General features: G+C 38.4%; 5 protein-coding genes across 6 annotated transcripts; 4 read left to right on the plus strand and 1 right to left on the minus strand.

The window, feature by feature from the left end:
• The first annotated feature begins 597 nt into the window (after positions 1 to 597).
• LOC125261708 (ribonuclease inhibitor-like) lies at positions 598 to 7756 on the plus strand. The gene is made up of 4 exons (XM_048180275.1): positions 598 to 1009; positions 5636 to 5752; positions 7235 to 7408; positions 7591 to 7756. The coding sequence occupies exons 1-4, from the start codon at positions 885 to 887 to the stop codon at positions 7754 to 7756; spliced, it is 582 nt and encodes a 193-aa protein (XP_048036232.1). The 5' UTR covers positions 598 to 884.
• A 4775-nt stretch (positions 7757 to 12531) lies between these two features.
• Positions 12532 to 24316, plus strand: LOC125261715 (complement C1q-like protein 2). Its single transcript, XM_048180283.1, has 4 exons — positions 12532 to 13589; positions 13861 to 13986; positions 14103 to 14343; positions 24286 to 24316. Exons 1-4 carry the CDS (start codon positions 13340 to 13342, stop codon positions 24314 to 24316), a joined length of 648 nt encoding a protein of 215 aa, XP_048036240.1. The 5' UTR covers positions 12532 to 13339.
• A 3761-nt stretch (positions 24317 to 28077) lies between these two features.
• Positions 28078 to 29507, plus strand: LOC125261711 (complement C1q-like protein 2). Its single transcript, XM_048180278.1, has 3 exons — positions 28078 to 28535; positions 28824 to 28949; positions 29063 to 29507. The coding sequence occupies exons 1-3, from the start codon at positions 28223 to 28225 to the stop codon at positions 29341 to 29343; spliced, it is 720 nt and encodes a 239-aa protein (XP_048036235.1). The 5' UTR covers positions 28078 to 28222; the 3' UTR covers positions 29344 to 29507.
• Positions 29508 to 51427: 21920 nt separating this feature from the next.
• On the plus strand, positions 51428 to 52971 carry LOC125261712 (complement C1q-like protein 2). The gene is made up of 3 exons (XM_048180279.1): positions 51428 to 51695; positions 51953 to 52078; positions 52192 to 52971. The coding sequence occupies exons 1-3, from the start codon at positions 51467 to 51469 to the stop codon at positions 52470 to 52472; spliced, it is 636 nt and encodes a 211-aa protein (XP_048036236.1). The 5' UTR covers positions 51428 to 51466; the 3' UTR covers positions 52473 to 52971.
• crhr2 (corticotropin releasing hormone receptor 2) lies at positions 52956 to 58241 on the minus strand. Of its 2 annotated transcripts, none has more exons than XM_048180281.1 (3): positions 57894 to 58241; positions 57687 to 57806; positions 52956 to 53113 (listed from the first exon to the last, which is right to left on the minus strand). In XM_048180281.1, the coding sequence occupies exons 1-3, from the start codon at positions 58204 to 58206 to the stop codon at positions 53061 to 53063; spliced, it is 486 nt and encodes a 161-aa protein (XP_048036238.1). In that variant the 5' UTR covers positions 58207 to 58241; the 3' UTR covers positions 52956 to 53060. The 2 variants fall into 2 exon arrangements, with proteins under 2 accessions (XP_048036238.1, XP_048036239.1); XM_048180282.1 differs by lacking the exon at positions 52956 to 53113 and adding an exon at positions 55290 to 55765.
• Between the last annotated feature and the right edge of the window lie 13559 nt (positions 58242 to 71800).

The raw sequence follows: 71800 nt of genomic DNA on the forward strand, positions 1-71800 counted from the left end.
ACCGCGCTCCCCGGCAGCTCTACTGGCTGCGGAGTGCAGGAGGGATGAGGGTTCCTAGGGGGTTGGTTCCCCGAAGGAAACGCGCTCACCGTGATCCTCAGGTCACCAGTGCCGCCGCCCGAAGCAACCCTCTGAGGAGCTGATACACAGCTTTTCACGCTGATACACAGCTTTTTTGCTCAAATAAAAAAAGGCAAAAACGAAAGCAAAGAAGAAAAATCGGCCCCGCTGCTGTGCTGTTCCTCCTGCACCGGACGAGAAGAGCAGTCAGAGAGAGAGCTGGCTCGTTGAAGTCCGTTCTTCAAACACTCGCTCATAGAAACCACCGTGTTTGCTCAGTAGTTCGGCTCCGAAGCGAAAAGCTGAAGATGCAACGCACCTGCTGCTCATTATATACCCGCGCTGCGAGGCGAGCAGCTGATGCAGATGATTGCATGCCAATGTGCATTGGCTCGTTTAGTTACACTCAAAGTAGATTGGCCTCTCTGGCGAGATTCCTATTCGTCGGTCTGTCCGACATACGTCGAACGTGACCGACTGAATGGGAACTACAGTTAGTATCATTATACTGTACAGCAGTTACAGTGAGATTGAAGTTTATTTATTTTAAGACAGCAGGACTTATGTTTCATATTTTATAGCAGTGCACTTTCTGCGGTTTTCCTGTTGGCCACTTTATTTATTTATTTTTTATCTTTTTATTAATTGTTTAATTTCCAGCATTTGATATAATGTTCTGATTGTGTACATGCAGAAATCTGTCTTTTCAACAGAGAATAAAGAATAGAGAGATCAAATAAATAGTTAAAATGAAAGAGAAGAAACAGTATCTTCAGCACACAGAACTAGTGTAACTGGGTTTCAAACAGACTATTGGAAACTAAATGCTGCTGAAGCTCTTCAATAAGATGATCATCACAGATGTGAACTATTGTTATTTCTCTGTCTTCAGTCTGTTTAGATGCAGAATTACAGAGAAACAGTGTGTCATCCTGACTTCAGCTCTGAAATCAAACCCGTCACACCTGAGAGAGCTGAACCTGAGCAGGAATAATCTAGAAAACACAGGAATGAAGCACTTATGTGACGTACTGAAGGATTCACACTGTAAACTGGAGAGATTGAGGTGTAAGATTGAAAATATCTAAAGATATTTTAAAATAATCAAAGACATTTGCTTTACTGTTTCAACCCCTCTCTCTTGCTACAAGGGCCATTTGGAAGGCACAAAGGTGCTGATATTGATCAAGCCCCGAGGGGCCAAGACATTGGGGGTCTACAAATGGTCACACCTTTAGTACAGTGGGGGAAGTTTAAATCTTCTGATTGGTCAGTTTGAATGTCTCACATTTGAGTTTTGGTCACATGGTCAAGGAAGGGATAAAAGAAGATTGTAACTGTTGCTCTGGTCTCTTTGATACTCTGCTCTTCTTTCTTGGATTCTTGGGCACTCTCTGGCCCTCTCTCTCTCTCTCTCTCTCTCTCTCTTTCTCTCTCTCAGGTAACTTTTTCATACATGCTGTGTACAATTAATGGTATATGATTTTATCATCTCATACATCTATTTTGTGATTATTTTAAGTGTAACCATAATCAGATATTGTCATTAAACCCTTTCAATTACAATTGATGTGCTAACTAGTTTTGATTTAGTAACATTAATGTGCTCCCTATTGCAATACAATATTGTCACACTATAGCAACGCTCTCCCACATATTTTGCTATTATAACTGAGCTTATTTCCGTCGTTGGTATAAGTTGCAGTGGGTGGTAATAGACAAGAAATGTACAGTTTTCTAACATCTTACTGATAAAGTTTCTTTAGTCGCTCGGCAAACCTTACAGTCTGAACCGCTGTAGGAGTCCCACCCTTACAGATGGTGCCGAAACCCGGGATCCCTTGCAGTGAGTTTTCTGAAATCTACTTTGATCGGTCGTCAGAATGAGGACATTTTTTCACAGTTGATCTTGTGAATGGATTAAAGCTGACCATCTCACCAAGGAATGGGTAAGTCTGTTTTAATTGTTTAATGGTATGATATTCAGATCTCCTCAGGGATGGAAGGGAAAATTTCTGGAAAGAGTGAAGTATTGTTTGCTTTATGGAGCAAAAAAGTTGAGCCTACCTTGTGCAAACTCAAGAAACAATACATTGGGATTAAATGTTCAGATGATGAAATGCTCAAATGGTGGGACATAATTGGCAAACACCAAAAGAAATCAAAGCGTGGTGAAATAATAGAGGCTTTAAACTTCATAAGTTGTGTGCAGCTGCGTGATGTGACCACACATCTATTTTCATGTATAGATGCTAAATGTAAAGAAGTGCATTCTAAAAATGCAGAGGTACAAAAGTGTGAGGCAAAGATTCAGGATCTTCAGTCACAGCTGGATAATTTACTAGCTGAGCAGTTAGCTCTGACTGAAAAGTGCAAAAAACACAAGGAAACCATTGCAGATCTCAAGGCTAAGCTAAATGCTCAAAAGTCTCCCAAAACGCTTAACAGCGATGGGGCTAAAAAGCATGTTCACTTCTTAGATGAGGTGTATTGTTCTGATGAATCTGGAATGTTTTGTTCAGAGGCCACCGCTCAAGAAAGTGTGCCTATTTCAGTTCTTAAGGTGATGCAGCACCAGAATAGCGCAGAGTCATGTACCAGAACGCATGGTGTTCAAGCATTAGAGAGTCATGAAAACCCTCAAACTCCAGGAGAACACAGCAAACAACCCTGTGGCAAAGAGAACAGGTTTTGCAGTTCCTGTCAGAAAATAGGCCATACAGAGGACAAATGCTGGTCACTGGGTAGGGGTAGGCCTCCACCTTATTTTCAGAAATATAGGAAACCATGTTTTAAGAGCAAAGATCAGAGCTCATTTGCAGGTAAAACTCTAAGTGAGTTAACTGCATTGTTCATGCAAGGCCTCCAACTTTTGACTTCACTTGCTAGTGGATTAGCAGCACAATAGCAATGATCCTGTTTGGATTTCCAAATTTGTAATTGTGCTAAACACATTGTGCGCATAGAACACACATTAAAGTTGTTTGTGATACTATATGTACACATAGACTAGCTGAGTTTATTCTTTAAAACACATGATTGCTTTACTGTAAGTGTTGTATGAAACACTTAGGTTAAAGGTTGTAGATGTTATCCATTCTAGGCCATGTATCTTGTGTAAATTGGAATAATAAGTGTAGTACTGGAATTGTATTGCAATTTCTAGTTGCATGTGTGACTATGTTGAATTTGTTTGCCCCCTAAATGGAAAACTCTGCTATTTTCCATATGGCTAGAGTAAAACCATGTACAGGAGCACAGAATTGCCATGTGGCCTACAATGTGATTCACAATTGTATTAACCATGAAAATGCTTTCCTCACAACAGGATTCAGAAACTCTGAACTTTGCACTTTATCATGCTCCTTAATGAAAACATTGGTGTTGAAGGATTTTGAGCCAGATCACAACCTCATGCTCACATTCTCATGCTGGCTCCCTGTTACAACAACAGGACCAAATTTGCATCACAATTGTAAAACTCCCTCACCTTTGTTGGAGCATGATTGAATTTACACATAGCCACAGCTAAATGCAGCCACATAGATTTGATCTTCACACAAAGTCAAATCTACATCTACCTATGCCTCATAAAATGTATACATATAATGTTTTTTAAGTCTTTAAGTCTAGACTGCACTATAACTGTGAATTTCATCCAGTTGTTGTTGTTGTTGTTTTCCTTTGGACTTACTAAATCACTTAGTTATTTGTCTCACCAAATGAAATATTAAAATGTATGTTAGTATTTCTCATTCTTACTTAAGCACACAATTTGTATTATCATTAATGCATTTGAAACAATTCTGAAGCTTATTTCATTTGTTTCTTTGTATTTTGTCCATTTGACTTGTAACAATGTTTTTGGACATTTATTCAATTGAATCTCTATATTTGGTTACACTGAATATTTTGTTAATACTCTTCATGAAATGGGGTTTTTTAAACCAACATTTGTTGTTTTGTTATTATGCAATTTATTTCAATGTTTCCAGAAACAGTGTAAGAGCTTTTAAGATCTTCTTTTGTTCTCACCTTGACCACTTTTTCAAGTACATCGATTTAAGGGCTTATTGCCAGAGACCAATTTAATCTGACCACATCAAACCTCTGACCAATGACAAATGCCATATGTATGCTTTTGCTGTTTGTTGTGTTATATGTTCTTTTAAATCACAGGATCCCTGCTGCCAAAGTTCAAATCCTGTGTATTGTCTCAAAGGAGGGACAACTGAGTTCTACCATCATCAGTGCCTGGTTCTTGTGGAGGTGTGAAGTGTTCGATGGATGATTTGCATAATGGTGCAACACCATTTGATGGACCTTCTCATGCAGGACTGAAAGGAGAACAAAGACTGAAGGCTGACCAACTGCTACTGCAACAAGTCTGGACAAGAAGTCTGAAGCTGACATGTACACATAACAGAAAGCATGTCTTCATGGACTGTGCCACCTTTTGACACATGAGTGTGGCCAAAGGTGCCAAGGAGGGATTTGTAAGATTGAAAATATCTAAAGATATTTTAAAATAATCAAAGACATTTGCTTTACTGTTTCAACCCCTCTCTCTTGCTACAAGGGCCATTTGGAAGGCACAAAGGTGCTGATATTGATCAAGCCCCGAGGGGCCAAGACATTGGGGGTCTACAAATGGTCACACCTTTAGTACAGTGGGGGAAGTTTAAATCTTCTGATTGGTCAGTTTGAATGTCTCACATTTGAGTTTTGGTCACATGGTCAAGGAAGGGATAAAAGAAGATTGTAACTGTTGCTCTGGTCTCTTTGATACTCTGCTCTTCTTTCTTGGATTCTTGGGCACTCTCTGGCCCTCTCTCTCTCTCTCTCTCTCTCTCTTTCTCTCTCTCAGGTAACTTTTTCATACATGCTGTGTACAATTAATGGTATATGATTTTATCATCTCATACATCTATTTTGTGATTATTTTAAGTGTAACCATAATCAGATATTGTCATTAAACCCTTTCAATTACAATTGATGTGCTAACTAGTTTTGATTTAGTAACATTAATGTGCTCCCTATTGCAATACAATATTGTCACACTATAGCAACGCTCTCCCACATATTTTGCTATTATAACTGAGCTTATTTCCGTCGTTGGTATAAGTTGCAGTGGGTGGTAATAGACAAGAAATGTACAGTTTTCTAACATCTTACTGATAAAGTTTCTTTAGTCGCTCGGCAAACCTTACAGTCTGAACCGCTGTAGGAGTCCCACCCTTACAGAGGTCAGTAACATTCTTCACATACAAGAATCAAAATGATTAAAATCACTTTAACAGTTTAAACTAAAACACTTTATACTCAATATCTCACAGTGAGTTCACATTATATTTGTGAAACATTTTTATCTTAGTATTTTGTGATCTGGTGAAATAAAGATGAAGATCTCTCTTCCTCTGTCTGTTTTATTTGCTTATGAAGATTCCATTGTTTTTATTAAATGAATAAAGATTTTTCTTCTGTCTTATTTTCTGCTTTTTTTTCTCTGCTAATGTAGGTTATTCTCCTGTGATCTGACAGATGAAGGTTGTTCTGCTCTGACTTCAGCTCTGAAATCAAACCCGTCACACCTGAGAGAGCTGAACCTGAGCGGGAATGAACTAGGAGACTCTGGAGTGAAAAACCTCAGTGATCTACTGATGAACCCACAATTCAAGCTGGAGAAACTACAGTTAGTATCATTATACTGTACAGCAGTTACAGTAAGTCAACAGGGCACACGTCACATCATTTGTAGCGCTGCATCTGAAGAAAGATTCAGAAATGGTTTTAGTTAATGGGTTTGTATCAGTAAAAAGAGTAATGACGCTCACGACAATGGAGAATACAATAACACTGTCTTTAATCACAAATCTCACATGTAGGAGAGATGTTACTTCAACATAAAGGTAGTGATGGGTGATTTCAAACACTGCTTCATGAAGCTTCATAGCTTTATTAATCTTTGTTTTGAATCATTGGTTCGAGTGTGAATCAAACTGCCAAAGTCACATGATTTCAGTAAACGAGGCTTCATTACGTCATAACTGTTTCTAAACAGTTCTAAATTTCAATAGTTGCGTCTCATTTCGGAGGTCACATTTGAAAGCTGCATACGTCATTAAGGATGTCTTATTTCAGAAAAGTAACTGTAATAAAATTGACTGTTATTCCTCGTGAGGTGTAAAATACTGTCATTTCTTTCTTTCTTGGCAATCTAACGGTTACTTTTCTTAAATGAGACCGTCTCGATGACATATGTAGCCTTCTAATGCAACCTCTGGAGGACGCACCCTCTGAAATGAGATGCAGCCAATAGTTCACCGGTGAACCCGGGCGATGATCTCTGTGAACCCATGAATCGTGATTCACTGAGAACCATTGAACCATTAAGTGTCTATGGGTTTTAACTGATTTCTGATCAGTACATTTTTAGCTGTTTTAATGAGACATTAGTATAATTAAAATGGATCATTGTAGTTATTTATCTCTTATTTGCCTGTTTATCATGGAACAAACAAAACAAGCCCTGGAAATTGATAAAAGAACACATATTATACAAACACTATATTTAATCTTATTAGATGATTAGTTACAAATCATAGATTTTACTTTCAATAAAACATTTGCAATAGATTTGTAAAAGGTGTTTTTATGCATGTTTGGACTGAGTTTTGTTGCATTTACACTGTTCTGACCACTAGGGGTCACCGTGGAGATGGGTGTCGGGTTGTTTCGAAGCCTCGACCTGCCCATCACTACATAAACGACACAGAACAATGAACAGACAGAACTAAGAGTTTAAACAGAGATCGTATTATTATAGGGAGATTAATTTACTGGTATTAGCAGCATTTAAAGCCTTAAAAAAGCATGTTTTAAAGCAGACACTAATTTGGTAGATTGAGTTGGTCATTATTGAAATGATCTGATTATGTTGGTGTTCTTTAATTTGCACATTATAAGTAAATTACCCGCAGAAATGGGCTAATTAGCCCTGTTTAGTAAATCTGGCTCTTGGATTGTAACTAGTATTCTCAAATGCTCCTGTCTTGGTTTGTTCGTTTCATGTTTTTGCTGGTTTATTAGTGACTGTATGACATTTATTCATGATTCATTTAACTCACACATGAACTGAACATGGATTTGAGTCATTTTCTCTTTCTGTCTTCAGTCTGAGTGTTTGCAGTATTACAGAAAAACAGTGTGTCATCCTGATTTCAGCTCTGAAATCAAACCCGTCACACCTGAGAGAGCTGGACCTGAGCGAGAATAAACTAGGAGACTCAGGAGTGAAGCACTTATGTGACGTACTGAAGGATTCACACTGTAAACTGGAGAGATTGAGGTCAGTAACATTCTTCACATACAAGAATCAAAATGATTAAAATCAATTTAACAGTTTAAACTAAAACACTTTATACTCAATATCTCACAATGAGTCTGAGTTCACATTATATTTGTGTAAAATCTTCACCGTAATGATTTGTTTGTAAGATAATCCCTCTTCCTCTGTTTGTGTCTTTCTAGTCTACAGAACTGTGGCATTACAGATGTTTCTTCTTTAACTCAGTCTTTGACTAACTCAAAAGCACTGCGGTTTTTAAAAGATCTTGATCTGAGATGGAATATGATAGGAGACTCAAAGCAGCGGCTCAGAGACGTGTTACGAGATTCAAACTGTAAACTGAGGTAAGGAAACATCACTGTGATATTAAAGAGATCTTCATTTACCTCTGATATGTGAACAAACCTTTCCAATTTTGGTGAAAGGAAATTATCATTAATCTTTATTGTAACAAAGGGTTTGTGTGAGAACAAAATGTGAAGTTATTAAAATGTTCAACAAAAAGAAGGAAAGAGAACAAAAGCACACTGTCACAGCTTTATTCAACAACACCTGCTTTATTAACTGTGTCAGTAGTGAATCATTTCAGTTTGAAAATAGACTTGTTCAGATTGTAGGAAAACGCTGCACTCCTGCTAAAATCAGTGTGTTCAGCTTCAGCTCACAGCCGTGCAGCCTCACATGAGAAACGTCTCTGTCTCTAGTGTGTTTTTACTTTGACAAGCAACACATCACACTACTTTACACTCACTTTACTTTCAGTTATTTACTAAGAGTCATACAAACATGTCTAAACTAGAGGACAAACGGCTTTAACTAAAGGTTTGTGTTTAAATTCAGAATATCATTTGTATTTGCTCCCTGTGGTTTATTCCATACGCCGTACACTCATTAGTTTCTTCTTTACAGTCACTCAATAGGAGTCACACCACCACAAACACACAAACATATCAACATGATTCATGGTTTAATGTATTCGTTATGTGCTTAATGTTGTTAACTGGAATGAACGCAACATTTAGATGAGATGCAGCTGTTGCAGTGTGGGGAGGAACAAACCAAACAACAAAGGATGCAATTATAACCCGATGTTTATTAACACGGTAAAAATTAAGTCAACACAGGTAAAACATAAACTCAATGAAAGTAAGAACAAAACGAGGGTGTCGCCAAAGAAAATAAATGATCATAACAAAACCCATTAACTAGCGCCCACGCCCCTAAACTAACTACCAAAAATAAAATGTAGAAACAAAACCGAAAACTTCGGCACGGCGCCTTAACTAAGCTCCACTAAATAAATAAACAAAAAAATACAAGGAAGGCGAGCACCCACATTCTAACTAACATTAGTCGCTAGCTACCAAGTCGAGCCGTCACGCACTATGCGGAATTAACAATGGTCAGTGAGGTTGATATTTGCACTGAGCTGTCTGCAGCAAAAGGATTCATTAGATGTCAACCATTCGGTTGACAAATAATGACTTCACGCCAGGATTCAAATGGGCGCAAACATTTAACACGAGAAACTTGTATCATGCTCTAACTCCGTCAGATTAACTATTACACAGAAACGAACAACTCACAGATGCTGTCTCAATAAACCACAGACTAAATGAACAGTTCGCAGACACAAAGAATGGCTGGCTCTGGCTCGACAAGCGTGAGTGAGGTCACAGCCCAAAACGCTCACTGCAGGTGGAACGCCGCCAAAGCCTTTTAAAGGTGCCCAAGAACGTTCTTTCACAAGATGTAATATAAGTCTAAGGTGTCTCCTGAATGTGTCTGTGAAGTTTCAGCTCAAAATACCCCATAGATTTTTTTAAATTAATTTTTTTAACTGCCTATTTTGGGGCACCATTAACAATGCACTGATTTACACTCGGCGCCGCCCCTTTAAGACGCGTGCTTCATGCCACACGAGCTGTCGACTATATTACAGCGCATTTACAAAGTTCACACAGCTAATATAACCCTCAAATGGATCTTTACAAGATGTTCGTCATGCATGCTGCATGCATGCTTCGAATTATGTGAGTAAAGTATTTATTTGGATGTTAAAAGTTTTATTCTGAGTGAATTTGAGGCTGTCCTCTGTGGCTAACGGCTAATGCTACACTGTTGGAGAGATTTATAAAGAATGAAGTTGTGTTTATGCATTATACAGACTGCAAGTGTTTAAAAATGAAAATAGCGACGGCTCTTGTCTCCGTGAATACAGTAAGAAACGATGGTAACTTTAACCTCATTTAACAGTACATTAGCAACATGCTAACGAAACTTTTAGAAAGACAATTTACAAATATCAATAAAAATATCATGCTATCATGTATTATGTCAGTTATTATTGCTCCATCTGCCATTTTTCGCTGTTGTTCTTGCTTACCTAGTCTGATGATTCGGCTGTGTGCAGCTCCAGACGTTAACTGGCTGCCCTTGTGTGATGCCTTTCATAATGTTAATGGGAACATGGGCTGGCATTATGCAAATATTGGGGCGTACACCCCGACTGTTACGTAACAGTCAGTGTTATGTTGAGATTCGCCTGTTCTTCGGAGGTCTTTTAAACAAATGAGATTTATATAAGAAGGAGGAAACAATGGAGTTTGAGACTCACTGTATGTCATTTCCATGTACTGAACTCTTGTTATTCAGCTATGCCAAGGTAAATTCAATTTTTTGAATCTAGGGCACCTTTAAATGATCAGCCAGCCGCAGATTGGTAGAACGCTGGTTGGGACGTCAGAACGTCATGACGTCACCCGTATGATCACTGCTTTACCGTCCAATAGGATAAACCTAAAACTCTACAGATAGGTAACGAAAAAAAGAAGGGAGGGGAAAAACAAAAACAATACAAAAACATACGTGGAACGTAACAGTATTATATTTAAAACACAAATATCTCTGCAAGATATTGTAAAGTCAGTAATTAAATCTGATTACAGGAATTTAATGTAACTTCTTTTTACTAAAAAAAAAAAAAAAAAAAAAAAAAAAAAAAAAATAGTACACTCTAAAAACTGCTGGTTTAAATATGGACAAAACCAGGGATTGGGTTGTTTTCACCCAGCCATTTTTTTCAACCAATTTTGGATTTATTTTTTAGCCAGCAATATAGTAATATAGTAAAAGGCATGTTTTTGCTCACGCCCAAATAAGGGCAAATTTGTGGGGTATTTTAAGCTGAAACTTGACCAGGCCAGAGACTTATATTACATCTTGTGAAAGTGGGCATAATAGGTGCCCTTTAACCCAACCTGCTGGGTTTGTCCATATTTTACCCAGCTTGTATTTTTTAACCCAGCATTTTTTAGAGTGTAATTGAAATATAGTCATTAATTTGCACTTTGTTTCACTGAACACTGATTGTTTTCTCTTCTGTTTCACCTTACAGAGTAAATAATATATTTCCAAACATCCCTGATAGAGTTCAATCGCCAGAAGTCTCTGAACAAGTTAAATCTCCAAGAGTCTCTGAACAAGTTAAATCTCCAAACACCTCTGAACAAGTTGAATCACCAAACACCTCTGACAGATGCTCTATATCATAGTTTGAAATCATCATGAGATGAGCAGAAATCATCAGGTGATCCACAGAAGAGTCTCACTACTGTGTCTATGAGGAGAAGTAAATGTGTGATTAATGTGTAAATGTGTTTCATACAGATGGAAGAGACTCAGACTTTACAATGAAATAAAGCAGCATGTGTATCAGAAACATGTGATATTGAATGATTAATGTTGCTTTAGTATTTAGACAAATGATGGTTTAGTTTTATTTAAAGGTGAACAGGAGGAAGAAGCTCAGATGAGTCTGTCAGCAGAAATCTTCAGGCTCTTCAGTATCAGGGGTCGTATTCACAAAACATTTTATCTTACCACTAAGATTTCTCCTAAATAGCAGTAAAAGTTCTTAGCTAAGAGTTTTCTCTTAAAACATATTCACAAAGCTGCTGAGACAAACTTTTACTAAGGAATAGAGAGAAGTCTTAAAGGATTAGTCCACTTTTAAATAAACTTTGCCTGATAATTTACTCACCCCCATGTCATCCAAGATGTTCATGTCTTTCTTTCTTGACTCGAAAAGAAATTAAAGTTTTTGATGAAAACATTCCAGGATTTTTCTCCTTATAGTAGACTTCAATGGGCACCAAACAGTTGAAGGTCAAAATTAGTTTCACTGCAGCTTCAAATTGTTCAACACGATCCCAGATGAGAAATAAGGGTCTTATCTAGTGAAACCAGCGTTCATTTTCTGAAAAAAATTGAAAATTATGTAAGTTTTAACCATAAATGCTCATCTTGAACTAGCTCTCTTCTTCTTCTCCTCTATTAGAATTCCAGCAGTGTGGGGGGGTCAAAATGACAATTTTCCCCTGGGATTTGGAGCCAAATTACATGGAGGAAAAAATTTGAAAAAAAAATTAGAAAGATGGCAGCATTATTATCTTATTTTTAAACAGACATTGGTAGCAAAACTAGCAGTCCTTGATGCATTATATGCCAATGGTGACAGTTCAGAAATAGGAATGTTTTTTTTTCTTCCTGAAATTTGCGTGCCGGTAACTTGACCGTGCAGTGTACTTTTGGCAATCAGAAGGGTATGTTCTATGCAATTGTTTTGATAGAGGAAAACAAGATGCATTTCTAGTTTCAACATTATTTGTTCTTCTGTCATTCCTTTTTAAAATAAAAAAATTGATCTGTTGTATGCAAAGTGGCACACATTTGGTTTTTGACCACTGAAAATGTGTACAATTTAACATGGAGCCCTAGTGAAAAATAAATATACTTGATTGATTTCAAAATACATTTATTTCATGAAAAGTATTCTAAAAATACACTGACATGTTTATGTACTAACTGAAAATACACTGTAAATGTAGTTACACTATATTGCCAAAAGTATTGGGACACCCCTCCAAGAGTAAATCATTCGTAAATCTTTATTAAGTAAATTATTTTTTCATTAGGGGCTGCATTGAAATCCCCACATCTCTGGAACTCAACCATATAGGGACTTATACCAACAAAAATGTTTAAGAACCAGTATCTTAAAGAATATTGAGATGTCTTTAATACTTTTTGAGTTAGTGGCCTGCAAACTTTGGGAGGAAAAAAAAAATCTTTGGAAAATGTTTGAACTGCCACCATTGGGATATAATGCAACAGCTGCTAAAGGATGCTAAAGTCAACAGATTTTACTAATAGACCTACTGATCTCTGTGTAAAAATAAAATAATGATGCTGCCATCTTTCTTAAGTAATTTCCTGCCCTTGTAATTTGACTCCAAATCTTAGGTGAAAATTGCCCCAAAACATGTGACCTCCCTCTACAAAACAGTGCATTACTCAGTAAATGTTCATCCATGGCATTTAATAATTTGGCTTTCTTCATCAGTTGTGTATGCAGCACAAGTGACATGGTATCTTCAGTATTTCTGTTATGGTGGTAGGCAAACTGTAGGGGGTCTATCTTGTCTGAGGTGATGTCTTTAGTGTGTTTGAGCACCGGCCTGCCAAAGCCCTTCATTGTGATGTGTGTAAATGCTTTTGGCCGTCAGAATTCACACTGCAAAACATTCATGACACTGACTGTTAATTTATCCATTCCGGCAGGTAATCATGACTGCCCGACGTGAAATATTTAAAATAAATTTAATAGCATGGACATTGAAAACCCGAGGGTTTTGAAAAAGATGTTACAAACATGGTTTGTAAAACATGTGAGCATTGTTTGTGTAATATTTTATGATCCTTCATATTTTCCAGATCTGAGTAAAAACTTGTGACCTCAACCGAACTTGCAACTGAACCCTTGCAAAAGTGTGAGCATTGTTTGTGAAATACCTTTGTGCACTTACGAAAGAGACCGTAGGAGACCGTTTTTTGTATCCGCTGCTGCTTCTCCTGTTCAGCTGTGCCTGTATGTCTGAGGTCCAGCAGGAAGAGAAGGAAGTGCAGACTGAGCATTTGAATGTGGAACAAAGAGGTGCTGTTTTGACTCCTGGTGAGTTTCAGCCACACTTTCTGACAGCGATCTACTCTGAGCTGACAGAGCTGAAATCCACTGTGAATTCACTGAAGAACAAACTGGAAGACACTGAAAAACAACTGGAGGTCACTAAGAAAAAACTGGAGAACACTGAGGAACAACTGGAGCAGCTCAGGAGAAACGGTAATCCCGTTTGTTCTCATTTCACTTGTCAAACTTGCAGATGGAAAACGAAAACAAAATTAATTACTATGGATGGATAAAATAAAATATATCCAAATATATGGTAGATAATAAAATATATGGTAGATGAGTGCCAAGTAATTTCAGAACACATCCTTATAATTCAGTTTATTGATAACTATCTGTTGGAATAAACATCTTGAGATGTGTAATTGATATACAGGGGTTTTAATGACTGTTTTTGACAAATTGTGAACTCTGATTCTCACAGATTATAAAGTGGCATTTGCCGCCACACTTGGAAACATTGGTGACCTTGGACCTTTCAACACTGATATCACTCTGGTTTACAACAAGGTCTTTGTGAATGGAGGAGGAGCTTACAACCCAACCACTGGTGTGTGTTCTGCATCAATGTTTTATATCACTCTCTGAAATCTACTTGTGAAATAAACAGTGTAATTGTATGAGCATAAAAATCATCAGTGTTAATTGTTGCATATGCGTTTACAGGTATCTTCACAGCACCAGTTAAAGGCGTCTATTTCTTCTCTGTCTCTGGACGTCACCGCTCAAACAGAATGAGTCTCTCTAAAAATGGAGAACCAATGGTATATGTCATTGATCATGTTCTAGGTGACCGCTATGAATCAACAGCTAATTCATTCTCTTTGACTCTAGAGAAAGGAGATCATGTCTATGTGCGTCTCCGACACAATACATGGGTCTTTAATAATGAAGCTGACTTAACTTCATTGGACCCACTTTATATTAAGTGGCCTTAGCTACTATGTACTTACATTTAAATTACTCATTTGATACAATGCACTTATTGTGTACATACATGTTTTTACATTGTACTTATATTTTAAAAACACCTGCATGTAATTACATCTGTAATTAAATTCTGTAATTACATTTATAATTACACTGTTGACCCATCCCTTAACCCTTAAACCTACCCATACCACCAAAGCTTTCCCTAACCTTACCCGTATCCATTGTACTTATTTTTTGATGTACTTATTTTTTGATGCAAGTACATAGTAGTTAAGGCCACTTAATATAAAGTGGGACCACTTCATTTGTTGGCCATTTACTTTTTTTTCTTTGAGGTCTTATTAAAGTCATAAAGTTCAACATACTTCTCAACAAGTCTTAACTGCAGGTTAAGACAAGTGCTGATTCACTAAAGTGTAAAATAAATGCACTATAACATATTCTTTGAGGTTGAAACCTTGATGTTTGTTCATGTAATTTTATCTCTGTTGCAGTTTTATTAAAATTAATTGTTTCATATTTTATGATCCTTCATATTTTCCAGATCTGAGTAAAAACTTATGACCTCAACCGAACTTGCAACTGAACCCTTGCAAAAGAGTGAGCATTGTTTGTGAAATACCTTTGTGCACTTACGAAAGAGACCGTAGGAGTTTTCTGTTTGTGCAACATACCAAATGTGGTATTGCACAAAGAAACAATGGGGTCATTCTGTGTGAAATCAACCAAATTACAGACCAAAATCAAACTTTCCAGGCTCAATTTTTTATATTGTTCATATTTTTTGAAGAAAGAGAAACATGACTAGTGAGGTACTGTTGTAGTAGACAAACTTTGTGGGGTCTGAGGGGATGTCTTTAGTGTGTTATTTTTCCACACGTGTGTCATGTTTTACACAATAGCTTGATAAAATGATACTTTCAAAGTCTGTTTTAATCGAAGATTAAAGGTGCCCTAGATTCAAAAATTGAATTGGCATAGTTGAATAACAAGAGTTCAGTACATGGAAATGACATACAGTGAGTCTCAAACTCCATTGTTTCCTCCTTCTTATATAAATCTCATTTGTTTAAACGACCTCCGAAGAACAGGCGAATCTCAACATAACACCGATTGTTATGTAACAGTCGGGGTGTACGCCCCCAACATTTGCATATGCCAGCCCATGTTCCCAACATTATGAAAGGGATTACACGTCTGGATCTGTGCACAGCCGAATCATCAGACTAGGTAAGCAAGCAAGAACAATAGCGAAAAATGGCAGATGGAGCAATAATAACTGACATGATCCATGATATCATGATATTTTTAGTGATATTTGTAAATTGTCTTTCTAAATGTTTCGTTAGCATGTTGCTAATGTACTGTTAAAAGTGGTTAAATTTACCATCGTTTATTACTGTATTCACGGAGACAAGAGCCGTCGCTATTTTCATTTTTAAACACTTGCAGTCTGTATAATTCATAAACAACTTCATTCTTTATAAATCTCTCCAACAGTGTAGCATTAGCCGTTAGCCACGGATCACAGCCTCAAATCCATTCAGAATCAAATGTAAACTTCCAAATAAACACTGTACTTACGCGATTAGACATGCTGCATGACGCATACTTTGTAAAGATCCATTTTGAGGGTTATATTAGCTGTTTGAACTTATTTTATGTTGTTTAAGGCAAGCGCGAGCTCTTGGGGCGTGGAGAACAAGATTTAAAGGGCCACACACCCTGAATCGGCTCATTTCTAATTATGCCCCAAAATAGGCAGTTAAAAAATGAATAAAAAAAAAAAAATCTATGGGGTATTTTGAGCTGAAACTTCACAGACACATTCAGGGGACACCTTAGACTTATATTAAATCTTTTTTAAAAAAAAACGTTCTAGGTCACCTTTAAAGGTGCTCTAAGTGATCCTGGTTGGAGTAACTTTCTGTTGAATTGTTCGAAGTGTTGTCAAACAAAACAGAGACTAGCTAGACCCTCCTGTTGTTTATTGAACATTTATAAAAACAAATCAATATTACATTTGCAATTGTGCTCATGTTTGTAAAAATATCATCTTTCTTGTGATATTGCTAATTCATATTGCTAATTATGTCATATCTTATAATATAAATATCAAGATCTTATACATGTACTTTTTTGCAATCATAGCTTGAATTTTGTGGGCATTTGTATTAATTTCAGTGACATTTTTGGTGACATTTTTGACACAATCCCTTTTTTATTTCTGACCCAGCACAACATTAACAAAATAAATGAAATTAAAAATAAGTTACTGATTGCATTTGAAGCAGGAAGTTTTACATCCAATCAAATTAATGATGTTAACAAAGAAACCAGACAATGCAATGGCAATTTAGCAATATCCCCACAGTTGTGGTCTTGAAATAAAATCCCCAGTCCTTTTAGTCTGAGACCAAGACTGAGACCAAATGCAGCCAAGACCAAGACAAGACCAAGACCTTCAAAAAATGGTTAAGACTGGTCTTGAGTACTACAACACTAACGTAAAGGCTGGAAGTGTAAAGAAACTCTCAACAATAAGCTGAACAAACAAGACACCCTGTTTTTGTTGTGGAAACGTTTCCCATCTCCCCTCTCAATGCAGATTTAAAAATGAACAGTGTAGACAATGTCACAAAACTGGGCTCATTCAGGAAGGGGACTGAGATAGACAAGAAATATTGCAGTGACAAGAGAAACCCCTGTATTTCAGAGTGGTATTGGCACCCTAAAATCCATCAAAGGGAAAATTGTGCTCACGGATGGTGTGACCCCAGGGTCCATACGCCATTCGACAGATAGTCAAAAGTGAGTTGGATCAGCTGGAGGAAAATGTGCTGTCCAAAGTGAACTGGAGTCCATGGGCGACACCTGTCGTCACTGTAGTAAAAAAAAACAAAAAACAAAAAAAAAAAAAAAAAAAATAAAAAAGGCACAGTATATGGGGACTTCGAGGTCTCAATTATTCCTTTACAACAATCTAACCAGTACCCTTTAACTTGAATTTATCATTACATCAGACTGGTATTTGAAGTAGCTCAGATCCTTCTTAAGGGTTGTGAACTATTACACTAGGTTTTTACGCAACCTGGCAACTGTCCTTCATCCCCTCAATGAGTTACAGCAGTCGGGCAGGCAGTGGAAATGGAATAAGGAGTGTGAACGTGCCTTTCAGGAAGCAAAGAGGCTGGTAACATCCGACATGGTCCTACAATCCTTACAAGTTTGAATTCAAATGCACTGTGCCACGACCGGCTCACTGCCGTGACAAATGAAAATGGAGGACACAATCGGATGGTTTGGTTGCAACAAAAGATTTATTTAACATAAATAAAAAAGTATATAAAACAAGAAATTAACAAAACAGCAACTTCTGTTTGACACATGACCAGCGTGTCAGACAGAACTAGTTTCAAATTAATAATAACATCAAAATAAACAAACCAAAATCAGGGGAACAAACAACCAGAAGCAAGTTCGAGCCACGGCACACCAAACAAAGTCCAAACTTTATAGGGGAAGAACAGGTGGAAATGGTTCCGTTGATGAGTCTCCCAACCACACCCACCGGCCGGCCACAGCAGGAAGGAGAGACTCGTCACACACCCCCCCTAAAAGAAAAAGACCAAAGTCTTTAAGAACAAATCAAAACTCCACAAAATTCCAGTAGTCCACGTATTAAGAGATTCAATCCCAAATCACTGTCTTAACTCTCCAACTCCTTCCAGCAACCTTGGCGCCTAGGAAGCAAATTAAGAAAAGAACAGAGACAAAGACAGGGAAAATAGGACATAGGCTACTATAACATTTAGACTACCTGGACACGAGACAAAGCATCGGCAATTAGGTTAACAAATTAACGGTCAAACTTGCTTTCACCAATCAATCAAATAGTGCTCTAATTCAAAGTAGGCCTATACATTCACCCCAGATTCGACCATACACGACAACGTCATCCAAGTACACAGCGCATCCCTTCAAACCAGAAATGATTTATCAATCGCAGGACAGTAGGCAATAGAAACGAATCCGGTTTTATAGCATTTACCTTTCGGTAATCAATACAAAATCTAAATGATCCAGATCTATTCACCACAAATGATGCAAGGACCTGATCACCCGATTGAAACAAACGCAATGTACAACGATCAAAGAGTAGTTTTATGCGATCTTGCGCTTTACTCAAAGATGCCTTTGCCAATTGACACGCCTCAAAAATACGTCTGCGAAAATCACTCACATAAGACAGGATATTTTTAGGTGGATCAAATTTTTTCCAAGCTGCTGACAAAACAGATAATGGACCACGCACATCATGACCAAAAACAAGGTCATTCGGACTAAATCCAGTGCTCTCCTGAGCGGCTTCTCGAGCGGACATCATAAGCCAAGATAACCCAGCTTCCCAATCCTTTCCCATCTGAACACAGTAAGATCTCAATAAAGATTTCAATGTTTGGTGAAATCTTTCAAGTGCTCCCTGACTTTGAGCGTGAAAAGGACTGGAAAGATTATGTCGAATATTAAGTTGTTTTAAAACTTGACCAAACAATTTGGAAGTAAAATTACTCCCCTGATCAGACTGAATTATTCGTGGTATACCGAAAACTGAGATAAACTGAGTCAGTGCTTTTACAACTAACTTTGCAGTTATAGAACGTATCGGGTACACAGCTGGATATCTAGTCACTTGGCACATTACAGTAAGCAAATATTCATTTCCAGCTTTTGACCGAGGTAACGGCCCAACACAATCCACAATAAGATGTTCAAAAGGTTGGCTTATAGCAGGAATTGGATACAAAGGAGCAGGTTTTATAGACTGGTTCGGCTTTCCCGTAAGCTGACACGTTTGACAAGATTTTATATACTTCGATATATCACGTTTCAATTTTGGCCAAAAGAAACGTTTCAAAAGCAACTTGTAGGTCTTTTTTACTCCTAAATGTCCAGATGTGTCATGTGCGGTTTGTAAGACAAATTGACGGAGAGACTGAGGTACTACAATTTGTTGTACAGGATCGCCAAGTACAAATTCTCCATGCGGCACCCACTTTCGCACCAGAACATCCTCCTCAAGATAATATCCAGAAGGAAGATTGACAATAGTATCATACAGGACAACTCGGTCAAACAACTCAGTAAGTGTAACGTCTGCTTTTTGTTCTTTAATCAACTCGTCGCGTGACACGGACAAAAGGGAAGGGATTTCTACAGTTGTATTCACCCTATTAGTTTCAGATTCACCATTAGTTTTTTTTTTTACTCATAGATCGCGTTATTACGCATGACGGAAACACATTTGAGGAACAAGTAAAATTTTCATCACTTGCCTCAAAAGTCGACACAGATGGTGTAACCACCAAATTCGGTGTAGTATTCTTGCAAACTTGTTCACCAGCCAAATTATTTCCCAAGATTACCTGTACTCCTTCCACAGGCAAACAGGAACACACAGCAACTTCCACTTCTCCCTGGATCAAGTCAGAATGCAGAACAATTTTATGTAGGGGAACAGACAACACATTCAAACCAATACCCCTAATCAACACATTGTTTCCACTGTAAGAGTCATTTGAAAAAGGTAAAACAGACTCTAAAACAAAAGTTTCTGACGATCCAGTATCACGGAGAATTTTGACTGGTACATCCTCTGTAGAATTAAGCAATCTCACAGAACCATCTGTAACAAACGGAGAAAATGTTGAGACACATGAAGGACTTTTCTGTACATTACTAATTTCCGAAGCAGTCACAGCCAGAGCAACAGACTTCACTGAAGAATTAGATTTTGTTTTAGCAATTTCTTTTGCTTTCAGTGATGGACACTCATTCTTCCAGTGACCAAACGCATGACAATAATTACATATGTTTGCTCTATCGTTTTCATCAACAGAAACAAAACGCTGTCTGTCAGATGAAGCAGGAACAAATTTAGAAGATCTGCTGGAAGATCTGCTGGAATCATACCACCGGTCATTCTGAAAATTCTCTCCACCAACTTTGGTAGAAGGGATTTTACGAATCAGAAAAAAATCATCAGCCATAACGGCCGCCTCATATGCAGTGTCGGGTTTACGCTCACTTATGTATGTTGCTACACGCGTCGAAACAGAGTTTTTAAACTGTTCAAGCAACATCAACTCTTTTAAATCGTTGAATGTTTTCACATTAGAAGCTGTACACCAAGGATTGAAATGAACTGAAATATCATGCACAAACTCAACATGCGTTTGAGACTCATTTCTCTTCCAGGACCTAAATTTTTGTCTATAGGCCTCTGGAACCAATTCGTATGCCTTCAATACAGCATCTTTAACAGTCAAATAATGCTTAGCATCTTCCACACTAAGAGCCGAATATGCTTCTTGAGCTTTGCCTGTAAAAACAGACTGCAACATGAGTGTACGATCGTCATCTGGCCAATTACGTGCCTCTGCCACGCGCTCAAACAACAAAAAGAAGCGTTCAACATCTTTTTCGTCAAACTTGGGGATTAATCTCATATTAGTCACTATATCAGATTTATAAGGAGCTAAATCACATTCTACAGCTCCAATTAAAGAAAGTTTACCATCCCTTATTAGATCTAAACGATAACGTTCAAGATCAAGTTGTTGTAACTGAACTTTAGACATCTCGACACGATTTTGCGCTTCTAACATTTTCTCTTTCATCTCATTTTGAATTAACAACAATTGTTTGTGTTGCTCAAATGTTAAATGAGACATTGTAGACATATTACCGAAATCTGACACAACTTCTGAAGAGTGAGACTCTAAAACTCCACGTTCGATTAACTCAGTTTTTACCAGGGACTTAATATTGTCTTTTAAACGCTTATCTTGACTTACCAAGTTAACTTCATAATAACCTGCAAGTTCTAGCAACTGATCCTTAGTCAAATCATTCAACAAACTTTCAGATGGAGCACTAATAAATTCCTGAACCTTTGAGGCCATTGTGAAAGACAAACACAGCTAGGCTACTTAATTTACAAAAAGATATTTGAGGGGTAGGACTTGGACAAACAGTTCCCTCTAACTAAATTTCAAAATTATCTAAACTCATCCCTAATCTTCGTACAGTTACTTGCAGTGGGTTTTTATACACTGTAAACCAGCGTTTGCAATGGTAACCAATTAACGAGTCACCATTACAAAACACGGATGTGTTCCCGAGACAACTGCTCTAACTGCTTTCACCGTACAAACAAAACAAACTAAAATAAAAAAAATAAATAAATAAATAAATAAATAAATAAATATCGGAGCATCCCGTTAAGGATACCCCGCTAAACCTAACTAGGGAAAAGCATATCCAACAATAACCCCACCCTCAAATATACAAATAGTAGCCGATACTTACCGAACCCGAACTCCCATGAAGCAACGAAACAGAACCAAACCAACCATTGTATCCTCCAAATATTTTACAAAACCAACGATTTAACCAATATTACCAAAAGAGAGAAAAAAAAAATATATATATATATTAATTTAACGAATTAATCATCAAATTAACGAAAGTAACTATTTAACCAAACAAAATCACTTAAGTTTAAAGACGAGCCCCCACATTTGTCACGACCGGCTCACTGCCGTGACAAATGAAAATGGAGGACACAATCGGATGGTTTGGTTGCAACAAAAGATTTATTTAACATAAATAAAAAAGTATATAAAACAAGAAATTAACAAAACAGCAACTTCTGTTTGACACATGACCAGCGTGTCAGACAGAACAAGTTTCAAATTAATAATAACATCAAAATAAACAAACCAAAATCAGGGGAACAAACAACCAGAAGCAAGTTCGAGCCACGGCACACCAAACAAAGTCCAAACTTTATAGGGGAAGAACAGGTGGAAATGGTTCCGTTGATGAGTCTCCCAACCACACCCACCGGCCGGCCACAGCAGGAAGGAGAGACTCGTCACAAGTCTAAATGTTATAGTAGCCTATGTCCTATTTTCCCAATAAAACTTATGTCATGCAAATGCAGACAGACTGTCTTGATTGCCATCAGAAATGGCAAAAGATGAATATGGAGAGGAGAGGATTCTGGATATGTTCTCCATCAGCCAGACTGGAAAGTTATGTCTGTCTGCTTAGCAAGCTTCTATTGAGTAAAGTCTGACATGAGTTTGCATATTCATCTCATCTTTGTGTTTCTATCATGCATCGTGGCAGATGTCACACTTGTTTATTCAGGTTTGTAGATTTATTGTTTTATTACATGGTTTACTGTTTCTGCGAAAGTCCACAAGTCCAGTTTTGTCAGGAAATCAAGCCAATCTTACATACTTCAACATCATAATATAGGCTTTTAAACCCTTTGATGGTGTTGTTTTGTTCATGTGTGGCACATTTTTCACGTGGTTTAACTGTCAAATAAAAAAAATAGACGTTCTTTCCTCATTATGAATTAAACATTAATCCAACTGGTATAAAGTATCAAATCAGTATCAGTTGGCTTTCCATTTTTCTTGTGAGAGTTGTACTACTCAGATATCTAATACATCAAGTAATACAAGAAACATCTGACGCTTTAACACTGAAATCACACCAGTTAACAAAGATGTACCCGCAAATAAAATCCAACCACTGGTATGTGCTCTTATGTGGTATTGCTTGTCTGTTTGACACTCTAAAACATTTTGGCTAAATGAACTGCAATTATTAAAGCATATTTGCAAACATGAATTTTTGGAATAAATACATTTTTGTTTTGTTTTTTTAAAGATGCTCATCAAGCATTGATTGGATCAAAAATACAGTAACAAAAAAAAGTAACTGAAATATTATTACAATATAAAATAACTGTTCTCTATTTGAATATATTTTAAAATGTAATGTATTCCTGTGATGGTAAAGCTGAATTTTCAGCATCATTACTCCAGTCTTTAGTGTCACAGGTTAATACTTCTGACAAACTGACAAATTGATAGTGTACAGTCTCTTCAGTTTGCACACTGATTTAGTCCACAGCTGTTCGGGTTACATGATTGCGACAGGTAAAGATGTCCTGCACCATTCTGTATCTACTGCTGCTTCTCTTTTTCAGCTGTGCCTGTCTGTCTGAGGTCCACAGAGAAGAGAAGGAAGTACAGACTGATCGTACTGGGCATTTGAATGAAGAGTTAAGAGGTGCTGTTTCCACTTCTGGTGAGTTTCAGCAAATCTGCCTCTCAAGTATCCACTCTGAGCTGACAGAGCTGAGATCCACTGTGAGGACTCTGAAGAACAAACTGGAGGTCACTGAGGAACTGGAACAGCTCAGGAGAAAAAGTAACCCGTCTAGTCTCACTTCAGTGATGTCCAATTTACAGATGAGAAATTAGTAGAAAAAAAAAATACTACTGACGAAAAAAAAAGTTAATTATATTGTACACTGGTTTGTGTGTGAATCTTTTGTGAATCTCTGTGCAGAAAACTATAAAGTGGCATTTTCTGCCTCACTTGGAGTCACAGGAGACACCGGTCCATTCGACACTGAGGTCACACTGGTTTTCAAAAATGTGCTTGTGAATACTGATAATGTTTACAACCCAACCACTGGTATGTAGAACCTGTATTAATATTCATATATGACACTCTGAAAACTACATACTGAGGTTGTTGGACATTACATGTTCATTATTATCTATGTTATTACAGGCATCTTCATAGCCCCTGTTAAAGGGAACTATTTCTTCAGTTTCAGTGGGATACACCACACATTCAAGCCTATGTGTCTGTATCTCTGTAAAAATGGAAAGAAGACGGTCAGTAAAATCAATTATCCTTTTCGTGAATGCTATGAAGCAGCATCTGATTCAGGCATTTTGACTCTAGAGGAGGGAGATCATGTCTATGTGCGTCTTGGGGAAAACTCATGGATCCATGATAATTATGCATATCACTACTCTACATTTGCTGGCCATTTACTTTTTCCTCTTTGATAGCTTTGGTGATACACTTCTAAATTACAAGAAACATTTATCTTTTGCCATTTCTGATTGATTTTGAAGTGATAGTGAATACATGTAACATTGAATATCTTGTCCATTACAAGATTTTAAGAACATTGTAACATTGGCTTTAAATATTCACACTGCATGTCTGTATAGCATGGAGCCCCGAAGGGGACATGGTGGTGGAAAAAATATGAGATGGGAAGAAAAATAATAAGTCAATGCTTTTGTGTTGTCTCACAAATGTTTGCGTTCCCCAAAGAAACCTTCGGGAGGAAACCGTACTAAGAGAGTCAAAAAGTAAGCAGATCTAGCAGTTTTCAAGGCCTTTTTGTATGCAATAAAACTTTCCTTCCATGAAGGGAAGATATTTTCCATTTGAAATATCTCTAGTTTTGTTTTCTTCCATCTGCGCTCCATTTTTCAGGCTGCTCTCTTGAGGGCCCGAGTGTGCTCATTGTACCACGTTGCTGGACTAATTTCCTTAATCTTCTTTATGTGCAAAGAAGCAACTGTCCCACGTAGAAGGCGATGTTCTCAGGACCTCTCGCATCGTTCCCTAAAAGTTCTCTTATGGTGACGAAAATTCGGAATCTTTACAGAACATTCAAACGTTCCTAAAACGTCCTCTTTTGTTAATGAAAGTGCTGTAGTTAAAGGTTCCTTATATGACTTTTGGGGGATGTTCTCTTTTGGTTATTTTATGGTCAAAAACAGAATGTTGCAAAGAGGACATTTGGGACATTAACAGAACGTTCCCACATGGTCCGGTCATTTAATAACCTTCCCGATATGAGTTTAGGGGGACGTTCTATTTTGGTTATTTTATGGTTGTGCGAGAACGTTACAAAGAGGACATTTGGGAAGTTATCAGAATGTCCTATAGTAATAGACCCCTAAACATTCCCAGAATGTCCTGAATGTTCCCTGAAGGTCCACCAAATAGCATTCTCCAAACCTTAAAAGAAACATCCCGCTAAAAATTTTATGTTTACAGAACATTCTCAGAACGTCTCCACTGGTGTTATGGATGTTGTCTAGTAATGTTCCCAGTATGTTCAGAGACGGTCACGATGTGGAGTACTTTTAAGGTTTGGTGGACCTTCAGGGAACATTCAGGACATTCTGGGAATGTTTAGGGGGCTATTACTATAGGACGTTCTGTTAACTTCCCAAATGTCCTATTTGTAACATTCTTGTGCAGCCATAAAATAACCAAAATAGAACGTCCCCCTAAACTCATATCGGGAACATTATTAAATGACCAACAGAGGACCATGTGGGAACATTCTGTTAATGTCTCAAATGTCCTCTTTGTAACATTCTTATGTGACCATAAAATAACCAAATTGGAATGTCCCCCTAAAGTCATATAAGGAACCTTGAACTGCAGCACTTTCATTACCAAAAGAGGACATTTTATGTTCCAAATGTTCTGTAAAGGTTCAGAATTTTCATCACTTTTACAGAACTTTTAGGCAAAGTTGCGCAAGGTCACAATAACGTTGCCTTCCGTGTGGGTGTTTTATAGAAAATAATAAAGTTTGAAGTCACCGTTATGGAGGTGAGCATTTGCTTTAGATGGGCTCTTGATTCTTGACATTTTAACATTAGATTTTCTCTATCAAGCTTGTTATAGCAGAAAATGCAAGAGAAACTCTGATCAGATGAATTGGGTTATTTGGTAATGATGATTCAGTCATCATAGAGTCTAAACTATATTTATTTAAGTTTTATTATTTTTTGTTTTTAGTTCATTATGCAGACAGAGTTAAGTGGTTTCCTCTAGACTCACACAGACATCATGAATCAGCATACAAACCTCAATGATGGTGACAATAAACAAAAATAAATAGCTTGTTTTGTTTGTGATTAGTTAATCTGTTGATCTGAAAAAATTGTCACTTTTGTTGAGGATCATTCACAGAATCTTGATGTCTGTGTGAGTCTACGTGAATGTCTGTCTAAATATTTTCTGCACAAGGATGAAAACTCTCAAAATTTCAAAGCAGGACAGGATTTTTATGCATTATAGGACTACAACATCATGAAATGAATACAATATTCAGAGATCAGTGAATAAGGCCACTGCATGATTATGAAATCATCAACAACGAGCAGCCAAATGTATTTGACCAGATTTTTCTTACAATTTATTTTTTCTAACAAATGTTTTAGAAACACTCAATTACAACAATTGGAGAAAAAATAAAGTCAAAACGTCAAAGGCCAGGAGCCCAACTAAAGCAAGCGCTTACCTCCATAATGGTGACATTTATAAATTTTGATAAAACATCAACACCTCTTTAAGAAGATTTGAATGAAAGAAATAAAGTCAGAGTGGTTTGTAATAAGTGAAGATGCAGAGATCTAGAGAGATCTGTTAGAGTTTAATGTTGTTTCTGTTATCTGAGTTTGTGAGGTTATCATTGTGCTGGAGAGTAGAGCCTGTGCTTCAGTCAGTGATGATCCACAAAAACTGATGATCTGCTGCATTTGCTTTATTTAAAGGCAGTAATTGTGTAGTTGCTGATGCAGTGATACAGTAGTTACATTAGTTTGTGTGCTGTTATCAGCTAATGACTTACTGCAAAAGATTTGCATTTTAAGGAAAAGGTTTTATAATATTAATCCAGAAATTACCTGTAAAGAGCTTTTTTTGTAAAGACATTTAAGAAAAATTTATTTCTGTTTGAACAGCCACTTTTGTAATCAATTTAGCTCTAATTTTCAATTAAATTTTTGATAAGGGCAGCAGGGACGTTTTGAGATCATTTCCAAGTATGGCTCCCTAAACGTTCAGAGAATGTCTTGAATGTTCCCTGAAGGTCCACCAAATAACAACTGCCAAACCTTAAAAGAACTCCACATCGTGACCGTCTCTGAACGTTACTAGACAACGTCCTTAACACCAGTGGGGACGTAAAATTTCTAGCGGGGGTGTCTAAAGTGCTGGAAAAGAGAGAGAGTCAATAGTTTCTGTTGTAATATTGAGTTCTTCTGCTATGCCGAGTAGAAACTGATTGGGAAGATCATTGATAATCTTTAGTGATAGAAGTGATGGTTCTACCATATAAATCAGTATGCACAATTAAAACCATAAAGGCAATAAAAATATTTAGTCTATATAAATACTAAAAACTAAAAAACACAAAAATCTACTAATTATATTGTAATATAAATGTAAATCAGTACAAATATGTAAATATTGATTTGTATTATGATTTATCCTTATAAAAGAAGCAAATGACACTAGAAACCTGCACAAAGGTTTTAGGCAATTTATTTATTTTTTAATCAGAATATGAAGCTGTAGTGTTGAGTTGAGTTGGATCTGAGTCTTTAAACATCAGTGCATCTGTTTTATACCAAGAGTTTCATCAGAAGCTGAAGCCTCATTACAATATGGCAAATTAAGTTAACAAGTGGTGTCATTTTATAGCTTAATTTTTGCTTTAAATATTAAACCCAATATTTCTCATATTAGAGAATGTATCTTTTTTTCTTTAATCAAATGCATACAGTATTGCATATATCTTGTGCCACATACAGTATCTTGTGAACTATGCTCTATGTATTTAAGCTATGTTTTGCTGATAGATGGACCATGCAGTACATTTAAACAAATATATTCTTTATTTCCTCATAAATGTGTGTCATTAGTTAAACATCAACCCACCAGGGATATATCAGGAGTTTCTGGGATTTCTGGAACAAATACCTGTAAGTGTCTTGAACAAGTGTAGGGAACCTTCAACAGAAGCCCAGTAATATTATTTTTTTTCACTCACAGATGCAGTTCAGTTCTTGTATACTCTGGTAGTTAACACATCAAGTAGCCAGCTCATCATAGGAAAGTGTTCAAGTGGTTTGACTGCAAACTTTAAGGTAAAGATGTCCTGCACCATTCTGTATCCGCTGTTGCTTCTCCTGTTCAGCTGTGGCTGTATGTCTGAGGTCCAGCAGGAAGAGAAGGCAGTGCAGGCTGAGAGGACTGAGCGTTTGAATGTGGAACAAAGAGGTGCTGTTTTGACTCCTGGTGAGTGTCAGCAACACTTTCTCACAGTGATCTACACTGAGCTGACAGAGCTGAAATCCACTGTGTGTTCTCTGAAGAACAAACTGGAAGACACTGAAAAACAACTGGAGGTCACTAAGAAAAAACTGGAGAACACTGAGGAACAACTGGAGCAGCTCAGGAGAAATGGTAATCCCCCCTGTTTGTTCTCATTTCACTTGTCAAACTTGCAGATGGAAAACAAAAAACAAAATTAATTACTATGGATGGATAAAATAAAATATATCCAAATATATGGTAGATAATAAAATATATGGTAGATGAGTGCCAAGTAATTTCAGAACACATCCTTTATAATTCATTTTATTGTTAACTTACCATCTGTTGGAATAAACATCTTGAGATGTGTAATTGATATATTATACAGGGGTTTTAATGACTGTTTTTGACAAATTGTGATCTCTGATATTAATGTAGATTATAAAGTGGCATTTGCCGCCACACTTGGAAACATTGGTAACCTTGGACCTTTCAACACTGAGATCACTCTGGTTTACAACAAGGTCTTTGTGAATGAAGGAGGAGCTTACAACCCAACCACTGGTGTGTGTTCTGCATCAATGTTTGATATCACACTCTGAAAACTACATGTGAAATAAACAGTGTAATTGTATGAGCATAAGCATCAGTGTTAATTGTTGCATTTGTCATTACAGGTATCTTCACAGCACCAGTTAAAGGCGTCTATTTCTTCTCTGTCTCTGGACGTCACCGCTCAACCAGACTAATGGATCTAAGACTCTTTAAAAATGGACAACCGATGTTAAATGTTATTAATCATCCTCTAGGTGACCGCTATGAATCAACATCTAATTCATTCTCTTTGACTCTAGAGAAAGGAGATCATGTCTATGTACGTCTCCGAGACAATACATGGGTCTTTAATAATGAAAATGATTTAACTTCATTTGTTGGCCATTTACTTTTTTTTCTTTGAGGTCTTATTAAAGTCATGAAGTTCAACATACTTCTCAAAAAGTCTTAACTGCAGGTTTTTAAGACAAGTGCTGATTCACTAAAGAGTAAAATAAATGCACTATAACATATTCCTTGAGGTGAAAGCCTTAATGTTTGTTCATTCATATTTCATGTAATTTTATCTCTGTGGCAGTTTTATTCAAATTAATTGTTTGTAAATGTTATAAAGTAACTTAATTGGTCATTTTAGCTTTAAATGATTCTTACAGTGCAATAGAGTTAATTATTGGCATTATTGACTAGAGTCCTTTACATTTTTATTGAATATCAGTTAGGCACAGTGTTATTTTGGTGTCTAATAACATATTTGCATTTGTAATTATGCACACACTATTGACCATGTTAAATATCCCTAATGTATTAATACTTTTTACACACAGAATTCAACTTTGGAAAAGGATATATACATTAGTGATAATTAACATGGTTATTCTCCATATGTTTCCATAATAAAAGAATCTCACACATTAGTTCCTCAATTGTCATTCATTGTGGCTGAGTGATCTGTCAGCAGGAAAAGCTCTGTGCAGAGGGATTTAGAGAAAGTTAATAATCAACAAACTTTACAAGTCATTAGATGCTGTATAGCTTTCAAACAATGTCTTAATTCACTTCCTCTTCTTCTGTAGAGATTCTTTCATCATCTATGAACAAAGAACATACACTTATACAAACCCAATTCCAAAAAAGTTGGGACACTGTACAAATTGTGAATAAAAAAGGAATGCAATAATTTACAAATCTCATAAACTTATATTTTATTCACAATAGAATATAGATAACATATCAAATGTCATGCCAAATATTGGCTCATTTTGGATTTCATGAGAGCTACACATTCCAAAAAAGTTGGGACAGGTAGCAATAAGAGGCTGGAAAAGTTAAATGTACATATAAGGAACAGTTGGAGGACCAATTTGCAACTTATTAGGTCAACTGGCAACATGATTGGGTATAAAAAGAGCCTCTCAGAGTGGCAGTGTCTCTCAGATGTCAAGATGGGCAGTGGATCACCAATTCCCCCAATGCTGCGGCAAAAAATAGTGGAGCAATATCAGAAAGGAGTTTCTCAGAGAAAAATTGCAAAGAGTTTTCTCTAGGCCAAGGCTCATTTAAAATGGACTGTGGCAAAGTGGAAAACTGTTCTGTGGTCAGACAAATCAAAATTTGAAGTTCTTTTTGGAAAACTGGGACGCCATGTCATCCGGACTAAAGAGGACAAGGACAACCCAAGTTGTTATCAGCGCTCAGTTCAGAAGCCTGCATCTCTGATGGTATGGGGTTGCATGAGTGCATGTGGCATGGGCAGCTTACACATCTGGAAAGGCACCATCAATGCTGAAAGGTATATCCAAGTTCTAGAACAACATGCTTCCATCAAGACGTCGTCTCTTTCAGGGAAGACCTTGCATTTTCCAACATGACAATGCCAGACCACATACTGCATCAATTACAACATCATGGCTGCGTAGAAGAAGGATCCGGGTACTGAAATGGCCAGCCTGCAGTCCAGATCTTTCACCCATAGAAAACATTTGGCGCATCATAAAGAGGAAGATGCGACAAAGAAGACCTAAGACAGTTGAGCAACTAGAAGCCTGTATTAGACAAGAATGGGACAACATTCCTATTCCTAAACTTGAGCAACTTGTCTCCTCAGTCCCCAGACATTTGCAGACTGTTATAAAAGAAGAGTGGATGCCACACAGTGGTAAACACGGCCTTGTCCCAACTTTTTTGAGATGTGTTGATGCTATGAAATTTAAAATCAATTTATTTTTCCCTTAAAATGATACATTTTCTCAGTTTAAACATTTGATATGTCATCTATGTTGTATTCTGAATAACATATTAAAATTTGAAACTTCCACATCATTGCATTCTGTTTTTATTCACAATTTGTACAGTGTCCCAACTTTTTTGGAATTGGGTTTGTACAAAAGAATAGTCTTACATGATTTTACAGGGTTGATCTTTTTAAAAGTAATTTTTTTTGTACCTGTTCTATAACACACATGGTAAAAAGGACAAGCGAAATATAGGAATGAAAGGTCTGGAGGTGGACGGAGGGGGACGGGATGTCTCACAAGGCTGACATCACAAGCACGTTTTGGCTGATGGGATGAGAAATCCTAAACACTGCAACAGACATTACATGAAACTCAATGCACATATTCATAAACGCACATGTTCAGGGGAAACATAAGTGTCATCTATTAAACTCTCCTCTATAGGAAAACAAACACCTCTGTGACACTGCTAAATGCTTTTACTCTGTCAGTTTTCACAAAGACAAAGACTTTGCTTTTGTTTGTACTTTTCTTACATCCCTATTTTTTTTTTTCTTTTTCCTGAAGATTTAATTGAACTGTACACTGCGGGGAGGTTAGTAAAGACCTTCACAATATACCAAAATAGCCCCAGGCTAAAATCACTGAACAATTTTCTTCTATTTTCTTTCCTTTAATAGTTTAAAAGTGCCTTTGTCTACAGAGGCTCAGACAAATCTATTTGAGGTGGAGTGAGGGAGAAACCATCCGCGGGTGAGGTGAGGAGGACACCATGAACGATAAAAGAGATCAACACAGACAGAGAGAGGAGGAGGAGGAGGAGAAACCTTCCTCTTCAGCAAGCAAGTGTGGACAGAAACAGGCTGTGTGAGGGATGCAGGAGGACGTGAGGAGTCTGAGTCACCATTCAACTACTCTACTGTTCCCTATGTACAGAAGACAGGCATATAAAAATGTACAGACACGCTTCCTCGTTTAGCAGCACACATTTATTGGCATGTGCTGTCTGTGCTGTATTAGTTCACTAAAGGAATAATGCAAATCGGGTAAGGCTACAAACACATTGTCCAGTTTTTAACACTCTTCTACATCACTTGATCATCACTTGATGAATTACTGCTAGAAACATTCTATTAATATGTAACGGAGGCCAGCTAATAGTTGCTGTGTGAGTAAACCTCACTCTGATCTCAAGAGATGCTCTAGTGACTGACACTAGCAGTTGCAGCCTTTAGCCTCCTTGTTAGAGCGTCCGACTCCGACGTGGGAGACACGCACAGAGCGGGACGAGTAGGACCTGGGTGAGGGGTTACATATATAAACTTCATTTATAGCACAACATGAAAAACATAATAATACGAATTCATCCACAAAACAGAGGCATGTTTGTGCAGGAAAGAGTGCACAGTGTGATACCAGTGAGGCAGCAATAACATAAAATGCCAATTTTCTTGATAAAAACATATAAAGAGTCAAAGTAATATAATCAGCAGGTCGATATATGTGCAGATAGAGAGCTTTTTCACTAAAGTATACATTCAGAGCTCAGCAATGAAAGGCGTAAATGTGCCTTGGAGCCCTGAATTCTCCTCCAATGTGAAAGTCACATCAATACACTGAAGAAAGTTGCATGCTGGGCCGCACACAGGGGGATAATGCTGAGAAATGATCTGTGCTCAAAATTCCCAGCTACCACAGAAGATCACAGACACCCGTGCTCACTTTAAAATACACATTTTGTACATATGCAGTGACTTTTTCTTAAATCATATTAAAATGTGTACAATCCTATCAAAGACACCATAGAGATTACATCGATTATTTTATTTGTAAAAAAATACTTTGTCTTCTGCATGTCTTTTGAACTACAGCTTGATCTGAACACAATTATGATTACATAATTATGAGCATGATAATTACATAATAATTTGTATACATAACAATGTCAGAAATAATATTTTATTATTGAGGGGTGATATTTGCCCCTAGAACTGATTTTCAAGGGCATGTATTGCTTATTTAACCATATGGAAAGCAAGCTGTCTATTTGTCATATATAACTTAAGTTTTTTAAATCATAAACTGACAAAAAAACAACTGTTAATTATGAAATATAATCAACATCAGATAAAACATTAGCTGTACGTAATGCACAAGGTGTACAACACTAAATGCTCTTCATATTGAGATAACATCCATGTGTTAGATTGTATATCTATACTGTCATGGTAGAATTTAATGAATTAATGTATTCACTTTTTCAAATTAGGAGTATTTTACACACGTCCTGTGTTTTCAGGTAATATAAAAATAACAAATGCACACATTTTGCATATTTATAAAAGCTCAACCAAAACAGACACAATTTAACATGTCATGTTATTTTAAGGCATATTTTCAAATTAAAATTAAATAAAATCTTATCTTTGCATCACTGAGATTGAGCATCAGCATGGATCAGTGTGTGTGTGTGTGTGTGTGTTACGAGAACTTCACAGCCCTGCTTCATCTCACACATTAAAGCAAAGAACATGTAGATAACACTGTCCACAGGAGCACAAATGGTGAAAAAACAATTGTCTACATCAGTGGTTCTCAACCACATTCCTGGAGGCCCACCAACACTGCACATTTTGCATGTCTCCTTTGTCTGACACACCCATTTTAGATCTTTGAGTCACTACCAATGAGCTGATAACCTTAATCAGGTGTGTTTGATTGAGGAAACATGCAAAATCTGCAGTGTTGATGGGCCTCCAGGAATGTGGTTGAGAACGTCTCAGGTTACGTATGTAACCATGGTTCCCTGAGAACAGGGAACGAGAATCTGCACTGACTGCGCTAGGGGAACGTCCTCTGTGACCCGTGCTCGAAAGGCCAAAAATCACCACACTCCAATCCTATTGCCGGCGACAGCCTATCACGTCAAACCGTGACGTATAAAGGGAGCGCCTGGGGAAACAGCCGACATCTTCTTGTCTTTGAGCGACTGTAGCAGGCATCACGCAGCATGGCATGAAAGCGCAGAGTCTCGTTCCCTGTTCTCAGGGAACCATGGTTACATACGTAACCTGAGACGTTCCCTTTCGAAAGGGAACTTCTACTCTGCGCTGACTGTGCTAGGGGAACGATATACCCACGCCGCCATGCTAGAGGAGAATGCCAGTCCAAATGTCTGGACACACATCCGGCAGTTCCAGGGAAAAACCGGGGGCAGAACTCCAAGGCTGTCAGTGACAGCATTTCCTACGGCCAGCAGCCCAAGCTGAGCCTAAAAGAGGCCTTCCGAAAAAAGCCTACCAAGGCTGCTCGAGCATCTGGAACCAACATCCCGAGAGGGGGTGGTCCCTTTAAGGGAATGTGGCCAAGGAACCAAAGGAACCTCGGCCAATCACTCGGGGGGAAAATCCATCCCGCTGCCACCAAGGAGGCCTAGCCAGATCCAGCGAAGCTAAATCTGGCCTAGCCAACCTTGTCTGATATACAGAATCTTCAAGCGCAAACTCCAAAGAGGAGAGCAGGAAAGAGCGACTACGAAGGCAGTAAGCAACTCAAACCCACACGCAGAGATGGGCATCCTGGAGAGCGGAACTCAGCTAAACGCTATGGACCCTCGTATGAGGGGAGTACAACCACTCATCCAAGGATCTACTCAGCCGTTAACAAGGTGCTGAGGAGGCTGTGCGCTAAAGACTCCTGACCCAGGGGAGCACAAACCAGCTTGGGGGCCGGTCTAACGGGAGACTTCATAGAAGTCTACAACCAAACCAGCTTAGGGAGCTAAGCACAATTACGCAGTTAACCCCGAAGGGAAGTACAAAGCTCAACCTAACAGACAGACCATAAAGCAGGCACATAGTCATGGAGGCCGGGAAAAGGGCCTGCAACAAACCAGAGTTCACCAGAGAACTGAATGCAGACGGCGGTAGCCCAGGATGGCCTGTAGGGCCACACCCTATTGCATATCAAGGTGGAGCAAACACCAAGACATAACAGCTGCAAGTGCCCACGAGACAGCCCGTCCAACACAAACCAACGAGCAGTGCACTCGGTGAAGTACCTTTCTACTCTTTAAGCAAGAGGAGTACAGCATACGCCATCATGCGCTAAGGAAAGGCCCCATGGGCCTATAATCCCAGCTGGCACGTGGCATCAGCTCGTGGCAGTGTTATCAGGGTTCAGGCTGAACAGACCAACTACACAGGAGGTCATAGTCAACCCGAGACCCGGCCAGCCGGCGAAACCATCCCTTTTGCTGTCGAAGGTCAGCACGCTCCACAGGAGGCCTTTACAGCCTACCTGTCACACGCGACATCAGCCAGCGGCCACTAAAGTTCTAGGAGCAAAAATAGAACCCGTTAATAGACAGGGAAAATATTTTAGCTCGACTAGAGCTAAAGGGAATAAACGCACACAATACTCAGTAAAAAACATCTTTTACTCACAGTGAGAGGAGTACCAAGCTAAACTCCGACATGCTAGCAAAGGAAGGCCTGAAAGCGGCCTGTAACCTTAAAGCGTGCAGCGATAGCTAGTGCATTTACCCAATCATGGAATGATGCCCGTACATGACCAGCGTAGCTGGGCCAACAGGAAGCTATAAGAGAGGCCTGGAGAGGCCTGCTACTTAAAGAACCATGTGGCACTAGCCTGTGGTCATGACAGAGCCCTAGCTACAAGGAAGGGCCAGTATAACCTAAAATGACAAATTTAAGGGAACTAGCTACACAACCTGAGCCTAGGCATACACATTCCAGCAGGCAATGTTAATCATGCTAAACAGCGTGACCGTAACGAGCATCGTAAACCAGCAGCACTGTGTCCAAACAAGCTGCATACAGAGAGGCTAAAAACCAATAGCCAACAATCAAACAGCAATGAACCCCAGATGCTGTGGTGCAAACGACCGGGAGAAGTCGGGTAAACAAAATTCCCAACACTCATCCTGAGTGTGCGATCCAACAGGTGATGCACTCAGTGAAACACAAACCCAAACCGGGGAATACAACAACAACACCGTATTCATATATAGAGGCCGGATAAAGCCTGCTATCATAGAGAACAGGTGTAACCTGTGGCAGCACAAGCACGCTCACATAACACGCCTGCATAAACATATGAAGGGGAAATATGGGCAAAAAACGGCCAGCAACTTCCTCAGAAGGAGGCCAGAACTAGGAACTATACAACCACAGGGGGATAGTCATGACAGGGGCATGTAAACAAACATACACCTAACCTAGTTCTAGCCTAGCCGCTAGCTAAGGACTGTATGTAGACCACGCTACACTCGGGCTACACGTTCCCAAACACACAGAGAAAGCAGCGCAAGCGACAGCATTAGGTGGCCGAAAAACCGGCCAACACATAACTGACAATAGCGAAAGCTAGTTCTAGCTATACACAGTATCAGCCAAGAAACTACACCAACGCTAAACAACAAAGCGGCCATAAAGGGCCTGCCTGTAACAGTCAGCCTAACATACAGTTATTTGCCCAAATAACCCCTTAAAAACATGAACAGATGACAACTATATGCACGGGAAGCTATACAGGAAAAGCAAGGTCTACATTGAGAAAGAAAAATGGACCTGGCTTACCTCCTGCGGCTCGTAGAACACAGATTCCTCTCCAATTCGTCACACGGAGGGGAAAAACCAAAGTCCCATAAGCCCAAAAGCACTTTCACTATCAAGCCAGACGGTGGGCCTTCAGGAATATATTCATCATAGGCCCACAACATCAGCCCGACTGTAAAGCCCGCAGCATATAGATGTCAAAAACTCTACCGGGAGGTGAAGGAAGAGTGAGGGCGAGAAAAAGCCCTCGCGAGAGCGGAGATCGATTACCGGCGCTGCTGGCGCCGTTCCTCGATTACCTCCCTCAGATCTTGCTTCTTCCTTCTAGCATCTCGCCGTCTCTCAGACTTACTCCGAGGAGGAGGAGGCACACAAGTGGCGACACTTTCCCTCCGGGCCTGCCTCTGAGCCTCGGCTCGAGACGGCCCGGGATCTCCCGGCTGTCTGAGCCCAGAGCTGGATCTGAGCGGGATGCAAGATCTAAACGCCGCGGAGCGCGTCTTCGCGTCCCTGATCAAGATCCGTAAGCAGATCAGCCTGGTACGCCAGAAGCACCGTCATAGTGTGCAACGCCGCACCAGCCTGACCTGCAGCGGCGTAAGCCCTGCCATTCAAACCTGACGTCACATTCAACGCTTTGGATGGCAGGGCCCTCGCTGGAGTTGCCGGGCCACGGGTAGAGAGAAAAACGATCATCTAACCTGCTGCGAGCGGGTTCCCTCCTCACGCGCTCCCAGGGCAGCTGCAGTCTGCTCGAGGCGCGTTCCATAACCTCCAGCAACTCCGAAAAACGCCGCGCAGGGAGGCCGAGCGGGAGCCGCGGGCTCGCCCGCTTCTCCCACCTCGGCCATCTTCTGCTCTCCGGGGCTTTGGACCAAGAGAGCACTCGCTCCTGGGTCTGAGGATGTTAAAGATAAAACATCGTCGTCATCCGCCAGAAGCGCGTCCTCATCAGTCGCTTCAGCTTGAGAAAGATTGACACTCCTCTCAAATTCTTCAGCGAGCTCCACCTGCGAGCCCCATGATTTCAATCACTGCTGAGCCTCAGCACGAGCGGGGCCGGAACCACCAGGCAGTGGTGGTGGCACCTCTCCCCTCGAGAAGACGGCCAAACGAGAACGGAGCGTTTTCATAGGAAAACGCTCACAGTTAGCACAGGCAGCACCCCCGAGTACTGACCGTGCGTGGTCCTCGCCCAGACAGAAAACGCACAAGTTGTGTGTGTCCTCCGGTGTCAGAAACCTGGGACAAGGATCAGCACACTTCCTGAACGATTTAGCAGAAAATTTTCTTTTGGCAGAGTGAAAAAGGCATGAGCAAAAGCAGTCGCGAAAAGACAAAAGGAGATGTCGGCTGTTTCCCCAGGCGCTCCCTTTATACGTCACGGTTCGCGCCGTTTGACGTGATAGGCTGTCGCCGGCCAATAGGATTGGAGTGTGGTGATTTTTGGCATTTCGAGCACGGGTCACGGAGGATGTTCCCCTAGCGCAGTCAGCGCAGAGTAGAAGTTCCCCTTCGAAAGGGAACCACTGGTCTACATCAGTTGTACTCCAGGGGACTCGCTGCTCTGCTCATCTCTCTATCTGACACATGAAGCTCTTTCATAACGAGCTGACGATATGAATCAGATGTGTTAAATTAAGAAGACAAAATGTGCAAAAGCGGTGGGTCCCCATGACCCCATGACTACTGGCTTAAATTATTACTATTGTCATTTATATGAATAAAGATTTCATAAATAAGCTTAGAGAGAAAAAATGTCAAACTGAAATCTTGTAAGCTTTGAAATGTTATAAACAGAAATCATGATCTATGACTCACTTTGCTGATGTACAGTATTTCAGCTCTGACTAAAGGACTGACCCACAGATGAATAGGCTCAGATCCATCTGAAGGAAGCACATATCTTACTCCACAGCCGTTTTTAATGAATAGAAAGTGAACAGAGTCTCTTACTCGTGGTGTTGTATTTGACGCCGTTAATGTACTCCGGACACGGTCGCTCAATTATTCGTCCAGAGTTGCTTCTTGGCCAGCAAGTTCCAATTTCATCCGTGGTGGAGTTACAATACATACCTTAGAGGAAAATACAAGCGATGCTGATTAATGTGCATTATAAGGGCTGAATGAAACAAATGCGCGAACAAAGAGTACAATCCCCACCATCGACGCTCATCGAAGCGAAAGATGAATTCTCGTATAGAGTGCGCTGGAAAGCATCAATAAGAGTACAGTTGGAGTCACCGAATTCCTCTATGAAGAACTAAAAGAGGGACGCATCCATGATTAAAAGCATTAAGTCAAGCACAAATACAGTTTCAGGAGAAGCATTGAGTCTGCCTCCTGCCCCAGCCATCACAGCATGCCTAACTGAACTGCCTAACTAAAGTAAGCACTGACCTTGATCATGGTGACATCAAACCAAACTTATTTTCAACAAATCATCAACATCTAAACCTCTGATAATTCTCAATAACAACTTTTGTAGATGTATGTCAGAAATGAAGTCAGTCTGATTAGTAATAAGTGAAGCTGGTAATGCTGTTTGTGGAGATGTTTAATCAGATCTTGAGAGATTTAATGTCTTTTATCTTCAGTTGATTTCATCGAAGGCTGTGGCTGAAGTTGTAGTTCTTGTTGTTACTCTGTCCTTCGGTGATTCTGCTCGTTATCACCGAATTATCTCATTAACTCAAGCATGTTTCTGTGTTACATTTAACAGCCTGTAGTGTGCACACTGAGCAGTGTTCAGTTCATCTGGGCAAACCCATGTGGGGCCTACATGGAAACCGTGGACAAAAATGTGTGGGCCCCAGTAAGGCAGCCCAGGTGACACCCATCTGGACCCCACCATGCTGTGTTGGCTGGGGCCAAACTTGATACAGTTTTGTCTCTTTCACTGAAGACAAATGCTCCTTGAGCGCGTCACAGCGCGATTCCAGCTAATCTGGGGATTGTTTTGTGCGCGCGTCCTTTGACAGAATGATGGTGATGTCATAATGGAATGTCAAGGATCAAAGCGTGGGATCCGGGAAAATTTCCTCTGGAGACGTTTTCGTCACTGCCTGTTAACGTCATAAGATATTTTGTTATTAATTTTATTCACATTTTTGACATGTTAAGAAGACAGCACTTTCAGACAGCAGAGTGTAGGGCTGTACCGACAACTATAAAGTAGTTGGTGAAGGATTAATAATAGCCCATATATAATGAAGAAATATATGGGCCAGTGACATTATTTAACTTATTACAATAATTATTACGTTGCATAAATGGCTTTTTGTGTGCAGTTACTTTTTTATATTTGATATATATATAGTGTGTAGTGCAATTTACCTTACTAAGAAAAACATTTTTTGAGGGCATGTGTAATGCTTATTTGGAAAAAAAAAATCCTTTGTAATAGAGATTCCACAGACAATTTATATGTTTGTTTGTTTTACGAGGACTCTCCAAAGATATAATGTTTTTTTTTTCTACTGTACAAACTCTACAGTCTATCCTCTATCCTTCACAATGTTCGGAAAAGCCTACATGGACACACAAGCAGAAAAGAGAGAACCATAATAGAATAGAGTATGTAATTGAAATACATACTCTCTCCTTCTATTGATTGTTTATAAAAGACTAGTTATGTTCAATTAGCTACTCATTGTTCTGTGTATTTAAGACCTTGGTTTTCAGTTATGTTTTGTTAGTTGTTGCATGCTGTTGCGGAGCATGTTTGTATTTTGGTTCCTGTTTACTTATGTGGAGATTTGTCATTAATAAATGTGCGTGCAACTGGATTCTCTCTCGGCCTCATCTCTCAGTATTGTTACAATTTGCTTATTTTTATATATTGAATTTTTTTATGCTGGATGAAAGTCTCTTCACATCTTGATAGCAATCACTAATGCTGGGTACACACTAAAAGATTTTTGAAAACTCATAAGATTTTCAAAATGTGAGAAACCACAAACATGTGGACAAAAAATTCTAGATTTAAGGTGCACTTTTCATTCCATTGACTTCCATTCAAACACATGCGAATGCGTCAGATCGGAAACGCAAGCTTGTGTAAAAAATTTTGCATTTCACTGCGTTCTAGAGTTCAAGTTTGATGAATTCTGACCAGTGAATTTGCATCATTTTTCTGGGGTTTATTTTAACCCTTTAATACAGTTTATGGTGACTGCACTGGAGCATTGGACAGTATGTCATCTGCTGTATGGTCTATTTTACACTGGGATTACACCCTTTATACAGTACAGTTTATTGTTGCTGTACTGGGGCATTAGGACCCACTCAGGCCACAGGCTGATCAGACCTGCTGACCTCTCTAACACCTCTTCCTGTAGCGACCCAGTCTCTCATCCAGATATAGACTGACCTCAATCCTACTTAGCTCCAGTGGGTGTGCAGGTTAAGCTTCAGATTGACCACTGCAGGCATCTTTTTAACTATAGACACACAGAGACATCAAGAATCAGCACATTAATCAATCACACAATGGTGACAATCAAAAGTGTCATGCCACAATGTATGCTGGTAAAAAACTCCCAGCATGCATCACAGCACAGAATAAATTATGCAGATGAATTGTCCTATTATTTTCTTTAATTCTAACTATTTGCATTAATTTTTTGCTGTGGTTTTTGTTCTGTCTTTTAGTAGCTTATTGTGATGTCTAGAGTTGATCCGATTGTCTGAATATTTAGTTGACACCATTGTTGAGATTCATACGCTGCAAATATGAGATTGCTCATATTTGTGTTTGTTGATGTTGTTTGATTTTCAACTCATGGTTTTTATTTTCAGTTCTGTAACTGATTTCTTCAATACAGTGTGATCTCATGATGCAGTAAAACAAGGTTTGTAATTTAAATGTAGTAACGGCACAGAACAATTATTACATTCAGTGATGCAGGCAACTTCACGATGATTATAAAACTGTCAATAGCTAAAAATCATCATTGCAGCTTTCTTTGTTACTGCAAAGATGTTTGACAAACACACTCTCACAGCACCCAGAGAAAACAAACATATTTAAAAGATTTAAGAGCCTCACTAATGGCAACATCAAACCCCATTATGGTAACTTCAAATGAAACAAACATGAGCGTTAAACTTCTGTTAATAAGAACTTCTGTAGATGTATGACAGAAATTAAGTCAATCTGGGTAGCGTTTCCCAAAAGCATCGTAAGCCTAAATTGATTAAGTCTTTTTTATCTTCAGTTGATTTCATCTAAGGTTGTGGCTGAAGTCAGTTGTAGTTCTTGTGTTTCTGTCTCTTTGTTTTTCTGTTCTCTTCTTTCCTTCAGTGATTCTGCAGGCTTGTTAAGGCTAAGATGATTTTATACATAATATAGAAAGATTTTGTGGCTCAGATAAGGTCTAGTTCTGGTTTATTTCTTTGCTCTTGGCTGACATGTGGCATTGCTATGGCCTGCTTGTGCCTCATATCTAACAAACAGGAGCGATCCGCCCAAGTGCCATTATTCCACTCAACATGTGGCCCAGATCATCATACCATGCGGAGCAGATGTGGGCCGGATTTGGGCTGGCACAAAGTTGCTATTTGGGTGTGACGACCCTGAGTGTCCTCCCTACCTGTTGGTGGCAGACTGTGGGAGTTCTGTGTCACTTCTGATTAATTGATTGATTAATAATGATCAGGGGTGTAGACTATATAAGGACTCAGGGTTGTTTATGGAGGTTAGCACTCTTGGTGGGACCGTTCTCCCAGGAACAGCTCTTGTGTCATCTCTCTCTAGTTGTTTTTATTTATACATTTCTTATATTTTGTAGCTTTAAGATTTTTCCCTAGACTTATGTTTGTTATTTGTGATTATTATGTTTGTTGGACAAATCAACAGTAACTAAGGAGGGTGGGTCTTTGCGAAGGGTCAATTGAACCAATTGATTGACAAAATGAAGTGCTAGAAATGCCTCACGCTGGTGACACCTGCTCGTTAATGGTGTAAATGCAACATAAATGTCTCTTGTTACCAAACGTAACCTCGGTTCCCTGAGTAGGGAATGAGACATTGTGTCAGAGCTGATGTTATGGGGTTTCCCCTCCCTCCTCGACTCTACTGAAGCCTTATGAAATCTCGCGTGTAAGAATTCGAGCAGGCTCCCCCACTCTATAAGGCGGCACTGGACTCCATTGCCTCAGAATCTTTCAACTGAAGCAGAGCTCTTCTCAGGGAACCAAGGTTACATTAGCTAACCAGAGACGTTCCCTTTGGAGTTCAGTTCACTTGACATTGCATCAGAGTTGATGCTATGATCTCAAAAATTCCTGCCGTATTCATAGCGAGGGTCCAGCTCAGCTGCAAGCAAAGCCATTCATATCAGCTAAAAACACTTCATGCAACGAAATAAGACCTCTGAAGCTCAGTGGCATAGCGGCTAAAAGAGAGGTGTCAGGCAATAAATGGGAAAACAAACTTGTGTTGCTTATTTGAAAAAGTAACCAGGTAATGGTGATATTTTATAAAATTCAGTTATTATTTTGTCTTGTGGACTATATGTAAATATTTGTTATGGGAAATAACTTATTCAGGCCAGTCTTGAAAAGAAAAAAAGATTCCAATTCTTGATTTTTTTTTTTTTTTTGCAGATCTGAGTAAACTTATGACCTCAACTGTACTTGCATTTGAACCATTGCAAAAGAGCAAGCATTGTTTGCGAAATACCATTGTGGGTGAGTGGGGGTTATTATTTGTTTGTGCAATACCAAATGTGATGTGCAATATGGACATTCCATGTCAAATCATCCAAATTTCAAACTTCCCATGCTCACTTTTTTTTTTTTTTTGTTGAAGAAAGACAAACATAAATAGTGATGAATGGCAAAATATTAAATGTTAAATATTTAATGAGTAATCTGCTATTTTTGTAGAGGGGAGGTCAAAATGATTTTCACCTGAGATTTGGAGCCAAATAACATGGAGGAAAAAAAAAAACTTTAGAAAGATGGCAGCATCATTATCTTATTTTTAAACAGACATTGGTAATAAAACTAGCAGTCCTTGTTGCATTATATGCCAATGGTGACAGTTCAGAAATGGGAATATGTACTATTCGCATTTTGTTTTGTTTTGTTTTTCCTCCTGAAATTTGCGTGCCGGTAACTTGACCCTGCAGTGTACTTTTGGCAGTCAGAAGGGTATGTTCTATGCAGTTGTTTTGATAGAGGAAAACAAGATGCATTTCTAGTTTCAACATTATTTGTTCTTCTGTCATTCCTTTTTAAAGTAAAAAAGGTATCTGCTGTATGCAAAGTGACACACATTTGGTTTTTGACCACTGAAAATGTGTACAATTTAACAGTTTACCCATGGAGCCCTAGTGAAAAATAAATATACTTAATTGATTTCAAAATACATTTATTTCATGAAAGTATACTAAAAATACACTGACGTTTATGTACTAACTGAAAATACACTGTAAATGTAGTTACACTATATTTCCAAAAGTATTGGGACACCCCTCCAAAATTAAATTATTCGTAAATTATTATTAAGTAAATTATTTTTTTCACTAGGGGCTGCATTGAAATCCCCACATCTCTTATACCAACAAAAATGTTTAAGAACCAGTATCTTAAAGAATATTGAGATGTCTTTAATACTTTTTGAGTTAGTGGCGTGCAAACTTTGGGAGGAAAAAACAAATCTTTGAAAAATTTTTGAATTGCCACCATTGGCATATAATGCAACAGCTGCTAAAGGACTGCTAAAGTCAACAGATTTTACTAATAGACGTACTGATCTCTGTGTAAAAATAAAATAATGATGCTGCCATCTTTCTTAAGTAATTTCCTGCCCTTGTAATTTGACTCCAAATCTCAGGTGAAAATTGCCTCAAAATATGTGACCTCCCTCTACAAAACAGTGCATTACTCAGTAAATGTTCATCCATGGCATTTAATAATTTGGCTTTCTTCATCAGTTGTGTATGCAGCACACATCTTCAGTTGATCTGTTATAGCACCAGCCTGCCAAAGCTCTTCATTGTGATGTGTGTAAGTGCTATTGGCCGTCAGAATTCACACTGCAAAACATCCATGACACTGACTGTTAACTTATCCATTCTGGCAGGTAATCATGACCATCCGACGTGAAATATCTAAATAATTTTAATAGCACGGCCATTCAAAACCTGAGGGTCTACGATGTGCATGCAAAGCTATCAATAACAATAATTTTGGGCGAGAATTAATGTAAACACAGATATCCGGTACCGGGTGGGTACTGTTGATGTACTTGAGGAGAGATGGGAAACATCTGTATAAACAGCAGCTAGTTAATGCAGATCTTTAGAACACAACCCGAGATTCCATCTGGTCCAGCAGCTTTTTGGATATTGATCATTTTCTGATATAATCCGTTAGTACAGTCTCACACTCTCTTGCAAACGGATAGCAACAATTTATTTGTTTGTGTAATATTTTATGATCCTTCATATTTTAGAAAATACAACATTTTCCAGATCTGAGTAAAAACTTATGACCTCAACTGAACTTGCAACTGAACCCTTGCAAAAGAGTGAGCATTGTTTGTGAAATACCTTTGTGCACTTACGAAAGAGACTGAAGGGGGGTGGGGGGGTGGGTGGTTGTTGTTTTTCTGTTTGTGCAACATACCAAATGTGGTATTGCACAAAGAAACAATGGGGTCATTCCGTGTGAAATCAATCAAATTATAGACCAAAATCACACTTCCCAGGCTCAATTTTTTATTTTGTTCATATTTTTTTGAAGAAAGAGAAACATGATTAGTGAGGTACTGCTGTAGTAGACAAACTTTGTGGGGTCCATCTTGTCTGAGGTGATGTCTTTAATGTGTTTGAGCACCAGCCTGCCAAAGCCCTTCATTGTGATGTGTGTAAATGCTATTGGCCAGAAGTCATTGAGACTGAACTTTGTTTTTCTTGTGAACCAGAATGATGGTGGTGTATTTAAGGCAGGCGAGTACTGTTGAGGGAGAGATTGGAAATATCTATAAAAACAGCAACTAGTTATCACTGCAGATTTTTAGAAGACAACTCGAGATTTCATCTGGTCCAGCAGCTTTTTGGATATTGATACCATCCATTAGTGCGGTCTCACATACCCTTGTAAAAGGATACCCTGTAAACATGCCGCTGCGGGGCCCATGCTGGCTTTTTGTGGGCAAAGTGGGCTAGGGCCAGCCCACACCAAACCTAAACAGGCCCAGTGCGGGCTTGCCCAGGCGAGGCCCACAGCTTATAATAATAATAATAATTTGTTACATTTATATAGCGCTTTTCTGGGTACTCAGAGCGCTTTTACATATAGTGCAGCATCCACCTGGATGATGCGACGGCAGCCATATTGCGCCAGAACTCCCAACAAACACCAGCTTATTGGTGGAGAGGAGACAGAGTGATGAAGCCAATCAGTATATGGGGATGATTAGGAGGCCATGATGGACAAAGGCCACTGGGTAAATCTGGCCAGGATGTCGGGGTTACACCCCTACTCTTTTCGAAGGATATCCTGGGATTTTTAACAACCACAGAGAGTCAGGACCTCAGTTTAACGTCTCATCCGAAGGACAGTGCTTTTTGACAGTATAGTGTCCCCATCACTATACTGGGGTGTTAGGACCCACACAGACCACAGAGTGAGCACCCCCTGCTGGCCTCACTAACACCTCTTCCAGCAGCTACCTAGTTTTCCCAGGAGGTCTCCCATCCAGGTACTAACCAGGCTCAGCCCTGCTTAGCTTCAGTGGGAAACCAATCTTGGGCTACAGGGTGATATGGCTGCTGGCAAATCAACTTTAGTACCTGTCACATGACCGGCAGCAACAGAACATTAAACACTAACAGATCCATCTAGATCTCAGCATCTTCACTTATTACCACCCAATTTGACTATATCTTTCATACAAAACTTTTGTATGTTGATGTTTTATTGAAAATAATAAAGTTTGAAGTCACTGTTATGGAAGTAAGAGTTTGTAGTTGGACTCTTGACCCTTGACTTTTCAGCACCAATGTTTCTCAGGCTTTTGTAACTCTATTTCTGAAACACATTTGTTGTAGAAAAATTTGTAAGCGAAATTCTGGTCAGATGAAGTTGATTATTTATACATCATGCAGTGGCCTGATTCACTGATCTCATCCAGAGTCTGATCTCTGATTAGTTGTTAGTTCTGCAGCTTTGTGATATGAAATTATCAGATAAACAAAAAAATCAGGTATTCTGAGTCATTTATTCATTTTATAGAAAGTGTTTTCAGCTGTGTTGTTTAGAAACACACACACATCAAGAATCAGCGTATGAACCTCAACAATGGTGACAATCAACAAAAAGCTTGTTTTGTGATGTTCAGAGTTGATCTGTTGAGCTGTAAATGTCAAAATTGTTGAGGTTCATATGTTTATACGAATCTTGATGTCTGTGTGAGTCTACATGATCCTGTCCAAGTAATTTCTGCATATTGACTTTAAAATATTCAAAATATTAAAGCAAGACAACATGCAGTGGCATTCTAGAGCTATATTGTGAAAATATTAATTCTAAATAATATCCTCAGAGATCAGATTGATGACTGAATCACCTCCAACACCTGATTAGTTTTCTTCTCACATCTTTTGCTATAATAAATGTGCTTCAAAAACACACAATTTCAACAACCAGAGAAACATTAAAGTTAAAAAGTCATGGGTCAAGAGCACAACTAAAGCAAACGTTTACCTCCATAACGGTGACTTCAAACTTTATTATTTTAAATAAAACAAAAAACATCTAAATCTCAGTTAATTCTAAATAAGAAGCTTTGAATGAAAGAAATAAAGTCATACTGGATTATAATAAATCAAGATGCAGAGATTGTTTAGTGTTTAATGTTCTGTTTCTGAGTTTTGTTTGAGTTCTGTTGACTTTATTTAAAAGCAATAACTGTGTTGCTAATGGAGTGATAGTTATGTCAGCTCATGCATGTGTACTGTTGCTGGCTAATTGTTAACTAAAAGATATTTATATTTTTCAGAGGATGATTTAGGATATTTTACCTTAGTTTTACAGTTTTTGTTTGGCAGATGCTTCTGCAAGTCATTGGCCATTTCTTTTTTAACGATCTTTAACCATTATTTTCATTAATGGTAAATGTTTGGCTCCCTGTGCTGCCAGATTTATTGTTGTATATTAATAGTGCGGACTCTGTGTGATTCTAGTGAGGGGCCAGCGATAAAAGCCCAACGTTTTGCCAATGAGCAAATTCTCAGGGGCCCATAAAGGGCCAGTGCAGGCTTGTTTGCAGGGTAACAGCACTTTATTTGAGGAAGAGCCTTTGATTAAAGATAACAATGCTTTGGCTTATGAAAGAGCAAGAACAATTTGTGCAATACTTTTACAAAACAATGCCAGAGGTGTCAAGTAACGAAGTACAAATACTTCGTTACCTTACTTAAGTAGAAATTTCGGGTATCTATACTTTACTGGAGTAATTATTTTTCAGACGACTTTTTACTTCTACTCCTTACATTTTTACTCAATTATCTGTACTTTCTACTCCTTACATTTTAAAAATAGCCTCGTTACTCCTATTTCATTTCGGCTTGTTTTCATTCCGGCTTGAAAAAAAAACCTATCCAGATAAATCGCGCCATCCGGATAGAGTGAATTTGATTGTGGTTGGATGAGAAGTATAAACATTTACCATTCTGACACCCTATTGGTTTGTACGCGATCCATCACACCTGCACATGTCACAGATCACGTCACACTCCAGCAAGGTGGACAGTGTTGGGAGTCGTTACTCAAAAAAGATTATTTCTTAAAGTTATTATTTATCCACTACTGGCTCATTTAGGCTATCAAACGGGTGCTTTCTCTTCTCCTCTGCAAATTAAGCTAGGTAGTTCGGTAGAGAGACGTTTGAATAAATTAGCGTATAGCCTAAACCGGTTTTATTTTTTTTTTTAGCGCGACCCTTTTTATTTATGTGACCCATAGTCACATACAACCATGTAGCTAAACAAGCCAAAACGAGTTTATTTAAAATGAAACAAGGTAAGCCTGCGTTGCTCTCATGGTGTTATACCTCTCTCTTTCGGTGAAGTGGAGCAGTGCTCTTGCTGAATGGCACGGATTGCACTACGGACTATTATACCTTTTATATATATATATATATATATATTTATTTATTTATTTATTTTATGTTTTATAACGAACAAGCTGCGATGTCACGTTTCCAGTGCTTTGTTGTGTGTGCGTGAGGCGCGGGCGCGATCAAACAGCTGTCTTTGCCTCATCGTCATGGCAACGGTTCGTGGCCAGGTCAGATTACGTCAGGCCCTGCGTTCCATTCGGAAGGGCTCATCCCTATGCCCTATAGCCTAATACCTATAAAAGTGTTTACCCTCCGGAGGGAGAGCTTCGAAGGGATGAAGGTGTAGGGGTCAAATTACTCCTTTTTTGGAACGCACTTCTGCGTCATCTTAACAAGGCAATCAAGGAGGATAGATTGCGCAAGCTGCGCCCTTTATTTAACGTTAGTTTATTTATTTATTTTTGGTTTATCGCACCATAATGTATATTGTGTCTATGTATTTGAAACATTTGAATGGACTGATAAAGGGAGCTGTAAAGTATTTTTGTTGAAGCACAATGTCGTTTTGACCATAATAATGTACTAAATCTAACTCGTAGAAATATTACAGTAGTATAGAAAAATACTATACATACATTTATAGATAAAATCGAACTCCGAGCCTCCTGTACCCATTCTGTGACGTCAAACAACTTCCCTGTGCAAAGGATCATGGGGGCCCAAAGTGTCCATCAGTTGTATCCTTCGAAATCCTTCATTCCGAAGGGCCCTTTAAAGTGGCCAGTTTTGAGCACTTCGGTTTGGAACAACCCTTCAATATTGGCGGCCATGATTGTTTTCACTCCGAAGTGCTCTTCAGAGGGCGATATATGCCGTTTGGAACGCACCGAGAGTTTGTTGCCGTTTGTTGGATGCTCAGACGACCAAACAAACGCCGATTAAACATGTTCAGTCTGGTAAAAATAGACTCCGACCAATGCCAACAGGGTTATCACACCTATCCAACAAACTCCAACAGACGAGTGCGGTGTGAACTGAAACAGCTGAAAACTACCCACATTTGGCAGGTTGGCGGGTGTTAATGTCAAGCCCTGATTGTTACTAAGCCTGCCCTGGGTACACCAAAACTACCCACATTTTTCTTGTCCGCTGCCCTCACAGATTCCTGCAGTTAAGTTTGGATGTACAGTACAGTCCAAAAGTTTGGAACCACTAAGATTTTTAATGTTTTTAAAAGAAGTTTCATCTGCTCACCAAGGCTACATTTATTTAATTAAAAATACAGTAAAAAACAGTAATATTGTGAAATATTATTACAATTTAAAATAACTGTGTACTATTTAAATATATTTGACAAAGTAATTTATTCCTGTGATCAAAGCTGAATTTTCAGCATCATTACTCCAGTCTTCAGTGTCACATGATCCTTCAGAAATCATTCTAATATGCTGATCTGCTGCTCAAGAAACATTTATGATTATTTTCAATGTTGAAAACAGTTGTGTACTTTTTTTCTTTCAGGATTCCTTGATGAATAGAAAGTTCAAAAGAACAGCATTTATCTGAAATACAAAGCTTCTGTAACATTATACACTACCGTTCAAAAGTTTGGGGTCAGTAAGAATTTTTATTTTTATTTTTTGAAAAGAAATTAAAGAAATGAATACTTTTATTCAGCAAGGATGCATTAAATCAATCAAAAGTGGCAGTAAAGACATTTATAATGTTACAAAAGATTAGATTTCAGATAAACAGTGTTCTTTTGAACTTTCTATTCATCAAATAATCCTGAAAAAAAATATTGTACACAAATATTTTGTACAATTGTACACATTAAATGTTTCTTGAGCAGCAATCATCATATTAGAATGATTTCTGAAGGAACATGTGACACTGAAGACTGGAGTAATGATGCTGAAAATTCAGCTTTGCATCACAGGAATAAATTACTTTGTGAAATATATTCAAATAGAAAACAGTTATTTTAAATTGTAATAATATTTCACAATATTACTGTTTTTTACTGTATTTTTAATTAAATAAATGTAGCCTTGGTGAGCAGACGAAACTTCTTTTAAAAACATTAAAAATCTTAGTGGTTCCAAACTTTTGGACTGTACTGTACATTTACATTCCAATAAAGGTTATTGATGACATTTTGAGGAGGTGGAGTGCACAATAGACCCTGTGGCGCGGCCTAAGCTTTTGTCCTTAATGGCATTTTTTTCCTTACATTACTTTTACTTTTATACTTTAAGTAGTTTTGAAACCAGTACTTTTACACTTTTACTTGAGTAAAAAGCTTGAGTTGATACTTCAACTTCTACAGAAGTATTTTTAAACCCTAGTATCTATACTTCTACTTGAGTATTGAATGTGAATACTTTTGACACCACTGAACAATGCTGCATGGAGAGAATATTGCTTGTGGCATGAATTTGATATGGTTGTGCATACTCTTTCACAAGATTAACAGTGCTATCACAACAATTGCCACTAGAGATGCATGATAAATGACATGAAAATACTAGAGGGTGTGTCTAGATTATTGGGGGGGGGGGGGGGGGGGGGGGGGGTAGTTTACTATATATCAGCAAGTGTTCAAGGGGTGTGTGACTGCAAAAACTTCAGGTAAAGATGTCCTGCACCATTCTGTATCTGCTGCTGCTTCTCTTGTTGAGCTGTGCCTATATGTCTGAGGTCCAGCAGGAAGAGAACAAAGTGCAGACTGAGAGTCCTGAGCAAAGAGGTGCTGTTTTGATCACAGCGATCTACACTGAGCTGACAGAGCTGAAATCCACTGTGAGTTCTCTGAAGAACAAACTGGAGGTCACTGAGGAACAACTGGAGCAGCTCAGGAGAAATGGTAACCCCCTTGTTTGTTCTCATTTCACTTGTCAAACTTGCAGATGGAAAACGAAAACAAAATGAATTACTATGGATGGATAAAATAAAATCTGTTGGTAGATGAGTGCCATGTAATTTCAGAACACATCCTTATAATTCAGTTTATTGTTAACTAGCCATCCATTGGAATAAACATTTCGAGATGTGTAATTGATATATTATACAGAGGTTTTCATGGTTGTTTTTGACAAATTGTGATCTCTGATATTAATGTAGATTATAAAGTGGCATTTGCCGCCACACTTGGAAACATTGGTGACCTTGGACCTTTCAACACTGATATCACTCTGGTTTACAACAAGGTCTTTGTGAATGAAGGAGGAGCTTACAACCCAACCACTGGTGTGTGTTCTGCATCAATGTTTGATATCACACTCTGAAATCTACATGTGAAATAAACAGTGTAATTATATGAGCATAAGCATCAGTGTTAATTGTTGCATTTGTCATTACAGGTATCTTCACAGCACCAGTTAAAGGCGTCTATTTCTTCTCTGTCTCTGCACGTCACCGCTCAACCAGACTATTGGATCTATGTCTCTTTAAAAATGGAGAACCGATGGTAAATGTCATTGATCATGTTCTAGGTGACCGCTATGAATCAACAGCTAATTCATTCTCTTTGACTCTAGAGAAAGGAGATCATGTCTATGTGCGTCTCCGAAAGAATTCATGGGTCTTTAATAATGTAAATGACTTAACTTCATTTGTTGGCCATTTACTTTTTTTTCTTTGAGGTCTTATTAAAGTCACGAAGTTCAACATACTTCTCAACAAGTCTTAACTGCAGGTGATAAAGATTTTTTAAGACAAGTGCTGATTCACTAAAGAGTAAAATAAATGCACTATAACATATTCCTTGAGGTTTAAGCCTTAATGTTTGTTCATTCATATTTCATGTAATTTTATCTCTGTGGCAGTTTTATTAAAATCAATTGTTTGTAAATGTTATAAAGTAACTTAATTTGTGGTTTTAGCTTTAAATGATTCTTACAGTGCAGTAGATTTAATTATTGGCATTACTGAGTCTTCTGATTTTTACTGAACAATATCAGTTAGGCACAGTGTTATTTTGGTGTATAATAACGTATTTGTATTTGTAATTATGCACACACCATTGACCATGTTAATTATCCCTAATGTATTGATACTCTTTACACACAGAATTCAACTTTGGAAAATTATATATACATTAGGGATATTTATTCTCCATATGTTTCCTTAATAAAAGAAACTCACACTTTAGTTTCTCAGTTGTCATTCATTGTGGCTGAGTGATCTGTCAGCAGGAAAAGCTCTGTGCAGAGGGAACTAAAACAAGCTTTCAAACAATGTCTTTATACACTTCCTCTTCTTCTGTAGAGATTCTTTCATCACCTATGAACAAAGAACAAACACACACTTCAACATAGTTCACTCAAAAAAAAAATGCATTTCTTATGCTGTTCACTTTATTTAAACAATTTATTTTGATTCAACACCATTGTATTAGGTTTCTGGTTTAAATGTGATTGATTCATGTTAAATTGACTTGAAATGATTACTCTTTGACTTAACTTGATGTTTTCATATTGAAATAACATGTTTCAATCAAGCAAACCCAACCAGGACTCAATCAAACAGGATTTTCACTTCCCATCATGCTTTGCAAAGGGGCTGAACTAGGATTGTAAATGTTGAAATAAAGTGTTATTTTAAGCAGTTTTTAGGAAGATGAGAAAATGGAAAGACTTTTTAATGTTTACTGTTCTATTATGTTGGTATTTAAAAGTTTCTGTTAATTAATAGTTTTAGGGTTACCATTGTGGTGAATTGTTGCACTTGTGCTTGGGTTGAGGACCTGCTAACAAACTTTCAAGTTACTTTAATAAAAAAAGTAATCACTGTGGTAGTGTTTTGGGTTGCATTTCTCAAAAGTATTGTAAGTCTCTGTTGATTGTAAAGCCATTGCTACCAATGGACTTATGATCAATTTAGGCATTACAATGTTTTTGGTTAAGGCAGTTTAGGATGAATCCAGTATCACATCTAGATTTCTAACACAGAACATCACAAAAGTTATGTAAATCATAAAATTAAACAAGAAGAATTAATTGAAAATGAATTGTATATGAAAACAATTTATTATTTATTTATTGCTTTTTATTTATTTTGTTTTAACGGAACACAATTGATTCTAGTTAATTTAACATGGTTGTTTCTATTGGATTGTACTTGTCTCAATCATGTGGAACCACTGTCCATGATTGAATTGAGTAAGCTGGACATAACTATTTTACATAGATTCTTCCTTAGTCAGTTGTTTTGTCACAACTCAAGGATTTTGCATAGAGTAAAAATAAACCTTTAATGTTAATAAAAACCAAGTTGGTTGTGTTGACCCAACGTAAGTACATTAAATTGGAATAACAGAATTGCATAATGCTGAAATAAAGCAACTTAATCATGTGGAAATGCTTTCCATGATTTTTTTTATGTTCGTTCAAAGAGTTATTTTTTGAGTGTTGGCCAATAGAACTATTAAGTCAGAATCAGATGTGAGATCTTAGAGAATCTTTACCTAAACTCTCCATCCGTGATCCAGAACACCCATGCTGAGACTATGCAGTTGCTCACCCTCTGTGACTGGGGTTTGGGGTGTCTGAGTTTGCCTTTGAAAGTAGCAGTGATTATAAACCTGCTTACTTTGCTGTTAAACTGAGAATATACCATGTAGCCATATAGATAGATAGATAGATAGATAGCTTTAAAAATACAGTTTTGTCCTCAAACTATAGTATATACACAAAGCATAATAATTAGCATTTGAACGGAAATGAAACACTTTCACTCATTCTAAGGAAAGTCTTTATTGGTCAATGTACAGAAAGTGCTGCAGTGACCATCAAAGAAGTTAAACAAAATCCCTTTACAAAACAAAAGGAGAGAAACATATACAAAAGAATAGTCTTACATGATTTTACAGGGTTGATCTTTTTAAAAGTTTATTTTTTTGTACCTGTTCTATAACACACATGGTAAAAAGGACAAGCGAAATACAAGCACGTTTTGGCTGATGGGATGAGAAATCCTAACCACTGCAACAGACATTACATGAAACTCAATGCACATATTCATAAACGCACATGTTCAGGGGAAACATAAGTGTCATCTATTAAACTCTCCTCTATCGGAAAACAAACACCTCTGTGACACTGCTAAATGCTTTTACTCTGTCAGTTTTCACAAAGACTTTGCTTTTGTTTGTACTTTTATTACATCCCTATTTTTTTTTTTTTTTCTTTTTCCTGAAGATTTAATTGAACCGTACACTGCGGGGAGGTTAGTAAAGACCTTCACAATATACCAAAATAGCCCCAAGCTAAAATCATTGAACAATTTTCTTCTATTTTCTTTCCTTTAATAGTTTAAAAGTGCCTTTGTCTACAGAGGCTCAGACAAATCTATTTGAGGTGGAGTGAGGAGAAACCATCCGCGGGTGAGGTGAGGAGGACACCATGAACGATAAAAGAGATCAACACAGACAGAGAGAGGAGGAGGAGGAGGAAACCTTCCTCTTCAGCAAGCAAGTGTGGACAGAAACAGGCTGTGTGAGGGATGCAGGAGGACGTGAGGAGTCTGAGTCACCATTCAACTACTCTACTGTTCCCTATGTACAGAAGACAGGCATATAAAAATGTACAGACACGCTTCCTTGTTTAGCAGCACACGTTTATTGGCATGTGCTGTCTGTGCTGTATTAGTTCACTAAAGGAATAATGCATGAGTAATGCTACAAACACATTGTCCAGTTTATAACACTCTTCTCCATCATTTGATCATCACTTGATGAATTACTGCTAGAAACATTCTATTAATATTTAACGGAGGCCAGCTAATAGTCACTGTGTGAGTAAACCTCACTCCTCTGATCTCAAGAGATGCTCTAGCGACTGACACTAGCGGTTTCAGCCTTTAGCCTCCTTGAGCGTCCGACTCCCACGCCGGAGACCCGGGTTCAAGGCCTGCGCAGAGCGGGACGAGTAGGACCTGGGTGAGGGGTTTACATATATAAACTTAATTTATAGCACAACATTAACAGCGATATAAATGAAAATCATAGTAATACAAATTCATCCACAAAACAGAGGCATGTTTGTGCAGGAAAGCGTGTTACCAGTGAGGCGGCAATAACATAAAATGCCAATTTTCTTGATACAAACATATAAAGAGTCAAAGTAATATAATCAAGAGGTCAATATATGTGCAGATAGAGAGCTTTTTCACTAAAGTATACATTCAGAGCTCAGCAATGAAAGGCTTAAATGTGCCTTGGAGCCCTGAATTATCCTCCAATGTGAAAGTCACATCAATACACTGAAGAAAGTTGCATGCTGGGCCGCACACAGGGGGATAATGCTGAGAAATGATCTGTGCTCAGAATTCCCAGCGACCACAGAAGATCACAGACACCCGCGCTCACTTTAAAATACACATTTTGTACGAATGCAGTGACTTTTTCTTAAATCATAATAAAATGTGTACAATACTATCAAAGACACCATAGAGATTACATTGATTATTTTATTTGTAACAAATACTTTGTCTTCTGCATGTCTTTTGAACTACAGCGTGATCTGAACAGGGTATTAATGATTACATAATTATGAGCATGATAATTACATAATCATTTGTATACACAACAATGTCAGAAATAATATTTTATTATTGAGGGGTGATATTTGCCCCCCTAGAACTGATTTTCAATGGCATGTATTGCTTATTTAACCATATGGAAAGCAAGCTGTCTATTTGTCATATATAACTTAAGTTTTTTAAATCATAAACTGACAAAAAAACAACTGTTAATTATGAAATATAATCAACATCAGATAAAACATTAGCTGTACGTAATGCACAAGGTGTACAACACTAAATGCTCTTCATATTGAGATAACATCCATGTGTTAGATTGTACATCTATACTGTCTATCATGGTAGAATTGAATGAATTAATGTATTCACTTTTTCAAATTAGGAGTGTTTTACACGTGTCCTGTGTTTTCAGGTAATATAAAAATAACAAATGCATATATTTTGCATATAAAAGCTCAACCAAAACAGACACAACTTTAACATGTCATGTTATTTTAAGGCATATTTTCAAATTAAAATTAAATAAAATCTTATCTTTGCATCACTGAGATTGAGCATCAGCATGGATCAGTGTGTGTGTGTGTGTGTGTGTTACGAGAACTTCACATCCCTGCTTCATCTCACACATTAAAGCAAAGAACATGTAGATAACACTGTCCACAGGAGCACAAATGGTGAAAAAACAATTGTCTACATCAGTGGTTCTCAACCACATTCCTGGAGGCCCACCAACACTGCACATTTTGCATGTCTCCTTTGTCTGACACACCCATTTTAGATCTTTGAGTCACTACCAATGAGCTGATAACCTTAATCAGGTGTGTTTGATTGAGGAAACATGCAAAATGTGCAGTGTTGGTGGGCCTCCAGGAATGTGGTTGAGAACCACTGGTCTACATCAGCTGTACTCCAGGGGACTCTCTGCTCTGCTCATCTCTCTATCTGACACATGAAGCTCTTTCATAACGAGCTGACGATCTGAATCAGATGTGTTAAATTAAGAAGACAAAATGTGCAAAAGCGGTGGGTCCCATGACCCCATGACTACTGGCTTAAATTATTACTATTGTCATTTATATGAATAAAGATTGCATAAATAAGCTTAGAGAGAAAAAATGTCAAACTGAAATCTTGTAAGCTTTGAAATGTTATAAACAGAAATCATGATCTATCTACTGACTCTGCTGATATACAGTATTTCAGCTCTGACTAAAGGACTGACCCACAGATGAATAGGCTCAGATCCATCTGAAGGAAGCACATATCTTACTCTACAGCCGTTTTTAATGAATAGAAAGTGAACTGAGTCTCTTACTCGTGGTGTTGTATTTGACGCCGTTAATGTACTCCGGACACGGTCGCTCAATTATTCGTCCAGAGTTGCTTCTTGGCCAACAAGTTCCAATTTCATCCGTGGTGGAGTTACAATAGATACCTTAGAGGAAAATACAAGCGATGCTGATTAATGTGCATTATAAGGGCTGAATAAAACAAATGCGCGAACAAAGAGTACAATCCCCACCATCGACGCTCATCGACGCGAAAGATGAATTCTCGTATAAAGTGCGCTGGAAAGCATCAATAAGAGTACAGTTGGAGTCGCCGAATTCCTCTATGAAGAACTGAAAGAGGGACGCATCCATGATTAACAGCGTTAATTCAAGCACAAATAAGGTTTCAGGAGAAGCGTTGAGTCTGCCTCCTGCCAAACTTGATTCAGTTTCGTCTCTTTCACTGAAGACAAATGCTTCTTGAGCGCGTGTCACAGCGCGATTCCAGCTAATCTGGGGATTGTTTTGCGCGCGCGTCCTTTGACAGAATGATGGTGATGTCATAATGGAATGTCAAGGATCAAAGCGTGGGCTCCGGGAATATTTCCTCTGGAGACGTTTCGTCACTGCCTGTTAACGTCGTAAGATATTTTGTAGTTAATTTTATTCAGATGTTTGACATGTTAAGAAGACAGCACTTTCAGACAGCAGAGTGTAGGGCTGTACCGACACCTATAGAGTAGTGTGTGAATGATTAATAATAGCCCATTTATTATGGAGAAATATATGGGTCAGTGACGTTATTTAGCTTATTATTACGTTGCAAAAATGGCTTTTTGATACGTGTGCAGTTACTTTTTTATATTTGATATATATAGTGTGTAGTGCAATTTACCCCAGGTGAAAAAGAATTCTATTAAAAATATACTTTAATAAAGTGTACTAAGTATATTTTCTACATTTTGTACTATTGTCAAATCCAAGTATAGTTAAGTGTATTCAATTATGTATTAACTTCAACTTAACATATATTTAACTACACTTCTAGTGTAAATTGTATACTAAAATGGAACAACTTTTTTTAAACTTCAAGTGCACTAAAATACACTAATGAAAATCAAGATTCATGAGCAATTAAGCACACTTAGAGTACAATTGCATTGTATTTCCATTCTAATGGAAATACACTTAAAAAGGCATTGCAGTGCAAATTATAGTTGTGTTTAAGTACATTTTGTGCATACTGCTATCATACTTATAATTACTATAAACAGTTAATTTAGTATGCCTCTGTAACATTTCAAGTGATCTACAAATGCACTTCCTAACTATATTTAGTGCTTTTAAAGTGTCCCACTATGACAATAATAATGTTTTTGAAGTGAAGTTCAATTACAACCTAAACATCATAGACACATACTTTCAGTGCAATGTTATTATAGTGTAAGGTAGAAACAAATTGAAAGTAGATTTCATTTGTAATTTTATCCCCATTTTGTTATACTTAAGCATGAATGTTGGTATTACACTACAAGTGTATTACATTAAAATTCAGTTCAAGTACATTAAATCAACAGATTACAAATTGCATTTCAGAAAAGGATCTTTATTATTAACACAAAAGTAACACACAAAAGCAGATATTGGCAAAAGGAAGAACTTTGAACAGTCGACTTTCTCTGAAATGCCGGGAACAGAACAATGGCAAACAACTTACTACACATGCATATCTACAGGTGCTGGTCATATAATTAGAATATCGTGAAAAAGTTCATTTTTTCATTGTAAATTATTTAAAAAAATTAAACTTTCATTTATACTAGATTCCCTACATGTAAAGTAAAACATTTCAAAAGTTTTTTTTTTTTTAATTTGTTGATTAGAGCGTACAGCTCATGAAAGTCCAAAATCCAGTATCTCAAAATATTAGAATATTTACATTTGAGTTTCATTAAATGACCATCCCTACAGTATAAATTCTGGGTATCTCTTGTTCTTTGTAACCACACTAATGGGGAAGACTGCTGACTTGGCAATGGTCCAGGAGACAATCATTGACACCCTCCACAGAGAGAGTAAGTCACAGATGGTCATTACTGAATGTGGTGGCTGTTTACAGAGTGATGTATCAAAGCATATTAAATGCAAAGTTGACTAGAAGGAAGAAATTGGGTAAGCAAAGGTGCACAAGCAACAGGGAAGACCGCAACCTTGAGAATACTGTCAAGTAAAGCCGATTCAGACACTTGGGAGAGCTTCACAATGAGTCGAATGAAGCCGGAGTCAGCGCATCAAGAGTCACCACACTCAGACATCTTCAGGAAAAGGACTACCAAGCCACTTCTGAAACAGAAACAACGTCAGAAGCATCTTACCTGGGCTAAGGAGAAAAAGAACTGGACAGTGAACAGTGGTTGAAAGTCCTCTTTTCAGATAAAATTAAATTTTGCATTTCATGTTGAAATCATGGTCCCAGAGTCTGAAGGAAGACTGGAGAGGCACAGAATCCAAGCTGCTTGAAGTCTAGTGGGAATTTTCTGAAGTTAGTAATGATTTGGGGGGGCCGTGACGTCTGCTGGTGTTGGTCCATTGTGTTTTATCAAGTGCAAAGTCAATGCAGCCATCTTCCAGGAGATTTTGGATCTTATCTGCTGATAAGCTTTATGGAGATGCTGATTTCCTTTTCCAGCAGGACTTTAGCACCTGCTAACAGTGCAACAACCACTTCCAAGTGGTTTGCTGACCATGATATTACTGTGTTTTATTGGCCAGCCAACATGCCTGACCTGAATCTATGGGATATTTTTAAGAGAAAGATGAGAAACAGTCGATCCAACAATATACAGATGATCTGAAGGCTCAATAGTGCCTCAGCAGTGCCACAGGCTGATCACTTCCATGCCACACTTCACTGATGCTGTAATTTGTGCTAGGAGCAAGTCATTTGCTGAAATATGTTCTGCCGACCAAGTATTGAGTGTACAAATGAACATACTTTAAAGAACTTGAACTTTTCTGTTTTGAAAATCCATTTTTTGATTGATCTTAGGAAATATTCTAATATTTTGAGATACTGGATTTTGGACTTTCATGAGCTGTACGCTCTAATCATCAAAATTAAAAAAAAAAACTTTTGAAATGTTTTACTTTACATGTAGGGAATCTAGAATATATGAAAGTTTCATTTTTAAAAATAATTTACAATAAAAAAAATGAACTTTTTCACGATATTCTAATTATATGACCAGCACCTGTAGCTCTGACTTGAGTTACTAGAGGCCTTGTAGCTCTCATTGTTGCACTTCCTCCGTAGAAGGGCCTGGATCTCTGCCACCTCGGTGTTGGGGAATCGCTCCCTCACTGCATCTGTGAAAACAGGAAAGAGACATGGGGATGAATTAAAACAGGATAGACAATGTATAACATTGAAATACAATCATTGATTATAATGGATTTGTCAATCAATCATGACAATGGATTTGGATTCATAACTATGACATTACTGTACCTAAAATTGCATTGGTTTTTTCTGGCTCAAGCTGCTCCTTCAGCTTGCCTTTTTTTCCTTTCCCTGTGAGGGTTGCCTATAAACGCAACATGTCACTTGTGGTCACAGTATTGGTACCTGCGCCAATTTGCCAGAGGCCTTGTAGTTATATCCGTACCAGGGCTGGGATGAACAAAGTTTCACGTGGAGCATTCTGAGATATTTTTTTTGCTGAATTACCGCGGAGTGCGAGTTGTGCTAAAAAATAAACTGCCGGGATAATCACACAGATAATCACAAGTTTGGTCTTTTAATGTCACTCTCTTACATTAATCCTCGTTTATGGGAGGAAAATGCTTAACATTAATTAAACGTGTTGCGTTCATATTCTAGGCTTATCTGCTTTTCTGTACAAGTTATGTGTTTTAGAATGTCCCAGCGACAGGAATGAACAAACCAAGCAAAATCTAAATCTTTTGCGTACCCCCGGTTGGGAATCACTGATCTAAACATTTGTAAAATACTCCACACAACCACTGGTTTATGACAGCTTTATTTTCGATACAGTTCTTAATACAGCTTATTTTATATAGTTTTTACCATGCCTAAAAATATATTTAACAAACATTAGAAGTATTAGAAGTAAAAATGATACATTTAGGTCTAAAAGTTATTCATGTGTAATCAAAAGTCGCGTCCCGTTTCCACCGTAACGATGCTGATTCTCCTGCCAGAGATGGGCTCGCGTTCGGCGGCGGAACTCATTTCAGACCACCGCCCTCCGTCTCACTCGTAGCCGAAAGATGCTTTGGCTGCTTCCATAACCTGCCCATAAACAATCAGTGCACAGTTCTGAGAACATATTTCAATATCCAAAGTATTTATTCAGTATCTTTGGGAATAAATTGATAATTTTACGCAAGGCATCAAGTGTTTCCTTCATCCGAAAGACGGATGCGACACTCGTTAACTGACATCGCATCCTTGTAGTTTGCTTTGCATTAAATAAAATGATTTACAGCACAACAACGATTTTATAGATGAAATAAAACATACACAAACCTGTATTTCATGGACAAAATGCATCAAGTCGGCGGGGCGGGGCAGCGCTGAGAAGCTGAACGTCACGTGATGATCGCGCCTGACCTGCCTTCCGTTTCCATCATACTCCTTCCGTTTCCATCATACTCTCTCTCACACACATACATTCTACTCTCACACACATACATTCTTCTCTTACATACAGAAGGGCAGACCGGCCTTCGGCTCGTGGTCTCACGAGGAATGCCATCTGCACATCAACTGCCTCGAGATGTTGGCAGTGATTCGAGCCCTTCATGCGTTCCAGGCACACCTGACAGGGCGCCACGTCTTAGTCCAGTCGGACAGCATGACAGTGGTGTCATACATAAATCACCAGGGCGGTCTTTCGTCCAGCCGCTTATGCTCTCTGGCGAAGCGTCTTCTGGAATGGGCATCACCGAGGTTTCAGTCGCTCAGGGCGACTCACATACCCGGGAGAACAAACTTGGGAGCAGACATGCTATCTCGGAGCAATGTCCCCTCAGACGAGTGGATGCTCCACCCCCAGATGGTTCTCATGATCTGGGAGTTCTTCGGAAAGGCAGAGGTAGACCTCTTCGCTTCAGAAGGCAACTCTCACTGCCCAATTTATTTCTCGAAGGAGGAAGATGCGCTGGCCCATGTCTGGCCCAGCACCCTCCTTTACGCTTTTCCCCCGATCGCTCTGATCCCACAGGTCATCAGACGAATCAGGGAAGACGAGCACAGAGTCCTCCTGGTGGCCCCGCTCTGGAGGAGCCAAGTTTGGTCCTCAGAGCTGTTCAGGCTTTCCACAAAAGCTCCGTGGCCGATCCCCCTGAGACGGGACCTCCTCTCTCAGGCGAACAGGACGATTTGGCATCCCCAGCCAGAACTCTGGGCTCTGCACCTCTGGTCCCTCGACGGGAGCCTGCCAACCTCCCCGGGACGTGCTGAATACCATTTCTCAGGCGAAAGCTCCGTCCACGAGACGCCTCTATGCCCAGAAATGGTCGGTCTTTGTTGACTGGTGTTCTACACGCAACATAGACCCAGTGGAGTGTGACGTATCTCCGATACTGTCTTTTCTCCAGGAGCGTTTGAATCTGGCTCGCACCCCTTCAACGCTCAAAGTTTACGTAGCAGCCATTGCAGCGTTTCACGCTCCTATCGCTGGCCAGTCAGTGGGACGAAACAACCTCGTGGTGCGTTTCTTGAGAGGTTCTAGGCGATTAAATCCTCCTCGTCCTCTCACTGTTCCCACCTGGGACCTCTCTTTGGTCCTCAGAGCTCTTGAAGGGCCTCCCTTTGAGCCACTGCGTTCAGCTGACCTCAGGCCCCTGACGCTCAAAACCGCTCTGCTACTTGCACTAGCATCGGTTAAGCGAGTTGGTGACTTGCAGGCCCTCTCCGTGAGCCCTGCATGCCTTGAGTTCGGGCCCAACGACTCCAAAGTCGTTTTGAAACCTAGGCATGGCTACGTCCCTAAGGTGCTCTCGACTCCATTCAGAGCACAGGTTATTTCCCTCTCAGCGCTTCCTCCCTCGTCGGACGAGCGAGAGTTGGAACTACTCTGCCCTGTCAGGGCATTAAGGACCTACGTTGATCGATCACAGCCTTTTCGGCAATCTGATCAGCTCTTTATCTGCTTTGGTGGCCGCACCAAGGGGTCTTCGGTCTCAAAGCAACGTCTTTCGCGTTGGATAGTCGACGCTATTGCTCTTTGTTACTCCTCTATGGGCCTCGACTGCCCCATAGGAGTTAGAGCTCACTCTACTAGAGGAATGGCTTCCTCTTGGGCCTGGTCTTGTGGAGTTTCGATTAAAGACATCTGTGAGGCGGCCAGCTGGTCCTCGCCGTCTACTTTTGTCAGATTTTATCATTTGGACGTCCCGACCTTACAAGCTCGGGTCCTCTCGGTATGATCCAGCGGCCTCTATCGAGCTCCGCTTCATGCCACTCTGGGACTTAACTCCCTTTTTGTAGTGTAACGAGGGTTCGACGGCTCCGGCCTTCTCACTTGTCCTCTGGTTCCCTCACGGTGCCCAAGACAAGTCCAGTCGTTCCCTGCCGTGGCACGGCGCGGTTGAATTCGTTCCCCATACGCAGTACGAGTGAAGTATCGAAAGGGAACGTACTCGGTTACTAACGTAACCTCGGTTCCCTGAGATACTGAACGAGTACTGTGTTACATGCCGTGCCACGAGGCTGCGGCTTCAGTGTCATCGCTTCAGTCGAATGACCTGAAATCCTATGGCGAAACGCCCGCTTATATAGCCCTAAACCCCGCCCATTTCGGCGGGAATATTCGCGCGCTCTGTCGCCATAGGTCGCGCAGCTATGCCGCGCCGTCATTGGTTCAACAACTTGTCTATGAGTGAACCAATGACGATGCAGTTACACTGCGTTATTGAAAAAGGCTTCAGTAACGGGGAAAAAGGAGACCTTTCCCCATACGCAGTACTCGTTCCGTATCTCAGGGAACCGAGGTTACGTTAGTAACCGAGTACGTTTTGTTCCCTAATGAGATTTTAATGACAGTAGGTTTTGTTCCTTTACAAGATTTTAATGACAGTTGGTTTTGTTCCTTTACGATATTTCCATTATGATCATTTTTGTTTGGTTACGACATCTCAATGATGGTCGGTTTTGTTCTATTGCGAGATCTCAATGACGGTAGATTTTGTTTTATTCCGTTTTGTTTAAAGTTTTTTAGTCAAGTCGAGTTTGAAATGTTTCAAACTGTTGGTTTTGTTTCATTACAAGAATTCAATGATGGTCAGTTTTGTTCCTTTGCAAGTATTTCAAAGATGGTCAGTTTTGTTCCATTATAAGATTTAAATGACGGGTTTGTTCCTTTCAAGATTTCAATGACGGTCGGTTTTCATTGTCAGTCAGTCAAATTTTCATTTGTTCAGTTACGAGATCTCAATACGGTATGTTTTGTTCTTTTACGAGATTTTAATGACGGTCGGATTTGTTCCATTGTAAGATTTCAATGACAGTCGATTTTGTTCTTTTACAATATTTAAATAATAGCATTTTTTTTTTCCATTACAAGACTTTAATGCCGCTTGGTTTTGTTTCTTAACAAGATTTTAATGACAGTTGGTTTTGTTCCATTTCAGGATTTTAATGATGTCTGTTTTATTCGGTTGATGAAATTATGAGATTTCATACAGTATGAAAAAAATAGAGTGCTTTCATGTTTCAAAGTTGTAAGTTTATCATTTATGATGTTAAACTAACTAACTAACATGTAATGTAATGGAGGATTAATTTTTCCCCAGGGTTACACCCCTTATTTTCTGGGGTTTATTTTAACCCTTTATTCAGTACAGTTTATGGTGACTGTACTAGGACTTTGGGTGGTATGTCATGTGCTGTGTGGTTTATTTGATGCTGGGGTTACGCTCTTTATACAGTACAGCTTATTGTGATTGTACCGGGGCATTAGGACACACTCAGGCCACAGATTGATCAGATCTGCTGACCTCTCTAACACCTTTTTCTGCAGCTACCCAGTCTTTTATCCAAATGTAGACTGGGTTCAATCTTACTTAGCTTCAGTAGTTGTGCAGATGAAAGCTTCAGATTGACCACTGCAGGCATCTTTCCAATTTTTGACACACAGAGACATCAAGAATCAGCACATTAATCTCAACAGTGGTGACAATCAAAAGTGTCATGCCACAATGCATGCTGGGAACAATAGTACAAAACTCCCAGCATGCATCACAACATAAATAAATTATGCAGATGAATTGTCCTATTATTTTCCTTAATGCTAACTATTTGCATTCATTTTTTGCTGTGGTTTTTGTTCTGTCTTTTAGTAACTTCTTGTGATGTCTACAGTTGATCTGATTGTCTGAATATTTAGTTGTCACCATTGTTGAGATTCATACGCTGATTGCTCATATTTGTGTTTGTTGTTGTGGTTGGTTTTCTGCTTATGGTTTTTATTTTAAATTCTGTAACTGATTTCTTCAATACAGTGTGATCTCATGATGCAGTAAAACAAGGTTTGTAATGGCACAACACAATTATTACACTCAGTGATTCAGGCTACTTCATAATGATTATAAAACTGTTAATAACTAAAAATCATCATCTGATCTAATTTCTGCTTTCTTTATTACTGCAAATGTGTTTGACAAACACACTGTCACAGCGGCCAGAGAAGACAAACATATTTAAAAGATTTAAGAGCCTCACTAATGGCAACATCAAACCCCATTATGGAAACTTCAAATGAAACAAACATGAGCGTTAAACTTCTGTTAATAGTAAGAACTTCTGTAGATGTATGATAGAAATTAAGTCAATCTGGGTAGTGTTTCCCAAAAGTATTGTAAGCCTAAATTGATTTAGTCTTTTTTTTTTTTTTTATCTTCAGTTGATTTCATCTAAGGCTGTGGCTGAAGTCAGTTGTAGTTCTTGTGTTTCTGTCTTTTTCTGTTCTCTTCTTTCCTTCAGTGATTCTGCAGGCCTGTTAATGCTAAGATGATTCTATAAATAATAAAGATTTTGTGGCTCAGATAAGGTCCAGTTCTGGTTTATTTCTTTGCTCTTGGCTGACATGTGGCATTGCTATGGCCTGCTTGTGCCTCAGATCTGGCAAACAGGAGCGGTCCTGCCAAGGGCCATCACTCCACGCAATATGTGACCAAGATCATCATACCACACGTGGCAGATGTGGGCCGGATTTGGGCCGGCACAATGTTGCTATCTGGGAACACTGTCAACGGCGAAATGAATCTGCAGCAGTCAGGTGGTACAGAACAGAGTTCTTGTTGTTTATGAGCATTATTATTCTAATGTTATGTGCTGTGAAACATGAGATAGTTCAACCCCGTCTCTGATGCTTTTGTTTGTTCCCTGCAGGTCAATTGATTTCACACCAGAGCCCCTCACAGACTAGAAGCTTCTGCCCGGTCGCCCCAGCTCAACCTGGCCCAATTCAAAGCTTCTCACAAACAATTTTTCTAACAGGATCATGTAGACTCACACAGACATCAAGAGTCAATGTATGAACCTCAACAATGGTGACAATCAACAAAATATTCAGATCAGCTGAACATCACAAAACAAGCTACTAAAGTCACAAAAAAGCTTTTCATTGATTGTCACCATTGTTGAGGTTCATACTCTGAATCTTGATGTCTGTGTGAGTCTACCTGATCCTGTCTGAATAATTTCTGCATTATGAAAACATTCATAATATTAAAGCAGAGCAAAATTTCATGCAGTAGCATTCTAAGGCTATTAAAATGCGAAATTATTAAATGTAAATAATGTCCTTAAAGATCATATTCTGGGTGAATCAAGCCACTGCATGATGACTGAATCAGATCAGTTTTTATTTCTTGCAATTTTTGAATTAAAGTTAAAAAGTCAAGGGTCAAGAGCCCAACTAAAGCAAGTGCTTACCTCCATAATGGTGACTTTTTAATTTAAACTCTATTATTTTCAAAAAGTGTTAAGGGGCCAATGTTTTGCCAATGAGCAAATTCTCAGGGGTCCTGCGCTGACAGCACTAAGTGGAAGCTTGTTTGCAGAGTTACAATTGCAGGAAAAAAGATTTCAGAATTTTTTCAAAAAGATTGTAAGATAAGAAACATCTCAATTAAAAAAAAAAAAAAAAAAAAAAACTTTCATAGATATAGAGTGGAGCTGTCATAAAAAAAAAGAAACTTCATTCTCAATTTTAAAGAAATTTTCCTTTTAAATAAAAACACATGAGGCAGGGGAAAAATGAGAAATGGGAAACTGTAAAAAAGTAATAAAAAAAAATAGCATATTATAACAGATAGCAGACATTCTGAATACCAGCATCATGATGAATATCCATGCCTGCAGCTGCTGGGAGCAAATTAAACAAATATTGATTTTATTGATGTTTTATTAATTTCTCAGAAATATTCAACTGACCTTTCTCTTGAATTATACGGTATTCTGAATCCACCTTCCATTTCTTTGACAGAGACATTTTTTCATGGTACACAAAGATTGCACACAATCATCACTGGTTACTATCTAGCTACAGTAGGGGTGTATGTGTTTAAAGTCAGATCCTGATGTACACTGGACGAGAAGATTAGATTCAAATTTAGATTCAATCATTCTCTTTGTGCTATTTCAGAGTCAGTCTCATTAAAATAAAGTATTTACTGTATCTTATGCAGTAGTTGGCCCTATAGTGGTCTTCCTTGGTTCAGCTGCATAAGCAATTTCCTTACATGTGTGCATATGTTTTCCAAGATGTCAAACAACAAAATAAACTTGTTACTGAAAAAAATGTCTATATGTAAATGGTTTAATAACCCCAGGTAAAAGCGGTGCTAACCCATCATCCTTCCAAATTACTACTGTGAAATGTTCTTCTCAGTGAACATCGGGATTTATAATGATGATCAGGATCAGTAAGTACACTTAGTGACTGTTTATTGAGCATCTTCCTACTCGTTGGTTGCTCAGTTTCTGAAATGCTTATGGGTTTCAACTAAGCAGATTGTGTGATGTCTTGGAGTGTTAAAATCCACTGCTGAACAGAAAACCCTTTCAGTAAATGAGAAACCATATGCCCACGTCAGCAACTTTCTCGTGTCAGTTTGATTGTCTGATGCAATAAATGATGACTTTCTTTAAATAGATTACTTAGCTCACATGAATGTCCAATTTGGAGAATGGTTTGATGATCAGAGATGCTGTCACTCCAATACATTTGTTCCAGGGCAGCTATAAATTTCCTCCTGATATTTCCACACACAGTTCAAACAGAAACCCCTTGAGGAGTCTGTATGCAGTTTCATGATCTCAAAGAGCAAAAGAAGCCCGGGCTGAGCTACAGAGATGGAGCGTTACATCATTGTCGCATAATTTAGAGCAGTGTTTCTCAAACTGGGGTACGCGTACCCCTGAGGGTACGTGAGGTGACAAAAGGGGGTACGCGAACAAAATGCGGAGTAGTTAATTTAACTCTACCATACCTTAAAATAATATTAAAAGCATGTATTTCTAACTGACAAAATGCCATAAATCCATTACATTTAATCAAATTACCTCATGTTTTGCAGTCTAAAATGACTGCATCCACACAAGCAGCATGCATAATATGTGATAGATTGCGTGCAGATTCTGCTGCCTTAAATCGCGCGACAATGCACCTTTGTAAAAGTGGGGATTTAGCACTCGCATGAAGAACAAATATAGACACAGATAGTGGATTTATATCAATTTAAGACTCAAACTTTCTTCGATACAAAAACATACCTTGTGTCAGTTCTTGTATTTAATGTTGATAACGAGGAAGAATGCAATTGTACCCAAATATCCACATGACTGCAAACGTGCATTATTATACAACAGGTCAAAAAACAAAACGTACATTTTAAACACAGTACTGTCAGTATTTACTCTATTTTGCAACGAAAAAATATTTCTAACGAAAACCAGAGCAGAACTACAACACACGAATGCGGCTTTGAACGAATCGTGAGAGTCAATGATTCAATGATTCATTCACAGCCACTTGCTTCGTTACTGAATGTATGACTCTATGACTCATTCATAAAAATAGTGACTTGCTGCCACCTACTGGCAGTTTTAGTTTAATATTTAAAAGTATCACTTCGTTTTACCATCATTGCATATTTCTCTATTAAACATTTTTTATTTAAAACATTATTTATTTTATAAAGTTATTCATAAACGTAAAAATATGCACTGGAAAATCAAGGGTGTGACTGCAGTCGAAGTGGAAGAGAGGGGGTAGGCAGAAGGATGGGAATCCATTCAGGGGGTACTCCACGCTAAAAAGTTTGAGAACCACTGATTTAGAGGATCAAACACTTGCAAATCTACAAGTGATCAGAGAGCATCCTTTAGACCCCTGCAAGAGTGAACTTCTCTCACTTCTGTTCCCTGAAACCACTGACTGACACATCTTCTGACATTTTGACATGGTTTATGATTTTTGTCTTTAATTATGTCTTTAATTTTGAAGTCCATACTGGTACATAGTCTTAGTTTCCTGACCCCCTTTTTTCTGCCTTGATTTATCGCAGATGTTAATGATTCATTAATTTGTTCAGGTGTATTTATAGCAATGTTTCCGTAACATGTAACAATTATCCACTGCAGGCGAGTTGAAGAGAACAATACCTGTCAAAAGTTTCCTCTCTGCTGTATCATGAAATAGTTCATCATTGTAAGATTTTCAGTACAACAGTGACGACACCTTGTGGTCAAAAAGTGGACAAGCCTTCTTAATCTCCCAGAGGTCCCAGGCATTTTTGATTATTTCATATTATAAATCACTCATTTTGTACTCAGAAACTATAAAGGCAATAAAAAGTGTCAGTGTTGATGTATAATTAATATTATGTATATAGTATTAAATTTAATATGAGATATATGGTTCTTACATTTAATTTTTATATTGTTTTATTTAATGTGATATTTAATTCTGCTCTTTCAGGTGTCTGTCATCTGTTATGAATGTTAATTCGAACAAACACTTGTTTCTCTTTGACACCTTTGTCATTGAGTATTTTTGTTGAGGAAAGCATGCTGATAATTAAATTCCCGTAGCTCAGCTTAAGCTGTATAGACAGATAAAGGCAGCGCTCATCAAATTTAGCTCCAAGAGTGTGACTCCAGAGATGTGTAACGGCTGAAAATAATCACGTCTTTCTATTACAGGACGATGTGCCTGGATGGGTCAGCATTTAATTAGCTAAATGAGCATTCACTCTTACATGAGAATTGGCTTCGGGATTTTTTTCTTTTAACAATGAAAATAAGAGCTATTGTGTATAAAAAGGCTTCACAGTACTTTTGTAGAAATACATACAGATATAATTTATAAAGAGCATCAGGCTAAAAGTTTGAAAACAAACATGTGACTACTAAAACAGAACGATATGTTTGATAAATCACAGCATTTAACAGTATTTCATTTTAAACAAATCAACTCCTGATTTTGCCTGTCCTGAGACCTTTACAGCTGAATTCAACAATTAAATAGTTTTAATTTTGACAGTCTATTGTTTGATGTTCATTGTTAAAACTGATGTTCCCTGAATTCCTGCAGTTCCCCTTTGTGCAATGTTAAATATTCTGCTGAATTTGAACCACATAATTTGTGGTAGCAAATTTGTAAAGTGAAATAATATGGACCAAAAATTGTCTGTCAAACATTATAGGTGGTATTTTTAAACAGACTGAATATTTTGGAAATCTGAAAAGAGTTTATTGAATTTTTAATAATGAAATTGTTTGTGAAATGTTTTCAGTTGAAATATTTAAAGCATAAATTTACATTGAATTTCAGCACCCAAAAATGCAAGCCCTGAAAATACAACGCATTAAAATGCAATCACTGTTAATGGAGCAAATATCTGCTTATGGGCTCAAAAAAATATAAACATAATTCAAAGAGAAGTTTATAACCCATTGACAGATATTTGTTCTTGTTTTAAGTAAACTCACTTAATTTTGTTCAATTTCTCAAACCGCAATTTTACATTTGCGAGTAAATGCATCTTGATTTAAAGATGTTTAGATTAAACATCTTTAAATAAAAAAAATCCTGAGGAAGACATTCAGTTTTTAAAATGCATGATA

This window comes from Megalobrama amblycephala, unplaced genomic scaffold (assembly GCF_018812025.1).
Source record: "Megalobrama amblycephala isolate DHTTF-2021 unplaced genomic scaffold, ASM1881202v1 scaffold471, whole genome shotgun sequence".
Classification (NCBI taxonomy): Eukaryota; Metazoa; Chordata; class Actinopteri; order Cypriniformes; family Xenocyprididae; genus Megalobrama; species Megalobrama amblycephala.

What these genes read in the sequence shown, in the direction of transcription:
- LOC125261711 (XM_048180278.1), top strand. Translation starts at nt 28,223, where the DNA reads ATGTCCTGCACCATTCTGTATCCGCTGTTGCTTCTCCTGTTCAGCTGT. An exon ending in GGAGCAGCTCAGGAGAAATG is followed by an intron (nt 28,536 to 28,823) that starts GTAATCCCCCCT and finishes ATATTAATGTAG; the next exon opens with ATTATAAAGTGGCATTTGCC. An exon ending in AGCTTACAACCCAACCACTG is followed by an intron (nt 28,950 to 29,062) that starts GTGTGTGTTCTG and finishes TTGTCATTACAG; the next exon opens with GTATCTTCACAGCACCAGTT.
- crhr2 (XM_048180281.1), bottom strand. Translation starts at nt 58,206, where the DNA reads ATGACATCACCATCATTCTGTCAAAGGACGCGCGCGCAAAACAATCCC. An exon ending in CGCGTCGATGAGCGTCGATG is followed by an intron (nt 57,807 to 57,893) that starts GTGGGGATTGTA and finishes TTTTCCTCTAAG; the next exon opens with GTATCTATTGTAACTCCACC. An exon ending in CGTCAAATACAACACCACGA is followed by an intron (nt 53,114 to 57,686) that starts GTAAGAGACTCA and finishes CTTTGTTCATAG; the next exon opens with GTGATGAAAGAATCTCTACA.
- LOC125261715 (XM_048180283.1), top strand. Translation starts at nt 13,340, where the DNA reads ATGTCTGAGGTCCAGCAGGAAGAGAAGGAAGTGCAGACTGAGCATTTG. An exon ending in AGCTTACAACCCAACCACTG is followed by an intron (nt 13,987 to 14,102) that starts GTGTGTGTTCTG and finishes ATGCGTTTACAG; the next exon opens with GTATCTTCACAGCACCAGTT. An exon ending in AATGAAGCTGACTTAACTTC is followed by an intron (nt 14,344 to 24,285) that starts ATTGGACCCACT and finishes TCACTACTCTAC; the next exon opens with ATTTGCTGGCCATTTACTTT.
- LOC125261712 (XM_048180279.1), top strand. Translation starts at nt 51,467, where the DNA reads ATGTCCTGCACCATTCTGTATCTGCTGCTGCTTCTCTTGTTGAGCTGT. An exon ending in GGAGCAGCTCAGGAGAAATG is followed by an intron (nt 51,696 to 51,952) that starts GTAACCCCCTTG and finishes ATATTAATGTAG; the next exon opens with ATTATAAAGTGGCATTTGCC. An exon ending in AGCTTACAACCCAACCACTG is followed by an intron (nt 52,079 to 52,191) that starts GTGTGTGTTCTG and finishes TTGTCATTACAG; the next exon opens with GTATCTTCACAGCACCAGTT.
- LOC125261708 (XM_048180275.1), top strand. Translation starts at nt 885, where the DNA reads ATGCTGCTGAAGCTCTTCAATAAGATGATCATCACAGATGTGAACTAT. An exon ending in ATCCTGACTTCAGCTCTGAA is followed by an intron (nt 1,010 to 5,635) that starts ATCAAACCCGTC and finishes TTCAGCTCTGAA; the next exon opens with ATCAAACCCGTCACACCTGA. An exon ending in TGTAAACTGGAGAGATTGAG is followed by an intron (nt 7,409 to 7,590) that starts GTCAGTAACATT and finishes GTGTCTTTCTAG; the next exon opens with TCTACAGAACTGTGGCATTA.